Genomic DNA, 59,238 nt, shown 5'->3' with positions numbered 1-59,238 from the left:
AACTATTTAAATTTGATAGAACAGTTGCAGTGAACCTTTATTTAGTGAATAAAAGTTTAAAGCAGAAGGTTATTTATGGTTCCGCAGAGATAGGTCCTGAGTGGCTATTTAGAAGCACGTGATTCCAATAAACTTTGTTTTATGGCTTGAGAGTTGACAAGCCAAAATATAATTCCCACCATAAATTAGTTTAAGAGCATACAAGTGCAGATGCTTTGGTTCCTGGAAGCAGTAATAGGGAAAGTGTTAGCAAGGAACATTCGGCTTGATCCTGAACGAGATATTTCTGCTCTCAGGTTCCCCTATCTACTGGGAAAGAACAGTAAGTCCGTGATTACCTATGATACAGCTAAAGACTTAGTCGAATTTCTCTGCTGTTTGTTAATCCTGAGGGTGGAGGGGAGGAGTTGGGAAGAAACACAAATCAAGTTGATTCAAAATCAGCCTAACTAGTAATGACCAAATAGAGGAAGAATCAGCCTTTTCTCCCTTTCTCCAAACACTTACACAAAGATAGTTTGTCAATACCCCTTCATCAGAATTGACTAGGAAGGAGGGAGTTTACTGTCTCTTTTCTTAGTATAACAGTACATCTAATTGAGTTAGGAAAGCGATTATAACACCTTGGGAGGGGAAAGAAAAGGGGGAAACAGTAAATTGGGGAGGGGTGGAAGTCTTGAGATTTCTCGGCGCTTAGAAGATGTGGGCTATCGTGTGGAATGAAACTTAAAAATGTGTTGACATTTTCTGTGCAGAAAATTGCTCTGGGTCTTACTGTGATAAGAATTCTCAAGCAAGCAATGCTGTCAACTGATACAGATGTATGTCTGTATAGGCATTATGGCATAAGCATAAATACATCAGTTTGCAGCAATGCAATTTACCTTTATACCCACTGATTACACCTCCTCCCACCATGAATTGGTTTCTCATTTGAATTGATCTTTATCATTGAATTCAAGTAGAATTGGGCACTCGATCCCAAGTCATTTACAGATCCTGCCTGAAAATAGAGAGGCAAAGGTCTGCAGGCAATGAGAGGAGTTGTAAAGTTTCATCAAATGTAAATTTTAAAGTAACCTGAATGCATTAATTGGAAAGTAAAACAGCTTCTAGGCTCAGAGTAGGGTGGAAATCTCCCAGGAAGGGATAGATTGTGGAATCTACTTTCTCAGGAACGAACGTGGAGCCACCGACGAATCCGACTGAAACACAGAAGGCAACACACAAAGGCCCTATCGCTTCCCACTACTCCAGTGGGGAAACCTTGTTCCAAGCAGTTTGAGCCAGTGCAGGAAAACCAGAGAGGGGGTCCAGCAGCCCAAGAGGATTCAGACTTTGGTGCACACAAGTGTATCCAAATTGGGACTGCAGGTTCTGGTTTGGAAGGAAACTTTCAGGTGCTCTATAGCTGCCGAAGCCTCAGGGTTGGGAGACGTTCTTTTATCTAGGCGGGACACCTGGCAGGCCTTTGCTATTTTATTCTGCAATATTGAAAAAGAACCTTGCTCTTTCATGGAATTTAACAATGACCCACGTTTTTATTGCAACAGGTTCGACACAATGGAAAGACGTCTCCTGTAAGTACCCCTTTTATTTTTACCTCCTTCCCAAAGTTTGAATTGCTTGAACTGTGAACTGTTAAATGCTTTTGGAAGAGAAATACAGCCGGGAGAGGGAATGAAGTTTGCCTCTCCTACGCTGAGGTTACTTGGGTCTCTGGAGTCGTGAAGCATGAGCCGATTTGAACCTGCTGTTACTGGACTCTTTAGCAATCACCTGTGATATGGAAACTTGCAGCTGAGTTTTCTACGAAGCAGTTACCACCCGGCACAGGTGCTAGGTGGCATCTTAAAACTCCTTTTAAGTGCTTGAAACTAATTAGCAGTGTTACCTTGTTAATTGGCTGGAGCTACGCAGCGCCTCCCTATGCGAACATTGTAATCACCGAATTAAATCATAGACTTCCAGAACCCGACCACTCCTCCTTCAACCTCACGCCCAACTGCCTTTTTTTTTCCCCCTAAAAGAGTTCCCTACTGCTCTCTTGTCGGGCTGTCCTGATTTAGAAACAAATCTGTAGAAGGAGAAATATATTCACGGGCTTCGCGTGAACATGGCTTATAGACACTTTTGGGATCCAAGGGGGCAGGGTGGCTATTACTATCAGGTATGGTGTCAGACTGGCCCTCCAGTTTCCATAGAGCAATTGAAGATACTCCCAATGCTTTAAGAAAAATGAATGGGCCAGCTAGAACAGCCCAATAGAATGTAAGGAAAGAGTGGGGGCAACCACTGCTGGGGCTTGAGTGCTGTAATTTTGGTCTTCCCGGGGAAGCATATGAGAGCACCAGAATTTGAGGCCTTCGATTAGGTCTCCTTTAGAAAATCTTCATTTAGATAATGATCAAGGATCTTTTTTAAGAAAGGGAAAAAGAATGCAGCCTTGGTAATCTAGGATTTCACTGTAAAATTGTGCTAATTTTTTTCTACGAGGAAAATGAAGTCTGAAGAAGATAAGTTCTCCAGGAATGACCATCTTTCTAATTAAACATCATCTATCCTTAATCATGTGGAGCAAAAAAATTATATATATATATATGTATGTATACAAAAACACATTGTATGTCCATAGAGATATATAATATATACACACGTTTTCCCAACCCACAGAAAGAGGCAGCCTTCCTGATAATCAGGTTGTTTTCAATCACCACGCCAGGCTTATCCTTGCGCTGCAGATTCTGCTCTGTGATTTCCCCCCTCCTCTTCTGCAAGATGTCCTTGATGAAGTTAAATGGCTGTCTTTGCTCTGGGATTTAACATTCTCTTTCATAGGTAACCTTTTTCCTTGTGCTGAACTGCAGATATGCTCTTGGCATATGAGGCTTGGGCTCCCCTTATATTTCTGAATCACTTTTTGCCTCTCCCAAACCTACATTTAGCATACCGATTATGAACACGAGCACAAAAAGCCTGATAGATCAAAAGCGTTTGTGTGGGCATTTGAACAGGAGGTGACTATTTAACGCTTTTGTTCATCAATAACTCTCTGGCTTTGACCTGTCTGAGCAAGTCGTGCAGTAAGGTGAAATGCAGGTCACAGCGTCTCACAAATATGAAAATGTACCGGATTTCTCCCATTTCGAAGCCCATTGGGTCCATCTCTCTCGATTTTTCTGGATGAGATCAAGAACCCTTGTTGTCCAGTAAAGGAGTCAAACGTGGACATTTTGTTTTATTTCGTATATTGGGGAAGGGGGGAGGTTGCCTAAGAGAGATCAGACTGGCTCAATAAGGAGGGGGGAGCCCTCTTCTGAAGCATTGGGCACAAGGATCATTACCACCAAATCCTTAAAGCTGCAAAGCAAAGAGATTCATTCTAAGGTCAAATACTTAGTTGAGAAAAAATGATATCATAGGGTGGGACTGGATGGAGAACGGATTTCATCTAAGCAGGGACCAATGCAGTAGTGCCAGGAGCTGCCTCCCTCTCCCAACCCTTACTCCCTATTCCCACCCAAGGGCCGAGTCTCTATATATTTCAAAAATAAAAGAAGAAGAAGAAAGAAAGAAAGAAAGAAAGAAAGAAAGAAAGAAAGAAAGAAAGAAAGAAAGAAAGAAAGAAAGAAAGAAAGAAAGAAAGAAAGAAAGAAAGAAAGAAAGAAAAAGAAATCTCAAAATTATGACCCTGTATAGAAAAAAATCCAACCAGGATGGCCCATTTTTCTTGCTCTGAAATCCATCCTTATGAGTGTACTTGTTTCCCTGTTTGAAAACCCGACCCGAGCTGAGGGGTTGAGCCCCGGACAGCACTGAGGAGTTGGGGCAGGCGCAATTCATGAACTTTTGTACTCTTGTGTGCTGCTGTCGCCAAAGCAAAAATAATGAAACTTTGTGATATGTTTGTAAATGATTTCCAATGACCTCTAGCCCTGCCCTTCACCATAAACGCTACCCACTAAACCTAAGGACATTTGCTTGAGCAAAGCATTCGACCCTAGGTTTTACTGCCTGAAGTTGGACAGAATAAAAGAGAAAGGCACTCTAATGACGGGAAGGTAAACGGAACCAGTTGTGTTGTGTTTGTTTTGTTTTGTTTTTCTGGAAACTAACTTCAGCTTTCAAGCCAACGTTTTACTTCAGCTAAGGGGAAGGGACTGGTGCACGAATTTCTCTGTTTCCTCTTATCTCTCCAGATAGTGTCTGCTTTCTTTCTGGAAATGTTGCTTAGAGAGATTGTTCGGATGTCCAGGAGTAGGGGGAAATTTGTCAATTCCCGGATGGGTCATCATCATTAATATTATTATTATTTCACTTTTTTTCCTTAAAAGAGCTTCAGTGGAGGTTTCTAAATCCCACTCAGGTTTTTCTCAGGCAGAGAAGGAAGGGTATTTGAATTAGTCGCTGTAAATTGTCCTTACGTCCTAAAGAGGTATTTCAGCAAACTGTAGACTACCTGAATGTCTTCTGAAAATACAGATTTATTTCAATGGAGGATGACAGCCTTTAGCCAGTGCAGAATAGTTTTGATTTAGAATGGATGAATCAGGATGAATCAGAAAAAATGCAGTGATCCTGGCAGATTACATTGTAGATGAGAACAGAATGTTATTACGTTGTCTATATATACCCTGTAGAACCGAATTTGTGTGGTATTCACATAGTCACAGATTCGATTCTAGGGGAATATATGGTCGATGCAAAAACTTCACATTTCTGCAAATGGTTAAAAGTGTAAATGTCTGGGGATCCAAAATGAAGTGCATGCTGCTTTATTGGAGACTTATCCAAGTCATGCTAGCTCTGTCTTATTTACTGACACCTTACGACATGGGGAATATGGATTGATGTTGGTGAATTATAGATCAGCTTTAAAAATCTGTTCATTGTAAAACTGAGTCACATGGTAGGTCTGGACGATCTGAAACTAGTTTGATAAATGAATGCTTCTGAAAGAGGGCACATTTAAAAAAGAGTTAAGAGGGTAGGTGTGAAGAATTTCCCTGGGCACTTTTTTTTTTTTTTAGCTCCTGGATTATCTGGAAAGTAGCACGAGAGGTATCGGTTTGGATTCACTTCTGCTCAAGGCAGATGGATGGACAAGGGGGAAAGTTTATATCTTTAAATTTGGGATGCTTTCCTGAGACGGTGTTACGCAGTCTTCGATTTAACTGCTTGTAACTTCAATCGTAAAGAAGTGGGGGGCGGGGGTGGGAGATAACCCGAAGCACAAACTAGAGTCGCCCTGCTTTCTGTGTGAATTTCTGTGCGGGGACCTGCTAAGTGCATTCGGAGTTACTGATTGCCTAATTTTATTCAACCGAGCTAGATTCTGGTAACTTTTGGGTGACCCCGGGGAGACAAAGCCAAGACACATCTATTGTACATCATATTCCCCTTCTGTTTGATGGCTTTTCTTTGGGCGTGGAGTCTTTCTCCCAGTTCTCCCTCTGCACGTTTTCCTCAATGTCTTGATGCCATCCCTACCCCCCAGCCTCAACCCCTCTAGCACACAGCTATATATTCTTGCTGGATGTTTTATTTACCAGTGTAACGTGAAGGGCCGGGGAATGATTTCTGGGGGATTAGTGGAAAGGGCATGGAAGGTTAGAAAAGTCAGTTTCAAACAAAAGCTCGGATTACCTGAGGGGCAAAGGAGATGGAAGTCGGAGTGATGAATCGTCCTACCACATTAACATCTGGCTGGGAACACCAAATGCATAGAGTGGAGTCACTTGATTACACGTATATTATTTAGTTAAATTTGTGAAAATTATGAGATGCTCACAAATCCGGTGATAAACTCCCTCCCTCGCCATTGGCTGGGGCGGTCACATGGCCCCCTAACTTTATTCAGTTGACAGCAAGTAGGAGGGCCCTATGGAAGGAGAAAAAAAGACAACACGAGAAAAATTAGTATTTTCTACCTTCAGAAATTAATGGCCATGAGTTCGTATATGGTGAACTCTAAGTATGTGGACCCCAAATTTCCTCCTTGTGAGGAATATTTGCAGAATAGCTACCTAGCCGAGCAGAGCTCGGACTATTATAGTGGCTCTCAGGGTTCGGATTTCCAGCATCAGGGAGTCTACCCACGGTCAAACTACAGCGAGCAGTCCTTCAGCTGTAGCAATGCCCAAGGCTCTACGGTGCCTCCGCGGGGTCATGGACAGGAGCCATCGGGCCCGGCGAGCCACTACCCTGGCCAAGGGGAGCATTGTCCCCCGCCTCCAATTCCCAGTTCCCGGGCCTGCAGCCAGCCGGCCAGCCTCAAGCAACCTCCCAACGGGACGGCCCTCAAACAGCCTGCTGTGGTGTACCCATGGATGAAGAAAGTGCATGTAAATTCCGGTAAGGTTCCTCTCCTGGCTCCAGTCGCTCTGCCTCCCCCCACCCCAGACCCACCATCCCTGAGGCTGCTACCCCGAAGTGCTTCCCCAGACCCAGCTAGGAGTTGTGGACTATGTCCGAATGTGTGTGTATATGAGTGTGTGTGTGTGTGTGTGTGCATGAGCGTGTGTTAAATGGATGCCGCAATTACTCTCCCCATAAATTTTTATAGCTGAGGAAATAGGCCGTTGGCCATGTGGTTCCTTGGCTGTATCAGGGAAGGGGGGGGGTCCTCCATTTTTAGAAGGAGAATATGTTAGAGGTGAAAGCGGGGAGTTGTAGTCTACAAAATTCAGAGCATCCAACATACACAGTTTTTGTTGGTGTTGGTGTTTTTTTGTTTTGGGTTTTTTGGGGTTTTTTTGATGGGGAATTAACGACCCCATACACCGACAAGCTTGTGAGTATGTGCACGCGCGCGTCTATGCGCGTGCCCGAGGATTGTTTAAAAATCATAATGGAGTGTAAGCTCAGATTGAACTGCACCAACTTGTTCTTATGTGGCTTACATTTACATATATTTCTTTTGTTCCCCCTCAGTGAACCCTAATTACACCGGAGGGGAGCCCAAGCGGTCCAGAACAGCCTACACAAGGCAGCAAGTCCTAGAACTGGAAAAGGAATTCCATTTTAACAGGTATCTGACGAGGCGTCGTCGGATCGAAATAGCTCATACTCTCTGTCTCTCTGAACGCCAGATCAAGATCTGGTTTCAGAACCGTAGGATGAAATGGAAAAAAGACCACAAGCTGCCCAACACTAAGGGCAGGTCTTCCTCGGCTGCTTCGAACCAGCATTTACAGCCCGTGTCCAAGGACCATCACACTGACTTGACGACTTTATAGAGGAGGTGAAATCTCTCCCCCCCATCCCATCCAACCCCTCCCATCCCTCCCCCCAATTTCATCCTTTGCTTCTGAACTGTGCTGTGTGTAGAACTGACATGATCCAAACACAACCTGCATGGAGCAGGCAAGGCCTCCCCAGGCTGTCAGCTTGCTTTAAGGTGCTGTGCTGTACAAAGCGGACTCGCTTAGGGTGCTTCAGACTTTCTTGGCATTCTTCATACTAGCACAACCCCCAAACTCTCCAGGCAGGAAGTGGAAAGTTTAGGGAAAATTATAGAGAGAGATATATAATTATATATGTGTGTATGTGTATATATAATTATATATCGAAGGAGCTACTGAGTCTATAAAAATCTGACGAATCATTAAACACAAATGGAAATTGCATCTTTTGGGTTTTCAATTTTAAAGTGAAGGTTTGATTCTATGCCAGTATCAGTCTTGATGTTCTGTCAACCCTCATCCCTCACCCTATGCAGTTTCGGGCTTATGGAATGTAGGAGAGTTCAGGGCAGAAAGCTTTTATCTGGTTACACGATTTGTGAACTTCCTGGGTCTTCTATCTTGTGGCTGATTGTGATTTAAAGTCCCTGCTCATGTTCAGAAACCCCCAAAGAAATACCTAGGAAGGAAGTGGAAACGGGTTATTTTATTTTCAGATTGTGTTTACATATTTATTTATTTGTCAATTAGAGGAGCACACACATTAAAATGCGTTAAGCCAAAAATCCTAAGCAGGGGAGCTGAAGCTCAAGGCTCCTTCCTATGGAAAATCATAGAGAATATGTACGGTTTAGAGTTTTCACTTTGCCAGGCATTTAGGACTCTCTTCCTCCTCTCCAGCCCACCTCCAGTATGGGAGAAATGCCCTACCCCTTTTATAAAGAGAGAGAGAAAAAAAAACATATCGACTCAAAGTCAATTTCTTTAAAATGTGTTTAGACTGCACAACTGGTTCTTCACTCTGCTCACAACTGCTTCTGTGGGATTTTAAAAAAGGGAACAAATGGTCAAACATTTTCATTGTGGGGAAACCAAACAAAACAGCCCCAGTCTTCGGTGCCATTGTAGAGATCCTCTTACCTTCCAATTTGATTCCCAACACAATTCACCTTGCACACCAGTCTGTTTAGGAAAGTATTGTCTTACCAGAAATCTGGAAAACATATTGGGGCTGGGGGTGGGGTGGGGGAATGCTGTCCAAATAAATAAGCAAGAAGGCAAGCAAATTGAATCAAATGGTCAAGAATAGAAGGAGGTTAGTTCTAGGATGGGAAAAAATTTCTTTTTGCTAAATAGAAATAAAATTTGTATGTCCTAGTCTTGGGTGACCTAATGCATCCTTTTAAAGTTTTCAAGTTGTCTGCCTCACTTTGAGTTGGGCAGGAGAATAACATGAAAAATACTCAAACCAAGGGGAGGGGATTCATTGCCATTTTTCTTATACTTCTCTGCCAAGAGAGGTTTGTGGATTTTTAAAAATTTTTAGTGTGTGTGTGTGTGTGTGTGTGTGTGTGTGTGTGTTTTAAACACTAACCCTTTAAACGTAAGTGGGTAAATGGAAAAGTTCTTCTAGGGCTGGTTAGAAACCAGGCTTTTTATGTTTTTTTACCCCCATCCCCCATTCCCAGTCCTCTGGGTTTCTAAGATACAATCACCAAATAAAATTATTTGAGCTATTACAGAATTAAAAGGAAGGAGAAGATGTGGAGGAGGGGTTAGGGTTAAGAGAAAGAAAGATCATAGAATTTTGTTATTTCTCCAGACATTTTGGAAGGCTCCAAAGATAATCTTAAAACAGGCTGAAAAGGAGAAAATAGCAGTTTCATACATGTGTTTGCTTCTCAGTATGGTTCATGCCAAAAGCTGGGAGCAGGTATTAATTAATTTGAACTCTTTGGCTGAAATTAGACTCTTCTAAAGTTTTTTTTTTTTCCAAGACTTGGTCTTTTGTATTAAATCCTGGAGAAAACTCTTTGTTCTTCCTTGGGGTGAGCCTGATTCTCAGACTTGCACATGGCAATACTTGAATATCTACATGTCGTGATATTAAAGATGGATATTCCTGCATTATTCGCATCATTGTTTCTATGACAAAAAGCACAGAGTTCATACATAGTAAAGACGTCTTTTTTCTGACGCCTTCATGTTGAGAAGCTGAAAAGGTATTTTACTGAAGTTCGGCTAAATTACAGAAACAGGTTCATCCAGAGGACAAATTTTCTATTCGATTAGCTGTATTTCAGCCGGGAGGACTGACCTCTAAACCCTTAACCTTTTGGACTCTAACTACCCTTCTCTCTCCCTCTCTCTCTTTTTTGACGTGGAGACCATTTGGATGCGGCATTTGTAAAGGTTTTTCCTTAGGCAAATTGGGCATTGCTCTCACTATTCCCTGAAATTCACATCCCTGAATATATTGAAGCTTTTCCATGAAATGTCTATTTTGCATGATGTCCAGTTACAGAGAGTTTCCCCCACCTCCTCGGAAGTTCAGGTTACTTAGCCCCAGCTTTCGACCAAATGTCACAATTGCTTAACTCAACTCTCCCTTGCTCTGGCTGAGAAAGCACACAAGTATGTTTTCTTGGAAAAAAGCCAAGACTCCTTCTCTTACTTAGAGCTAACACTCTGGAAAGTAACTTAATCAAAGAAGCAATCCCTTTGTTTATAAGTTTCAACTTTCCTTGTACGGCTCAAGTGATGGGCTTTTGAAATGTTAATATATATTGGATGGATGTGAGGGCAGACTCAACTCTTAAATTCATCTTGGGATCAAGGGTCCATTTGGGCTTGCTGGAAGAGGGCCACACCAGGCCAGTAGCCTCGGGAAACCCTCTCTGTGGTTCCAGCCAAAGGGAGAGACAGGAGAGTTTCCATCTGTGTTCCTGCTGAAAGGGAAGCTCGACAAAAATGAGCTCCATGGCCCATTTGCTATTTTTTTCCATTTTGTTCCAGAAAATATGAGCCAGAAGTGTTTGTTTTGTTTATGTTTTGTTTTGTTTTTCTTTTTTAACTTTGGTGGGGGTGGCTCTTTGACTGGAGGTGGAAAAGGAATGTTTTCTTTAAGAGACTGCTTCTCAGACATCCCACTTTGTAACATTGCAGCCTTTTGTTATGACATCGTCAAGCAACACTATGATCTGTCCACATAAGATGCTTTTATAGAATCTACCAATGGTTTTGCTGCCACTGATTAAAGTATTATTTATACTAATTGTTGCCTGTAGTTTTGATGTAATTTGTTCATATATATTTGAAATAATAAAAGGTGTAGAGAAACCTATTTTGTTCGTTGCCTTGACAGAAGCAGTCTTTGTAAGTCTTGAAAGAACTGTCTCAACATTTGTTTGCTTGCTTGTTTACTTGCTTGTTTATTTGCATACTTATTTTACTTACTTGTCATTGCCCCCCAGATGATACAATAATGGGGATAAGGGAGGTAAACTAGGCTTACCTTACTTTTGCTTTTTAAAAAAAATTTTAGATAGAGTACCAAAATACACCTTTATAAAGTCCCTCCTAACCTCCCATCCTGACACCCCCCTTCACCAAGCTACTTTTAAGCAATCTGACAAAACACATTGGTTGGACTGTTGTTACTGGAGAAGAGCCTTAGCTTAGAATAAGTCTACCTGGGTACTGTCTATTATTTTCTTTTGGGAACAATAATTGGCAAGCTCATGCTAAAGGACTGGTTTCCTACCTGGTTACAGCCAGGAAAGCACTCCTCTCCACGCCCACCTTCCTCTTGAACCTTGGAGCCCCACAGAGCACTGCATTCTGAGGTGAATGCGTGATCTTAAGCTGTTAATTGACAACTAGAAGGAAGAGACTCAATTCTGTAAAAAAAAAAAAACACCCAAAACTCAAAACCTACACTACCAACAGGCTTGGCTGTATTAGTTGCTTTAAGCAGAACATCTTAGACTAAAAATCTTGGGCTTAAACTTTTCTGGGTCTGCTCAGTCCAGCCCCCTGCCCCTCCTATCTCTCTTGTGATAGCAGTCCCCATAGACAACAAAAAACACGCCTTGCTATAAAAAGTGGCGGGCGGCTATTTTTATCGAGGGTATTTTTCATATTTGACTTGTCTTTCCTTGAAGAGTAGCCAAGGCAGGAGTCCAAAAATAGATGGGGCTTGCTCGAGACACGGAATGAGCACAATGCATAAAATAAGACATGTGTGCTTAATATATGGAAGGGCTTGCCAGAGACGCGTGTACATGTGTATTTATAAGTGCACAGACATAAGTTTAAATATTCAGACACATTTTATGATTATACTTTGACCGTCTTCTGTTTAATGGCTCCTCCTGTTACTACCAATACATCAGTAAAATTCTGTATATTATATCACCACTAGTCGTTAAGGAAAGAATGGGGAGGAAAAGCAGAGTCAACAGCAAACACCACTCACTGTACAGTACAGTAAGCCAGGACCTTCCCAGCAGAGCCCTTCCACACAGTCTCCAACGGCCATGTTTGCCAGCCCTTTCCCCTGAACTGGGCGATCGTAGGGATCACCAGCAGCCTAGGGAGGGCCATTCATAACGGGGAGAATTTTCAAAGTGCAAGGAAGATGATAAGAATAGATTTCTACAAGTCCCGACCACGTGATTTGCGAAATAATTAATTCAGCACGTCCCTTAAGAAACACGGACTCGTCATTAATCTGCCAAGCAAAGGACTCTATCAGACTTGAAAACTGAAGAGATCCCAAGAATATAATATACAAAGGGAGGGAGCGGACTCTTTCTCTGCACACCTAACCCTCTGTAGCAGGCGAGAAAGAGCAGCTCGGTATGTAAACATTTTACTACTTTTATTTCTTCGGATTTAAATCCTTAATGAACCTAGCTGTCAGGGGGGTTGACAAATAGTTCCCTTGGCTTCCTGATTTGGAACCGTACGACAGTGAGAAGTTGTTAGAGGTTTATATAGTGACCTTTGATTCAGAAAAGCTTTGCACTTATGAAAAATTGCTGAGAGCGGCTAGAGGCTCTGTATGTGTGCATGTGTGTGTACGCGCACGTTTTGCTTGGCTATAGCAGGAGTTGTAAAGAAAATGGCAAGGCTGCGAGGTTTGCATGTGTGCTGAAATGGGGCTTAGATTTACTGGTGTAACTGGGAACAATGCTCGCTGTCAGGGCATCTGCTGCCTATTCTTAAACCGGTGAGAAAAGGCCCGGACTTCTTTTCAAGCGAGGGTCGTAAATTTTTCTTTGCGTCATAATAGAAGGCTATAAAATCGAGTTGAAATTTTACCCAAGGCAGGTTTTAACCAACAGATAATGATTTCCGAGTTCCTTCTCTCCCTCCCCCCCCATCTAGACACTGCTGCTTCCCTCACTCAAGCTAGGCATCTTTTTGCTCTTCTGTCTTTTCCTCTCAATTTTCCAGAACGGGGGAAAGAAAATAGAGCGAAGGAGGAAACATCTTTCTTTTTTCGTGCTAGAGATCTGGCTATCTCTGGGAGAAAGAAGCCCACTTGGGGGAGGAAGGAGGGGACGAGAGAGGAGAGGGGCTGGTGAAAAAGAAGACACTTTGTCCTCTTCACAAATAATTTCAGACTTTTTTTTTTCTTTTGGAAGGCAATGCTGGATCTCCCTAGGCCCGGTGTTTCACCTCTCCTCGCCCCCTCCATTCATCCCTTCCTTTTCTTAAACCTTTCAAAGGGGGTCTGGGAGAGAAGCACCTTTTCAGCCCCAAGTCTATCTTTTGCTCTGCGAAAGCGAGTGCTCTAGTTAGTGCTTTGGAATTCCCTTTAATTGAGCTTTCGCAGGAGTCCTGTTCCGGATACCTCCCTGGGAGTTTTTTTTTTTTATTACTTCCGTGGGTTGTTGGTGTTTTCTTTTTCTTTTCTTTTATTACGTGTATTGGTGGATTTTTTTTTTTCTGGCAGGACTGAGACAAAGTTTTCCCCGTTATGAATTATACATTCAAACAATAACACATTAATTCAATTATTCAAACATGACAAATGTTTATGTGTTTTGCTGGTGACTCAGGCACAGATTCGGTCCTTATCAGGAGCTGCTCTGATATTTTTCTCTATGAGGATTTACTTCACCCTTTATTTCCACCCACCCACCCACCCAACACCCCCTCCTTCACCACCCGACTTTCCTTTTTAGGTCCAGAGGGGGAAACATTGCAAAATGACCGGTTGAACTCCAGTCCCCCCCCCCCACCCATCCCACCATTCTCCCAAGAACGGGACTGCTTGGGCACCGGGCTCGGGATATTTTATCAGTTTGACAATTGCCCGGGTTGTTGTGATAAATCATCGTAAGTAATTCCTGAAAGGGTGCGAGGCTGTTGGGGGCCGGGCGAGGACTGTAAATCTTTCCGTTTTATTGCTCTATGAACATATGCTGCGATTGAAGAAGTCTTAGATCCTTTCCTTGAGACAAATTCCCTGCAAAGCCGCCCTCCCTTTCCGACTAGGGATTAACACTTGCTCCCCGTCTGTTCCTGTTCCAAACCAGAAAGACTGGGGGTTGGTGAGGTTGAGGAAAAGAGGGCTTTGGGTCCAGAAAGAAAGCTCACGAAGAAAGATCATTTGAGGCGAGGTTCACCAAATTAAACAAAAGAAGAGAGGCTGCCGGATGAATTTTTTTTTTTGCCCTTTGTCGCCCCCCCCCCCTTTTTTTGGTATGGCCTGCGTTGGTTGTTGCCTCCTCTATTTCCACTTAGTAGAAAACTGTTTTTCCTAATTAAAAAAAATTATCAAAAGGGAGGGAGGAAATTTGTGCGCCTTTTCCACTTTGTCCCATTTATGTATTATGTATGCGTGTTCAAAGTACACACCCCAAGAAGAGAGGAATTTTCATTGAAATGTGGTTATCAGATTTGAAATTCATAAGCATTTGCAAGTAAGAGATAGACTGAGGAAGCACATGTGTGTATATCTTTGTCTACGATAAATAAATCCAGTGTGTAGTGGACGTGAATGGAATGGATTATATTATATGCCTTATACATGTCTGTATGTTGGTGATTAGGTGAATAAACACACAGATTCGTGTATGACTGTCAAGGGCTGGCAGAAAATGATATATACAGAAAGTCTTTTCTTCCTAGGCATTTATATTTCAAGGCAGAGTTCCACGACACCTTTTTCAGTGGGTGGTTTAAAACCATCCTTTTTTCGCTCCTCAAAAGAGCGAGAGAGCAAATCGTGGGAAGAAAAAACAAACAAGCCAACAAGAACAATCGGCTAACAATTATTTACACGGAACCTATTATCCTTCCATAATTGGACCCCAATCTTTTTATAACTGACTTGCAAAGTCATAGAAAGCAATGTAATTTAGATAAATGTTACAATCTCTTCTAGTTCGGAAGGTAAGGCCATACGTTACTGTCAGGCCTCGGGCTGGGCTTGGGAAGGGACCTGAGGACAGACACCCACCATTGCCCCTGGCTCTGGGGTCTTCAACTACCGGAAAACCTGGAACAAAGGAGATGAAGATAGTCGGGGAGAGGGCTTGAGAAGTTCAGACTCTCTGTAGATAAACAGTACACATTAGTCACACGCACCCACCCCCGGGGAACGGTTTGTCTTAGCCCCCACATCAAGCTTTTCTTGAGGGCTCTTCAATCTCTGCTGCTCCAGGAAATCTCCTCTGGACATGGCGGAAATAGGAAAGAAAGAGAGAAGACTTGGGGAGGGTTTTTCTAAGAGAAACATTTCCATCTAGGCACTCTTGGGGTTGCTGCTAGGTGCAGATTCGTCTCTCTACCCCCACCCCCACATCTTAGAATTAAGTCTCTCTTCTCTTCTCCCCGTCCCACCAGTGGCGGATTAATCATTTATTTGATCAGCAAGGTCTGGCAAAACTGCCATTCAAATTAATTAATACCCTATGTGTTTGTTTTACCCACAAGGAACAGAGGGAGAGAAGCGCCGTAGTAAACACAATGCAAGCCATCGGGATGGCTGGGCGTCTGTGTCGCAGGCGAGCTGACTTGGGGCAAGCTCTTTAAGGCTCGGCTCTGTTCGGCTCCCTTCAATTTCTGGGTGAAGAGACAGTCTTGCAAACACTGGAACCCACCAGGCCTCTTTCGTCCAAGGGACCTGAGTAGCCAGGGAAAGAAGGCTCTCTCCCTCTACCCAAAGCTAGCTGGTTCCTGTCCCTCAAAAGGGAGCTGAAGCTATTCGGAAAGTTGCAAGGTGGTTAAGGTGCTCTCCTCTTACTCCTCTCCCCCACCCCACCCCCACCCCGGGGATTGGAGCCGGGCGGGGTGCTTGCGCCCACCACCTCCTGAGACCCTCCTCCTTCCACCAAGCCCACCCCAGCCCCCCAGCCATGCCCGTGCTCCGGGGATGGACAGCGTGAAAGTTTCAGCTTCAATCAGAACAATCTGCTCTCGGGATCACGTGAACAAATATGCTTCGCGTTTTAAGGCAGCGCTTGTATTTTCCGATCGTGAGGGGGTTTCTGGGGCTCGCTCCAAATTCATAGAGGGCCACGTTCTGAAATCAAAACAAACCCAGACTGGGGGGTAGAAGAGAGGGGTTGGGGTATAGAGAGGCACCCGAGGCAGCCTCAGCGCTGGAGGGCGGCGGATGGCACTGGGAAAGGGGCTTGAATCCCACATTGAGAATTCCATCCTTCCTGCCTTTATTGGTCGTTGAACCTCAGCCTGGTTCCATTCTATCGGGAATACTGTCTGCATGGGTATATGGAAATGTCTGTAAAGCCGCAAGATCAGGTTTAGGACAGTATTGTCTGCAGACAAAGGGTGAAGGATATATTCTCACAACTGCAGGCGCACTTATTGAGACTGAGGAGACCAGGTTTATGATAAATTGAGATTCAGGTAAGCAATTGCATGACAAACAAATGGAAACCTTTGAGCACAGGGCCGCACGCCACTGCCTTTAGCGAGATACTAAATATGATTTATTTTGTGTAATCTGTGATCTTGATTATTGCCAATTTGTTAGCCAGCCCGCATAGACCTATATACACTTATACATATACATCGAGGACGATGATTAATCGTAATGAGATGCACTTTGTGGGGAAGCTCCCCGGGTTCTCAAAGGTTAGGAGAAGATATTCGCCTCCTTCTTAGGCTGGCTGGTGGGGTAGCGGGTATGGAGGGGAGGGGGATGAATTTAGGGGAGGGATTGGGGAAAGCTGGAGGAAGGGCTTTGAGGGTCAATCTGTAGTTCTGAGAAGAGGCTGAAAATGAAGTAAATAAAAAAAGAAACTTTTTTTAGGCTGTCACTGCCAAAGTAAGATGGAATGCCATATTAATTCCTTGTCTTGGGCTGTTGGGCAGGGTGCAAGAAGGTTGATTTATATGTATTTAAAATAAACTCAGTGGCAATGTAGCCTCTGTGCATTGTTCTTTAAACCTCTCCACATGCATGGATTGGACCTTCCTTTTTCTCAGCTGTTAGGTTAATATTTCTCCTTTTTTTATGAAATTGTTAGCCAAGTCTCTTCTCTACCCTTTCCCCAATATGTTCAAGAGCATAAAATAATATAAGCCAAGAAGTGCTTTTTAAAATGGACTCTAATTTTTCTTTCAGCAATTTCACTAGTGGCTACCATCTTCACAGAGGTTTAGGTGATTCTGGGTCTATCCCTCCTCCTCCCATTTTACTGCTTTCGCAAAGTAACTAGACTAAATACAAAATCATATATTTCTTTTCACCACCGTCCTAGCCTTTGTCTACTTGAAGACCATTAGATTATTCTTTTGGTTCCCAGCTTCAGACAAAAAAAAAAAACCCTGAGCCCATCTTTGGAGCTTCTCCTCTGTGGTCTCCTCTGTGGGTCGAGGGTAGGTAGGACCCACTTTGGCTGAGAAGGCAATTTAGGATCCAGTTATAGGTGGAGGAGGGAGCTCATCTTTCTTCCCTCCAGATTAAAAGTGTCTCCAGCAAAAACAGGGGAGGTGACTCGGACCCCCTGGCCCGGATTGCAAGGGGGTGAAAGAGCTTTTCAGGTGATACCCTTCTAGGTGCGTCCCCTCCAGACCTTTGCAGCAATCAGAGGAGACAACAAAGTTGTTTTGTCAATTGCATGTGCCTGGCTCGATCAGAACTTAAAGGCACTGGACATTTTTCTTAGCTCTATGCCTCGGAGCTGTGAGGCTGCCAAGTTAGTCAGCTGAATCCAATTACCGCCACCAGCATTTCATTTGGCCCCATAGAAGCAGTCACTTATAACTTCACCGAAAATTTCAATAATGCTAGGATCGGGTCTATGCCTGAGCAATCCTAAAGATTTTCTCGGGGAGGGTGGGATTGGGAGCTGGAGGAGGGAGTTTAGAGGCTGGGGACTGGAGTAGTCTCCTGACAACTTTGGGTTCCGGCTTCCACGACTTGTTCTTGGAAAGGATGCTACAGTCGGGTGGCCCACAGCCAGTGCTAGGAGCATCTGATCTTTTGAGATCACCAAGTTGGGATCTTCCTCATCGGTGGGTGGGCCATAAGAGAGACGGTGGGAGGATGGGGTTTGGGGTGCTGGGTACCTGAAGTCTAGACTTTGGCCAACTTTGTCTAGCTTTACCCTTCGCCTTCCCTAAGACTAAGCTAGATCTGCTTCTACTGCGGAGAGCCCAAAGGTGGGCCACGGGGATCCCATGTCGATAACTAATTAAATAACAAAATGAAAACTTACCCAGTTAATCAACCGTTCATTTTAAGGGAAAAAATGAAAACGAAAGAAGGATTTGTGTTTTTTGTTTTGTTTTGCTTTGTTTTGCTTTAGAGGGGGAAAAAAGTAAGCAATGTGCTGGGATCTCTTGCAGCTGGGATCCGGCAGAGAGTTTAACAGCCTTTCAGCTTTCAGTGTCTTCTTCTGGAAAGGATGCTAGTCTTAATGAACCCCATTTCAAAAAAAAAAAAGGAGAGAGAGAGAGAGGAAAGAAGAAAGACTTAAAGTAGACATCTGCCCACGTGAATATATTCTATAAGACGTTATTGGGACAGGCCCAGGACCAACGACCTGGGGAAGGTTGGCGCCTTAGACGCCCAGCTTCTCTTTCTCTTCCAAATTCCCGTTTGTTTTTCCTATAAACAGCCCCAAGTCAAGTTATTTGGCAAAGGGAGGCAGGATGCAGCCTACTGGTACTGGCTAGGGACTTAGAGGAATTGGTGGCAAAGTTGGGAGCCCCGTGGTGTTGGGATCTCTTGGAGGCGCTTTCGTTGGGTGTTCATTAAGGGGTGAGTTATTGCTACGCGAGCCAAAGGTCATTTCAAAGGCTTACGATTGTGAGATCTTGTCTTTATAATGGCCGAGATGCTCTGTGTGTGTGTGTGTGTGTGTGTGTGTGTGTGTGTGTGTGTTTATCCCTTGCGTGGTTAATGTTTTCAAAGTACCGAGTCAACAAATTACAAAGGCTAGAAATAGAGGGGGAATATTTGATCCCTCCTTTCACCTTGTTTTATCAGATTCCCTTCACCCCCTCAAGCTCCAGATTTCAGTGGGCGGCAGTGTCGGGGAGGCCTGGTTGCACAGTTCCTCTGTTTGTGAGCGATTCTCATTTCTTAGGGTGTTTCCCGCCAAACTGAAGTCGAAGAGTTGAATAGATGTGGGCAAGAGCGCCAAGGCTTTGTTTATTATCATAGACCTAAGATAGCCACCTCTATACATCATATAAGAGTCCCGGTAATGGAGTCTGGGGGTCTTGCTAGTAAATTTCCATTTTTTTTCTCTCTGTCTCCTCAGGGAAGTGATGGGGGGCACTGGAGAGCTCAGCAGTTTGTATCTTTTGGCCCAGGGGAGGCGTCAGCCACTTTCCATCCCTACCCCTCACCCCTCGGTTATGGGTCTCCAATTCTGCCCATTCCCCACTTCAAAGTTCCCTTCCATGTGCATCTATTCCTTCACATTTCTGCTCCCAGAGATTAGCATACACTCACAGAGCTCCTTTCTTCACTTGGGACGATGGTTAGCCCTAGGCCTCTATGAAAGTTAGGCATCTATTCCAGCAGGCTGGCTTTGGAGGAGGGAGATGGGAAGCAGAGAGATGGTGTCGTTTTTTCCTCCTCTGTACCCCTAATTTGGAAGGGTGATGGAACCTCAGGATTTTTGTTCTCAGAACTTTCAGATTTCTTCCCTCTATGCCCTGAACTTTCATTGTTTGAATAAATCTGCAAGGCCGCGGTAAAAGTTTGCCCTCCAGTCAAGGTACTCTGTGGGAAAGGATTTAGTTTTATGCATCACCAAACCAAACAAATTCTCTCCATCCCCTGAAAGTTGTCCCTCTGAATTAGGGCGAAAGAGGTGTACGCAATATACATTGATTATGAAGCTCTAACAGGGGGAGAAAAGGCTCTCGACACATTTGTGTGTGAGTGCGCAGAAGAGACAGCTTCAGTTGAGAGTTTTCCATTCTGTTCCAGATCCTCCTCCGCGGATTATCAAGAGAAACCTGAAGACCCTACAAAAAGAGTTAAAGACAAAATTCAAGGGAAAAAAACGTAATTGTGGTGAGTGTTTTCTTTAATTCCACATACTTTCCACTTACCCTGCAACTCAGGGATGTTGCACCAGGATTCCTACATTACAGACCTAAAACAAAAGAGAAACTTTGAAGTTTATCATCTCGATAAGAACTGCGACATTCCATGATAACCAATCACCAGTCTTAAAATTTATTGCTGCTTAATGGCGTTAGTCCTAGTGCCTTAAATGCACTGTGTGTTATGGTATTGCATTATCTCGTATAAATAAGAGTGATCTAAAAACCGCTAACCCAGGAATTACCATTGTTTATAGCAGCCACAGGGTAGAGTGTGAAAAATAATTTGAGAACATCTTAAAATGCTGCCATATAAAACAATTAACCTTTACGAGTTGAAACTGCGAGGAGAAAAATTGAAGACCTGGAAATGATAGGCAACTCTAACGAGGGTGGGGGTGAGGGGAGTAGCCTCCCCTGAGAAGGGCATGTATAGCCACACACCCGATTCATGGAATATATATGTTCAAGAAAAGAAATATGCATGGTAGACTTCCTAATTCTGTTTATCAAAAGCAGAGGGTGAGCAGCCTATGGTCTGTAGATTATTTAAAGAGTAACAGAAGGAACCAATATTCCACCCCCACTTCTCTCTAGACCTACATGGAATTTATAACACGAACGTAATTTACTAACAATGGCGGCTCTTGTCAAATTCCATCGATTGTCTCCCCCCTCCTCTACATCCCAGGCCCCTTTCAACTGCACCACAAATAAGAGTCCGTGTCTTGAAGTTCCTCTGGGTGGGGTGTGGTGCAGAGGTAGAGTAGTATCCATTAGGTGCCCTGAACTTTTTCCGCTTCAAAGTGCCCTGTAGAAAAAAAGGTGCTCTTCCTTCTTGGAGAGAAATAAAGGCTCAACAACAGCCCCTGGGCCCTAGGAGGATGCGGTCTGAGTCCTGGCGGAGGAGAGCTAAGGGGGACGGAGCGGACCACCTTATATAGATCTCCCCTTCCTGTTAGCCAAGCTGGGAAAAGTGCGGCGTCGCGAATTCTTTTGCTGGTCTCCCTCCTACGCGGAGGCTGTTTTACACTTCTGAAAAGTGCGAGAGGGCTTGGGAAGTGTTTTCCTTTTCATTCCTTACTGAAGCGTTTACTGCCCGTCGTACTAGCGGTCATAAATTTTGTTACAAGGCGCAATGACAGGTGCATTGATATGCACCGCGAGAGCTCCGGCTGCTTAATAACCCCATCCACTGGCCGCTCTGACTGCCTTTTATTTATTCGGTATCATATTAGGTATTGATCCCCAACAGAATTAAGTGTAGTGAGCAAGTATTAGTACCGAGCAGCTTCATATGAATATGTTTGGGCGTCGGATCGAATGCAATTGGGAGGCCGGGAACTTGTCAAGAGAGAAGTTTGTTGTATTCTTACACGTGGGTGCGTAGGGGTGGGTGGGTGACCGTTTGGCGCCACATTCCTGCCGCCTCCCTTGTCTTCAGTCTGACTTCCCAAAGGGTTGGAGTTACCGAGCAGGCTAGGAGCTTCCCTGGGAACCGGGAGAAAGGACACACGGCCCATTTCTGTGTTTGAGGACTTTGCTTAGGGCTGGGTAGCCTGGAGTCAGATACTGGAAGGGTGGGGTCACACTGGCTTTATTGGCTGCAACATATGGCAAAGGTTCATTTGGCTTTAGCCTCCAACCATTTTTCCAGGGTCGTGCTCCTGGGCTGGGCCTGCAGCCTGCTTGCAGAAACCCAGCTTTTCTGTGCCTCCCCCATATATGGTCTTTCCCCAGGCATTTTTGTGCTGAGCCCAAATGTACTAAGGTACCAAAGGGTGGAAAAAAAAAAACTTAAAGGGGGGGGATCCAAAAGATGAGCCACTGAACAGTTGACCATTGTCCAAGTGATTTATGACCCATTCCTCCTTTTTAGGTTCAAGCAGAGTTCACAAGGAGTAGGGATTTCTTAAAAGAAATAGGGTTTAAAAAAAACCCAGTTCCACAACAATATTCTCATTTTCTTGTTCATAAAGAGGTAGCTTTTTGGGGAGCACTGCATTTTATCTGCTATCTACAATCCCTATACAATAAAAAGTGGTGGCCCTATGCACACTGCTAGTGAAAATGTACAATCGGCAGATACTTATTGAATTGCTCACAAAAATTCAAAACAACAGAAACCGAGGCACTGAACTTTGAATTTTTGTGTTCTCCCCATTCATCACCAGTTCTATACTTTTTAGGCCCCTACACATAACACTCCTCTAGAAATACTTTATGGATGTTTAATATCACTCAGTCTGTGCGTGTGTAATAGTATAGATAGATAGGTATTATACATGCTTTCCCCTAAAGGCATGAGATTGTTTTAAGCAGCTACTTTAATTTGACTGCTGTTCTTATAGCATAAGTCTGAAGATAAATTATTTCTGAACCTTGTAAAAGTAAAGGGGATTTTTTTTTTTGCTACAACAGTTGTCTAGATGAAATGGCCATATGAAAAGTTTGAAGTGATCTTGAGTTTTGAGTGATCAGAATCTCCACTGTTAATCTTTTAGTTGCATAAAGTGCCTGGGTCTCAAATAATGGAAAGAAGAATCTTAGGAAAAATCTGAAGCTCAGCCAAAGCCTCCTCAAAGCTAGCATTTTAACTCCTAGTCTAATCATGAGTTATATAACCCTGTATTGGTCATATGATTAAATAAATTAGCTGTTATTTTGCTATTTAGTTACTTTAATTTTCAGGGCATTAGATATAGACATTAAAAAGAAATGCATAGAAAAAGATTCAACTGGTTTAGGTACATATAGGTAACTGCTGCTTATCATGAGAAAACTGGAATGTGTTTATCTGTATACATGTCAAGAAAGTATTGAGAGTGAAATTTCAGACACAAAAAGTAATGCTTTCTTTGTATCATCTTCAGAGCAGCCAACTAGCCTGCAAAGAGCTCTTACTAGCCTGTCTTTCAAGATAGAGAATAATTCTATTCATGATGTATATCAAAATCAAATTTTAACAATTCCAAATTTAGAGTTCGATGAAGAATTTTTTTTAGTGTTAAATTGGTATTAGGCACTCAAAGCAGTGAGCTGGCAAAGAAATAAGCAAACTGAGGAAGTTTTTTGTGCCAATAAATGCTTCAAATATTCTAAGTAATGCAATTTGTATAAGTAATTCAGGTTATCTTAATTGTTCAGATGGAAGCTTAGGGAATGTCTCAAAGAAGAGAAAAGAAGGGACTCAAAGATTTAAACTGAGGAAACTAGTCATGAATTAAGGCAAAGGAGCTGACCTATGTATTTTCTTTATCATACAAACAAAAGTTTCGGAACACTATTAGTTATACTTTAACTTCTTAGAAATCCTTCAGAGGGAGTAGAAGATGAGGAGAGAAACCCCTATTAAGAGCCATGAGTTTACAATAGGGGTGGAATTTTCCTTGGTTTTTTTTTGGGGGGGGGAAGGAGGATTCTAATTCTTGCTCTATCCATCATGTCATGGGTGGCTCTCTTGTTGAAGACAGAGAGAAGGCAACTGTAACAGAGACAGAGAAACAGACAGGGAGCGAGACAGACACACACACACACACACAGAGACTATATCAAAGTAAAGGTGCATAATCACAATCCTTTATAGACTAGATCTAAGGTAAAATTATAGTAAAAAAGCATGTTGAAAACCATCTCTTATTTATCTATGCCTACTTATACCACTAATTTAAGACCTGCAACCTCATTCATCACCATGGAACCTCCATTTCAGGATATAAAAAGAGGATATAAAACCTGAAATAATAGAGGATTTTGTTGGGGGGTGGGGTGGGGAATCATTAGATGTAATCCTGAGAACATTTCAGTAGTCTTAACAGACTTTTATCCTTTATTTTTCTTCCTTATTAACCTGTGAGGCCTCATTTTGATAGCTTTACGTGACTACATGTGACTCCATGAATGACTCAGACTCAGAAATAACTTTCCTTAGGAAATCTCGTCATTCTAAGGGTCTCATAGGGTTTTCTCTTTCTTCATCTAATAGTAGAAGTACTTTCAATGGAAACTCCACTATTATTTTTCTACACAGATTAAGAAATACACAATCAGTGTGTTTGAGAATGATAAAACCTCTTTGAAGGAAAGTCCCTTCCAGAGAAGGAAAAAAACAGAAAGACAGAGACAGAGAGAGACAGAGACTGAGTGAATAGTGCATTTCTTGTTCAAAAAAAATTTCTTTCTTTTTCTTACAAGGGTTTAGACAAACTGAATTTCACAAGACCCCCAATACAGCATTTCTTCCTCTGTCCCCACTTCTTTCACAAGTAGGTATAAGTGAAAGGATAGAAATGGGACCCAACTGGGGGTGGGAGGGGGCTATATTCTATGTTCTATATTGACTTATCTTGCCGATGACAGTCCCATTGGGCTCTCTTGTCTTTCTTCCCAGCAGGTTGCCCCCTGGGCTGGGGCTGAGCCATAGCTCATCCAAGAAGCCAGTAGGAGCTGGAAGTGGAGGTGAAGGAGACGGTGGCAGTCAATGTTATTTGAGCTGGGTCATCAGGCCCCAGAGATCCCCAAGTGCACGATGCAGAAGACTGCCTACTATGAGAACACGGGCCTTTTTGGGGGTTATGGCTACAGCAAGGCTGCTGACACTTATGGCTATGGGTCCACTCATCAGCCCTACCCACCCCCTGCTGCCCCTGCAGCCCTGGATGCTGACTACACAGGTTCTGCTTGCTCCATCCAGAGCTCAGCACCAATCCGTGCCCCAGCCCACAAAAGTGGGGAGCTCAATGGTAGCTGCATGCGTCCAGGTGGTGGGAGTGGTCAGACTGGTGGAGGTGGTAGTCAACCCCCTGGCTTGAACACAGATCAGCAGCCACCACCACCACCGCCTCCCCCACCACCCACACTGCCCCCATCCTCACCTACAAATCCTGGTGGTGCTACCCCAGGCAAGAAGGCCAAGGGTGGCCCCAATGCCTCAGGCTCTTCCTCTGCTACTATCAGCAAACAGATCTTCCCCTGGATGAAGGAATCCCGGCAGAACTCCAAGCAGAAGAGCAATTGTACCACTTCAGGTAGCCTTCCATTTGTTCTTTTCCTCTGGGGTCCCTTGACCTAACTCCCATCCCATCCAATGACATTCTATCCAACCTAGACTCATAGAGTTAGAGGGGACCACCTGAGACACCATATGGTCCCATTGAGATCTTCCACGAAATTCAAAAACTCCCTTTCCAATATATTTGACAAGTATACTTTCTTCACATATAGCCTCTGCTCAAACACTTCAAACTTGGGAGTTCACTATCTTTAAGTACATTCTATTGTTGGGCAACTCTGATTGTAAGAAGGTTCTTCTTTACATTGAGCAGAAACCTACCTCCATGATTTCCAATCATTGTTCCTAACTGTGCCCTCCAGAGCAACAGCAAATCTCTATTCCTTCAAATATTTGAATTGAATTGAATTCAACAAACATTTATTAGTCAAGGTCACTTCTGCCCACAGTAGGTGATAAAATGATGCCTGCTGAATTATTTTACTGAATCTTATCCTATTCCCCAAGTAAATGGTCCCCATATCAACCCAATCCCATCCAACCTTGTCAAATAGGCCAAAAATTACTCAACACCATTTAATCATTGGTTTTCTTGGATCACAGAGAAAGAGTAGCATGAGCCTCAGCCATAGATAACTCTGAGACTCCACTCAAGGGAGAGTCATGAGAGAAATAGAACTGAGGGAAAGGGCCTCTTGTTCAAGTCAATCCAGCAAGTATTTACTGCGTATTACATTGAAGGTACTACAGTAGGTACTGTGGGAGATACAAAAATGTATGAGTCACAGGCAAGAGATGATAGTCTAGTGATAAAGGGTAGAGGAATGACATTTTTTTTTCAGTAATAAGAGCAAGTCAGGGTATTCCTGTTTTGATCTGTGCTCAAGTCACTGGGCTTCTGTGATAATCTGTCTTCTTTAATTTGGCTTGCAAATGGTGAATGAACTTAGTTTTCTGGACCAAGTCATTAGGGAAGTCAATGAATCTGACTTGGTATCAGGTTTTTAGTTTTATTGTTGCGCTCTGATCTCTCCTCCCTAAGAAAGGTCAACCAGCCAACAAGCTACTTTTCCTGCCCTCCAGCCTTAAGAAAGGGTTCAAGAAGCACCCAATCATCCATTTGTCCCCTATCTTGCCAAGGAGAAGGGTGATCTCCGGTGTTTCCTTGTGGGTGTGTCTATTGATACCCACCATTCCACTACAAAACACAGTTACAAGATACTTCTGTATACCCTGGAAGAATTAAAGAGGAAAAGGACCCACATGTACAAATATATTAATAGTAGCTCTTTCTGTGGTGGCAGAGTTGGAAACTAAAGGGCTGCCCATCAACTGCCCTTTCTCCTTCCTTTAGTACCCTCACCGGTAGGAATTTAGAGTGAGTCTGCTCCCGGAGGAACTGCTTCATTTAAAATGCTATCCCCACCCCCACCCCCAAGAAAAAGGGCCTCTTTAAAGACCAAGAATAGCTTTCCCAGTTTTCTGTTCTACTGAATCTGCAAATCAGTTGAAGTTTGGAACCTAGTTCCCCAGGCCCTGAAACTTCTTTGTTCAAGAAAGCCTCACCTCACTGCACTTGTGAGCTCAACAATATTCAATACTCAGAAGGCTGGTTTGAGGCCTGCTACCAAGGAAGAGCTGGAGTTGAGAGGGATAAGAAGAGACCGGCAGTGTGAAGAGCATCTTACCAGTTATTTTCCATTCCACATTCCAACATCTGAGCATATGAGCCATCCCAGGGTCATACTCTAGGGTGCAAAATGTATTTAGAAATGGTATTTTCTGGTGAGAGTCTAAAGCCACATATTCAATGGTTAGAGGCCTGTGCGGTCCTTTTTCTAACCTTAACCTTTTTCTAGCTGGTCAGGGAGCCCAACCCAGGGAATGGTGACTGTGGGGAGGAGGAGGGGGAGGAGGTAAAAGGGGAAGACAGGATTCTCCTCTTTTCCGCAGGTGCCTCAGTCCCTCAAACTCTTCACGTCAGGCTGACCCTCGCCCCACTTTTTTCTCTATTTCTCTTCCTTCTTTCCCCAACTCAGGTGAGAGCTGTGAGGACAAAAGTCCTCCCGGCCCGGCGTCCAAACGGGTTCGTACAGCTTACACAAGCGCGCAGCTGGTGGAGTTGGAGAAGGAATTTCATTTCAATCGCTACCTGTGCCGCCCACGCCGGGTGGAGATGGCCAACCTGCTCAACCTCACCGAGCGCCAGATCAAGATCTGGTTCCAGAACCGACGGATGAAATACAAGAAGGACCAGAAAGCCAAGGGCATCATGCACTCGCCTGTGGGTCAGTCTCCCGAGCGCAGCCCTCCGCTGAGCGGGGCTAACCACGTGGGCTACTCAGGCCAGCTCCCCCCAGTGCCGGGGCTGGGCTACGATGCTCCCTCGCCCCCTTCCTTCGCCAAGTCCCAGCAGAACATGTACGGCCTGGCAGCCTACACGGCGCCGCTCAGCAGTTGCCTCCCACAACAGAAGCGATACCCAGGGCCGGAGTACGAGCACCACCCCATGCAGAACAACGGGAGTTTTGCCAACGCCAACCTACAGGGCAGCCCGGTCTACGTCGGTGGGAACTTTGTCGACTCCATGCCAGCCTCGGGTCCAGTCTTCAACCTGGGCCACCTCTCCCACCCCTCGTCGGCCAGCGTGGACTACAGCTGCGCCGCCCAGATCCCGGGCAACCACCATCATGGACCGTGTGACCCCCACCCCACCTACACAGATCTCACGTCTCACCATACGTCTCAGGGAAGGATTCAAGAAGCCCCCAAACTGACGCATCTGTAGTGGGCCCCGGCCCTGTCGGAGGGCGCTGCAGCGGCGGACTCACGTTTGAATTACCTCACTTTGGTTTGGGTTTGTTGTTTTTCTTTTTAAAACATTTTTTTTGTTTGTGTGCCTGTTTTTCCCTTCTTCCTCCCCTCTCCACTCTCTTGACGTTCCCTGGTCCCTGTAACTCAAAGGGTCCACAGTCTAGTAGTGGATGGGTCTCTCTTTCCCTAACCGCTCCTCCTTTGGGGTAACTCTCCATAAATCAACTAAAGGGATCCTCTGTGAGCATGACAGTGCAATATACTGCAAACCAAGGGACTAATAATCTGGTAATGATGTACTGGAAGGTAAGTCTTAGATCAATTAGAATTAGCAGCGCGTCATGCTGAGGGGTTGTAGACCAAGTGTGAGCGATGGGATCTTGCCTGCATCGAAGCTTATTTCAGAGACGTTAATTTATATAATTCCTCAGTAATGTAAGGATTGCATAGTACTAAATGATATGTATTTATTATTTTAAGGCAGTCATTTTGTATCACGGATTATTTATCCTCGTCTTAATGTATTTATGTGTATATTTGTAGAGTTTATTCAGCGTATCTTCGGGAGATCGATTCAGGTCCGCGGTGGCTACGTTTCACCTATTTAGTCTACTTGGTCTGAACCTAGTTGAGAGAGTAGTTTTGAACAGTTGTAACAGTGGCTGGTGTTTGTAGTTTATGTGAGGATTAATTAAGACCGCAAATTGTAATTCATTTAATAGAGTGGCACAGAACCGTGGCTTTTCGCAAAGGCGGTTTTGCGTTGTCTGAACACACACAGCACACACCACACACGGTTTATTAATTTCAAGTTGTCTGGTACCATTTGAACAAATACTTAGAATAAAAAAAATACGTTTCTCAGTTAGAAGTGTATCTGTTTTGATAATGCAGCCTTTCGAGCAGATCACGCTGCCATTTTCTTGCTGATAAACTGGGACACAAAGCCCTTCTGAGGCTGGAGAATGCTTGTGGATGGGAACCCAGAGCCCTAACTCCTTTTGGGGGCTACTTTCCGACATTCCAGCTGTTCGAACCTAGAAGAGGAAAACCCTAGATGGCAGGAATTAGGAGCAGTTTTAATAGTGATGATTCCATTAGAGGTTTCCGGAAGGACTCACAATGCTGCTGCCTCTCTTTGTTGTTTCTGCAGCCGTCTTTCTACTAGGCAGGAATCGATTTTTTTTTGTAGACTTCATTCCAATTTGGGAGGCTCAAGCTTACTTTTGTGCATTAAGTAATAATATATTTAAAAAGGGAACTTTGAAAGAAAATTGACAATCAAAAAAAAAAACCACGAGGCACAGGAAAAAACAAAACAAAACAAACCACAACCCACCATCCATGAATCCTGTGGAAATGTGCCCAGAAGCTTTTACTTAGATAATGTTGTTCACTATTCACCTCGTTCTCTTTTGTAGTAGCCAATGGTTCATTTCTAAGGAAAACAAACCTTAACTCACAATGTAAAATAATAGAAGTTTCACTAATGGAACCGAAAACCATAAACACCTTGTTTACTTTCCCACCCCCATCCCCCTCACCTAGGACGCCACAGCATTTTGGGCTTGCGAATATTTTGTAAATATCATTGAATATCATTGGCTGGGCCCATTATAATTGATATCATCTTCTCTGAGGGGCGTTCTTTGAAAACGCCTCCAGATAAGGGTCAATTCTTTAGTATTTCCAGCGAAGTTGTCCGACTCATTTCTCTCTATTGGGTCTGACAAATCCTGCAGCTCCTATCTCCGGCCCCTGGTGACAAGAGGTGAAATGCCTGTTGTGTGGAAATATTTTAACTCCTCATCCTCTGATTGAACAGCAATGGTTTCTATTTTGATGTTTGTGTTTTGCTGAATAATAATGACTCCAGATAATATTTAGAAATTACCTGCTTTCTTTGTGCTGTTTTGAAAATGGCATGTTAGGTTGGAGAAAACAGAAGCATCCTCATTTCATTCGATTCAAGAAGGATCACATATTACAATATTCATGTTATAGATGTATGAAAACAAACCAACAGAATAAACAGCTTCAAATGAAGGTATATTTTACCCACTTTAAGGCTTAAAATTGTTTTCTATGGAAATCTTCAGCAATAGGCAGAATCCATGATTATCTAGGACAAAATGATTTTTAAAGCTATTAGGGAACCTCAGAAATAGCACATTGCCTTTCAAGGACTATACCAACCTTTCTGGACTGGCTAAAATTAAATAGATGAATTGTCAGGTTGTTTAGACTTCAACTACTTTCCCCATCTCCTCTTCCTCACAGAAATAATAATAAAAATACATAATGCATCATTGCTACAGGCGTTTTCTAGGGTGGTATGTGACCGCATGAGTATCTGCTGAGTCTGCTGGTATCTGCAAAGACCCAAATGTTATCTTCAGCTTAGGGTTTCATGGATTAGATTTTAAACGGTGTCTGCCCTGGCTGACATCATTGCTTCCTCTTGCATTCAGGTTCTAAGGCAAATACATGTTTATTAACCGTCTCTACTTTCCCTTCTACCCTGGTCATTGGAAATAACATTGGAGAAAGCAGTTTTGGGGCCTGCAGGACTGGTTAGCCTGCCCTGATCTCCATCTAAGTGGTGAAGATTGGGATTCTCATCCCCTTCCCCTCTAAATGCCCCCCCCCCGCATTTCAGAGGGCCAACAAAGCTTGTAAATCTTAGTTCCCAGTTCTTGTCATTGATGTGAGGGATCATGTGATAAGTAAATTTGGCTTCTCGCCTTCTCTCACCGTATAGAGTGGAGGCAGTGGCGGTGGGAGAGAGAAGTAGGGGAACGGTCGAGAATTATTAAAAGGAATGTTTCCCAAGAAGTGATGAAGCCATTTGGAGGGTGCCACACAAAAGAAATAAAGCATGGGGGGGGGGCACAGGGACAGAGCGATAGAGACAGAGACTGACACAGGGATACAAATATGAGCAGCAACTTTGGCATATAGTAACCTGCCCTACTCTCCACATATCCATTTAAAACTTCATGAATTATAAACTACCCGCTTTGGCCTCCGTCATAAATTCAGCTCTTTTAGAGCTTGCAATTAATGCCATGAACCATCAGAGCCCAAGCAAAACAAAATGCCCTCCTTAACTGCAAGAGTTTGCAAACCTTTATCTATTTCGAAGCGTCACCTCTCGAGCTTTGATCCCCGTCTCCAGCGTGCCTTCTTCCTCCCCCTATCTGAGACTTCCCCCATGACCCAATCCCCGCTTGGAGCCTCAATTTGCAGCCTAAGTGGAGAAGGTCACAATAGCAGCTCTATCTGCGGAGGCGCAAAGCCGCCTCTTCGGCAGCCAGTTCGCGGAAGTAAAGAAAGAAGAGGGTGAGGTGATGGGGGTGGGCAAGGAGAAGCGGAAGAATCCCAGGGATCGGGAAATGGGCCTGGGTCTGGGTCTGCCTGGTAACCCTTCTTTGTTGCATTAATGATTCGGCTTGGGGAAGAAATCGGCCTCTCTAGCCCCAAAGCACATATTCTTGGGCTGGGCTCTGGCCATTGTTGCGAAAGAAACACAAAGCAGTTGAAGTCCTCCATCTCCCGCAGCAGGCCGGTGTATGTGTGTGTGGGGGGGGATGAGGGGATGTGGAAATACTAAAAGGGGTGCTGGATAGAAATCCAGAGACTCAACCTAAGGTCCCACGATCTCCCCTAATGAATTGACTAGGCCTTGGGCTTGGGGGGGGGGGCTGCTGCGGATAAGGGGACCCAAGCCAGTGTCTTTGTGTTGGCTGGTTTCTAATAGGTCTCCGCTGTGGGAACCAGACAAAGGGAACGCTGTTTCGAGGGAAGGGGGTTACAGGAAAGGGGATTGGTCCCCAGCCCTAGATCCTGGTCTCTGGGAGGTCCCACAAGTTTTCCCAAGAGGAGAAAACGTCTCTCTGTGTCCCAGTCACTCCCTCCTTCCAATTTCTACACTCTTCTTTCTCGAAGGGATAATAAGTAGGAGGAGAAATATTTCTCTGAGCAGCTTCGAAGATTAGGCTGGAGGGAAGCGGCTGTGGGACTCTGTGGGAGAAATAGGTCCCTGGGAACCCCAGGGGCCCTGGGACTGAAGAAGAAAGTGAGCCAGGCCAGAGGGTTCTTGTTGAGACCATGCAAAGGCAGGGGTGGGTGGTAAAGACTTGTGCTCCCTCGTAGGGGAATCCAACAGCAGTGTGAATAGACACCGGCCTAGTCACCATTTTACAGCCCACTAACGTAGAGGAATGGGAAAGGAATATAAAAAAAGAAAGAAGGGGCAAAGTTGTCACAGCAGTCAAGGGAACCGAGACTATGCAGCTCTATATGCTTAACTACACATTAGATTTGGTGTGGGTATGCAAGTTTTCAGATTGGTGCCAGTTAAGAGGCCTGGGGAAGGGAGGCCAGGCAGCAATGAACTGTTACATATACATTCTAGTGGCTGATTTTCAGACCCTGATCTCATCCAGAGCTATGACAGGGAAAAATCCACCTCTGGTGGAATCATTAAGTCAACCATCTATTTGTACCAATACAAACTTAAGAAGGGAGGGAGGGGGGAAGGGGAAAGGGAAGAGAGAAGGAAGGGGAGAGAGAGAGAGAGAGAGAGAGAGAGAGAGAGAGAGAGAGAGAGAGAGAGAGAGAGAGTGCTGTTTCCTTTCCTCCTAGCCTTGTACCCTATCTGAGGCCCTAGAGGCTACTAACCATGCTGAACAAGATTTTTTGAATTTCTATCAGTAAGGGATATTAAAAGATAGTGATTACCTATACTAGTTTCTCTTGTCTTCTCCTCCCCTCAGTCTGCAGCCTTATGGTCCCTAAGAAGAAGTGTGCTGGGACAGGCAGTTAGTGAGTTCAAGCTCTCCATCTGTTGGGGTTTTTCATAAAAGGTAGGGGTCGGGGGGAGCCACAGATGGAAGTTACCTGCATCATAATATGAACCATTCCTGTGTCTGACATTGATGAGAGAAACATTTTGCCCTCTACTCCTAATTCTATATGTAGCCTAGGCTTGTTTTGTGCAATCAAAGGGCTTATTTTTACTTAACCATGAAAAGGGGGTAGTTGTGAAACCTCCCTGGGCTCTTTATAGGCCAGTAGTTATCTTCAACAGGAAATTATCATTTTTCTTTAAATCATTCTTTTTTAAAACTGCAAGAACAGAATAAAAAGACATTGAAGGTAATGTAACCCAACAGGCTGACAGCACAACCATCTTAGAGAGAACAAGGGAGTTTATGGTGATTGCTCACCATGGATACAGGGATGGCATAGTGATTCAAAGGAGCTTATTCATCCCAAAGACATAGGAGAGACACTAAGGAATTGGAAGTAGGTTTACTCCTCTGAGACTCTGTATTCTTATCATTGGTTCATTTATTAGTGGTCCTTTCTGAGCAAGCCTTAATGAGAAGAAAGTTCAGGGATATAATTCCTTAGTTGGGACTTGGTGGGTAAATGGGTAGAACAAATGGAGAACAAAGGTGGTAGTGATAATAATAGGGCAGCATGGGATAGTGGATAGAAAGTCAGGAAAACCTGAATTCAGGGTCTGCCTTTAATACATAATTGCCCTCCAATTAAATGATCCAGAATAGTTACTTGACCTCTCAGTGTCCCCAGCCAACCTCTAAGTCTATATGAGTAGCTGAATTGGTTGAGGGAATTTTCTCCCTGGGAATGACCTCTACACCATGACATCACAGGGCCAGACCACTTATAACAACTAAAAAAAAACCCAGCTCAGATTTATATATAATTTTCTTTCCAAAACCCTCTGAATCAGGTAGGTAACGAATTATTGTCCATTTTGCAGATGAGGAAATTGATGCTTAGAGAAGTTAAGTCACACAAGTAATTATGAACAGATATAAGAATTTTAAGCTAGGGCTCCTGATTCTAAGTGTAGTGCATTCTTTTTTTTGTTTGTTTTTTGCTGTGTCATGTTAGCTGCATCTTTTCCCCTCCTTCCTTTTTGAACCCCAAAGTAACAATGCTTATCAAGATCAAGTATTAGGTAGAGCATTTGTGGCTGGGCCTCGTGTCAATTAAAATGGCAACTCCTGTCTAACCAACACCTACCTCTACCCTTCTAATGTAGAAAAGTACTTGAGATTGGCATTGCAGTTTATGCTCTGAGGGCTGGTGAAATAGATTGGCTTACAGACATTTAGGCATTTAGGAAGTATCTATTCAGCACAAGATGTGCACAGTGCCACTGACTGTGTTCTCAAGAAGCCTATAATTTGCTGGAAGTAGTGGTGGTGGTGACGATGGTGGTAAATTATGCAAATGACTAGGACACATGTGAATGAGATAATTGTAAAAGAAAGGTCCAGGGTAAGTGCCACTTTCTCCTTCTGGAGAAGGTGGGGTGTAGAGGGGAGGAGGTAACACCTGAGTTGGGCCTGGAAAGAACTATGATCTTCAACAAATGGAAAAGGAGTCTGGCAAGTCCATTCTAAACATGGAGGATGATCTGAACAAAGGCACAAGGACCAGAAGGGCCAGGACAAGAACGAGGTGGACAGATAACAATATAATTTGTCTGGACTATCAAAGGATGCAGTGTGGTATAAGACTAAAGATGTAGGTTGCAGCTATATTATGTGGGGTCTTAAATGCAATGACTAAGAGTTTATAATTTATTTAATAGTTGATAGAGAGTCATGGAAGGCTTTGGGTTAGAGTGACCTTAGTTAAACCTATACATTAGGATGATCACTCCTAATGGAGTATATGTTGAAGGGGGGAATCAACTAGAGGAAGCACAGCTAGAAGCCTAGATGGCTTCGAGGATGAAGTCATCACTAGAAATAGAGAAGTTTTGGAGTTGTCACCAGAAAGAAACAGTAAAGAGAAATGGGTAGCCAACTATATGCATAATGCTAGCAGTTTGCAGGGGCATGCAAAAGACCCTATTTTTCCCAGGGAGGGCTTGATGAGAAAATCTCTCATATCATGGCAGTCCTTGTGGAGAGGAACCCAGAACTGGAAGCCTGGGTAGTTTTATCTAGCTCACAACAAGATATCAGGAAAATAAACACACAGGTGGGATTGAAGGGAAGGGTGTATCTGGGAGAGACCCCTATACAAATTAGGATGTAAGGAGGGCCCCAGACCTGCAGCAAACACATCTTCCATACCAGTCTTTGAAATCTGAGAAACCTGACTTACTACTTTCCAATAAGGACTGGGAGGAACATCCAACATGTATTTGCCAGATGGTGGTAAAGGTTAAAGGTTCTTGCAGCTTTCTCTTCCTTTCCCAATAATAACCCCGTGTAGAAGGTGCTTTCCAGTCCTTTCCTTTTGTACACTGGGAATACGGATAAGAAGGGCAAGGACTAGGGAATAGAATGGATTTCAAGTGAGTCCAAAGGGAAGGAACTGGCATTAGCATCTCCTTTCCCTCCCTCTCAATCCCAACTCCCTAGCTCCTTCTCAGCTGCAGGACAACTCCCAGACTTATCCTGGCATTGGCCAGCTGTTTGCAGACAACACACAAAGGAAATAGCCCCACCCTCTCGCAGCAATTTTCCCCAGTCTCCCTATGGTATCCTAAGACTCTTGCAAAGCTAAGTCTAAGAAGGGAAGGCCTGGGGCTGGAGGTGGGTGGGAGGGAGACTTAAAGGTGGGTGGTAGACTCAAAGGTGGGAGGTAGAAACGGGAAGCAGAGGGGTTGTGGTTGACCCTGGCTTGTCTACCCAAGCATTCCTCCTTCCCCCATTGGGAACAATAGCAGTCTCCTCCCCAGACTAGAGGCACAAAAGGCCTGTCTCTGCAGCTACGAGCCCGGGTTGGTCGGCTGGATATCTACGTGACTCCACGTTCATTAGCATCTATTTGTGACCATGAAATATCGACATTATATACTGTGTCTGTGTGATATGTAAAGGTTGGGGGAGGGGTAGTAGGTGGACATTACTAAATCTACCTGAAATCTCTCCTGAAAGACAAACGGTGAGTAAATCACCCTACTGGCTGGAGCATCCCCTTCACAGCAAGAAGCTGAATTAAAAACCTGGGTAAGAGGGAGGAAGGTGGGTTGGGATGGATGGAGGGGGTGCTGGATGTGCGTGAGGAAGGGGTGAAGGGAAGGAGGCTGGTTCTATTAAGAGTTCATCAATCACCCCATGCGCACTTCTCACTCGACAGCGGTTCCTCCTACTTGAGAGCAAGTCTGGGCCAGCTGGGAACCGACCAGAAACCCCAAGCAGAGGAGACAGAGCTAACGGGTGAAACCCGCAGTTTCCTAGCTCCAGCGGGGAGGGGAGAGGAGCTCAAACCCCTTCTCTGTAGCAAAAGGAATGTAAAAAGGGGCCTATCTGGGTAACCACAGATAGCAACCACACCAGCCTTGCACCAGCCTTTCATCCCCTTTACATCTTTATCACACAACTTATGCCAAACATTGCCACCCAACGAACACCCACAGAGAGACCCTGCCAAACCCCAGTTTTACGATCACAGGACCCTCTCCTCTACACTTTCAAACCCATTCTTCCCACTCCTCATCATAATTCGATAGGACACACGGGGAGAGACAAATAGATACACACAGAGAGACTGGCCCCACTTTATCTGCAAACACCCAACTCTTCTCTTCCCTCAGTCAACAGCAAAGAAGTCTCTGCAAAGAGCATATGAAAGAAAAGTCAGAATCAAAGAGGATAGTAATTACTGCATTAAAAATGGTAAATTTTTTAAGTACTTAAGTTCAGTAGTCATTGCAGAGTTTGAACATGTTTGGTTAGCTAAATTACCTGCAAAGGACATGTATGAATGGAGAGAGCAGGGGAAAATTGTGGTTGAACTTGAAGGTAAACGAGCATTTTTAATGACTAAAACAATCATTAAAAACAATTTACCAATGTGAAATTAATGTTTCTTCTTTTTATATGTGAGTGTGTGTGCTTGTGGGGGAAGGGGGAGGACTAATGGATGAGAGGAATTGGGAAGGCTTTCTAATTCTTTTTTTATATTTAGTTAAATCTAATTTAGCACAGTTTGTGGAATATAGGAGGTACTTAGTAAGTGCTTGTTGATTGGACAAACATTTATTAAGCATCTTCTACGGGCAAAACGTGATCCTAGGCACAGTGCTAGACCCTAGGATTATTATTATTCATAAAACATAAAAGGATCTGCAGCTGGTTGCGGAATCTAACAAAGTTCTTCATTTGTGAGGGTTAGTAAACCAGATTCAAAGGGACCATTTTTAAACAATCCTTTCTGCAAGATAAACTCTTTGCTGGGTTGCAGAAAGCTTAAGTCTATAGGTCTGGCTTGTTATTTCCTCCTTGGGAGGTATTTAGGAAGTTACTTAAGGCCTTAGTTACATCCTGTGAGAAGAGGGAGACCCATTAAAGAGCAGAATGCCTGTGAGTACCAGCAGACTCTGAACAGTATCTGCTCTCTAACAAACCTATTTTCAGGTTTTATTCCTCCTCTCCATTCGTGATTCACACACACATTCTTCTTACATGGGAATGGAAGAGGGAAATACCATGGAACTATCAATTTCTCTGGAATGGGAGAACTTGAGTTCAAATCTCATCTCTGGGCCCCTTTCCTCCTCCAGAAAATGATGGGGCTGGGCTCTGTGGCCTCCAAGGTCCTCCTCAGCTCCAGATCTCTGAGAGCAATTCACTGATCTCCTTTGGGGGGCAGAAGGACATTATCTAAGGCTACTTCTGTCTAAGTCACTCTCTTGCTCCTCCTAGTTTACATATGGATTTAAAAAAGCATACAAAGCTTATCACAATGTCATACACACCTTTACACTTTGTCAATTCTGTACTGACTACAGAGACAGAGGTTAAATGACTTACTTGGTGAAGTACATGTTTTGAGAAGCATCGGTGTAGTAGAAAGCATAGAAGACATCCATTTGAGTCCTTTTTTCCCCCACTTATTATTGGATACGTCACTTAATCTCTCTGAACCTCAGTTTTCTCATCTGAATAATGGTTATAATGGCTGCAACAGATGATTCTGTGTGATTTGCAGAAAATGAGTTAATATGCATGTAAAACATTTTGTAACCTTAAATCGCTATTTTGTTCTTGATAGTTTGATTAAAATTTTTATCCCTAGGGTTTTAGGCATTCAGTCCTGTGCCTTCCTTATCTCCTCTACACTTAGTTGGGGTGAATTAGCCTTTCCTCCATCTCTCCCCTCTCACAAAAGCCTTGTAGTTCATCCTCTTCAAATTCCAGAAGGAATTGTCCAGGTCTCTATCTCCGTCAGCTACTAGGATAGCTAAAGTTCAATTCCCAATCCCATCAGAAAGAATCCAAGGGAACTTGGGACCTCATTTGAACCAACACTGCCTCCTGGGGTACAAGAACCAGATGAAGTGTGGCAGGGTATTGGCCAAATGGCATGCTTGTTGAATTACGTAGTATCAGACTAGAAAAACCTTCAATACTCTCTAAGGAAGCTGCCTCTGGTGGTAGTGGGCTCATTTTCACTAGAGGTTTTCAAGGAAAGGCTAGATGACCACTTGTTGGTAATGTTATGGGAAGGGGGCTATTCTTGGTTAAATGTGGGTTGGGTTGGATTAAATAACCTCTGAGGTTCCTTCCAATTCTGGATTGTATAACTTTGATTTCATTCATGGGAGTCCTTCCGTGAGCCATATTACAAACTCTGCTCCACAATAATTGACTTCATGAATTGCTATAGCTAAAAATCAGTCAACAAGCACACATTAAATCCCTCCTATTTCCCAGGCACTGTGCTGGGGATATAAAGAGAAAAATGATGCATTCTCCTCCCTCAAGTTCCTTCTGTTCTAGACTTTGAAAACAATATACATTCTTACAACAATGACAAATACATAAAAATTCTATTTAAAAAAATCATTGTCTATAGACAGACATCTCTATCCTTAGTTAGGCTGGCCCCAGGATAACACATATACAGTCCCTCCCTAGGCTAAAATTCTAAGTCTTTCCAGTCTGATAGGCAGATACTTGACAGGTAAACCAAGAATTGGGGGGAAAGGAAAATAGCAAAAATACTATTCTTTCTATAGAAATATTGTTCCTTTCCTGTTTGTAGTGAAGTGTTGCTCTAAGCCATTTTCTTTCTCTTTCATCATCTATCACCCAAACTTTTATGCTATATTTGGTTAGTAATGACCACAGAACCTAATTTTTTCTTCAAGGATGTAATTTATCTCTAGGGAGACAAACCCTAACCTTTGACTTCACTTGATCCATGTTCATAGCAATAGAACTACTCTCACTGTAGAGCTGTACTTTCTAGGGGTTCCACTGTCCCCCAGAGAATGGATCTGAAGTACCTGAGTTAAAGGAGATCCTTCACTCTTGGATGGGGGGGGGAGGTGTAGGGTTGAAGAGTCAATCTAAGTCCTTCATTTCTATATCCTGTAATAAGGACAAGGGAAATGGAGAGAATAAGCCTTTATTCTGTGCTTACTTTGTGTCAGGCACTATGCTAAGCACTTTACAAATATTATCTCATTTGATACAACAACTTTGGGAGATAGGTGCTATTATAATTGCATTTTACAGTTGCAGAAACTAAGGCATACAGAGGCTTAAATGACTTGCCCTGGGTCACACAGCTAGTAAGTGTCTGAGGCCAGATTTGAACTCCAGTCTTCCTGACACCAGGCCCAGCATGCTTTCTACTGCACCACCAGCTGCCTCCAGGACAAGATTCATTTTCAGGGCCTACATACACAACTTCATAGCAAACCCCAGGAAGATTGGAAGAAGGAAGCCACCAACTTTTTTAAGAGCCAGAGCACCAACTCTTCCTGAGGGTGGGGTACTTCAGAGTGCAATTAAGAGGAACAGCCAGCTAGTTCTATAGTCTCTCCTCAATACACAATTGTTGTAACCCTGGTGGGGGGAAAGATTGCTCCTCTTCTAGTTTGGGCATGGAGCTAGGCAGAAATTTTTTTTAAAAGGCAGATCATGAAGTCTACAAGCCAATCCCATGCCAACACATTGGGAGGGAAAGATGGAGTAGGGTACTCTTAAATCAGTCCCTTTCTTCATTTGCTATCCGAGTGCTGTCTCCAGTTGTCCTGATCTATATCTTGCCACTGGAGGAGAAAGTGAGGCTAGTGATTTTGTACAGCTCTCCCTCACTTAAATCCAATTCACTTGCAAGTCGTGGTAGCATCACCTTCCTGATGTCATGGTCTTCTTTGAGAATGAAGGACAAAATGACAACTCTCCTATCCTAAAGCCCATCTAAATCTAACTTCAGAGAGTTGAAATGGAGTTTCTCTATCTCAGTCTCACCTCTTCTCCCCTTCTTCTCTCCCTTTCTTTCTTTCCCCACTTTTCCTTGACCTGTTTCCTTTCTTCTCCTCTTTCCTCTTTATCTCTGTCCATCCTCTCCTTCTCCTCTCTTCCTCCCTCCTCTTTCCTCCAGACTTTCTCTCAGGATCTCAGACATCTCCAGAGGGATCACAATGATGTAAGGAAATGTTTAATTGCACAGTACTTGATTAACTTCACAGAATTGCTAAATACATGTTTTGCGCAAGTATCAGGCGCAATCTGCCTCAACCTTTTGCCACAGAAACCTGATTAAACCTGACTTCCCCAATTCAACAGCCCTCAGTTTGGGCCTTTTCTCTCCTCCTTCTCCACCTCGCCCCTCCCCCCCCCCCCCCGGCCTGACAAGTAGCTTTTAAAATTTCTTCAGTGCTCTCTCAAATGTTTCTATTGTTTGTTTGGATCTCTCCTCTTCTGGCTCCTCCACCCTGGCTCCCTTCCTCCTTTTGACCCCAGATCCACTGGCCCCTCACACTTCAACTAGTTCTATTGATTTGGATCCTGTTTTCTTTGTCCTCGGGCAGCAGACATCTTGGGCATCTAGATGGAGCTGACATTTGGTGGGTTTGGCTCACAGCTGATAGAGACTCACATTTATAAAGAGCATCCCTCACAATAGTCCTTTGAAGTAGGCAGTGTAAATGTTATCCCCATTTTTTGCATAAGGAATCTGAAGCTTCAGAAAAGTGAGTACTCACCACCATACAGCTAGAAAGTGACAGAAAGATTCGAACCCAAGTCTTCTGGGTTTTCCAATGCTCTTGGCACTCATCAGACTGCTTCCCACTACTTAAACTATGAATTGATTTCCCTTTTAAAGGAATTATTTTATTAGGTCCTAAACTTAATGATGGTGAGATGGTTAGACTGCCTATACCTTTCCTCTCTGGTGCAATAGTAGAAAGAGCTTTGGTGTAAAGTCTACACGTTTGAAATCTACACTTACTAGCTGTGTTGAACTTGAGAAATTCTCAATAGCTCAGTTCCCTAATCTGCAGATGGGAATAATGATGGAGGCATTGCCTGCCCTGAGGGATTGCTGTGAGATTAATTCATTATTGACCATACAGCCCTATATAAATGTAAATTATTATTGTAGCTTCAGCCTTGCTACCTCCCTCTAACCACCCCCATCAGCAAAGATTTTGCAGAAACTTGAAAATCTAGTGGTAAGGAAATAGTTTTAATTTTCACACATAAATGATACAGGATTGCGGTGGGTTTTTTGTTTATTTGTTTTTGTTTTTGTTTTGTTTGGCAGAAGAATGGGAAGGGTTTAGGTGAAGAGCAGAAATAGAGAGAGCTTCCACTGTGTTGGCACACACTGGGCTTCCCCAGTGTGTGTGCTTGCTTTCAGGTCTAGGGAAATCTCTCTCAGGACAGTCTGATCTTGCAGGTGATTGAAGAAAAAGGGAGACTGGCCTGTAATAAAGCTATTTCTTATAGGAGTTTCCAAGTGAATTATTATGAATAATCTTAAAGGCTGAGAAAATCAGATCTGTGTCTCTGGCCTCTTCTGTAAAAAAGGTCCCATTTTTGAATGGGTCATAAAACTCAATGTCTGAAGGCGGTAGAAACTATGGAGAACAGGGCAGTGGGAGTTATCAAAGCATTCCTACATCAAACGGACCTTGAGGCCAGCCCCAATGCTGTCACCTCCAACTGAGAGGAGGTCTCCTCAGTACTGGCACTCAGCAGGACAACTGAGCTCCAGAGAATTCTTTGGTTGAAAAAAGGAACGGGATTACTGTAGTTCCTTTCTCTGGGTATTTAAAATCTTAGATTTTCCTCAGATTTATGTGAATCTCACTTATTTGTCATTAGATCTGCCTTGTTTCATCTGCTGCCCATTTAAAAACTCTCCCACCCTCTGGAAAATTTCAGGCAGGGATTTTTCCAGTGTAGATTAACAGTAGAACTTGGAGGAGAGGGGGGTGGAAGGAGAAATGATTCCTCAGTGATTTAGGCCAGAAGCCTTTCTCTGACTCCTTTGGCTTCCAAACATTTTGTTTTCTTTTTGATGGAAGCCCCTTGTGGGGAATAAGACTAGACAGGGGTTGTTTCATCCAACCCCCAGATTCATTAAAGGGTTCCAAATCTATCATCATTGTCATCATCTTCTGGTTATTGTTGTTAGTAGTAGTATTGGAGAGGAGGATGACTAAAAGAAAAGTTGCTCTCTGTGTGTGAAATCATTTTCCTCATCTGATTCCAACAGCCATCTGAAAAATGCCATCCTCACTAACCCCCGCCCCACACACACACACATTGTGAAACTAAAATACTTATATTGTTCTTGGATGCTTCATCTTTCCTCCTCTCTTGCTCCCCAAACCTTAAAACTAAACAAGGATAAATGTCCAAACTTTGCTTCAGGAAAGCCTCCAGACAACCCCCCCTCCTCTGCTTTCCAAACATAAAAAGCAAGGCAAGGCTTATATGTGGTAGTAGGAATCTGATCCATAACCAGAATTAGGGCATGTTTAGCCATATACTTTTGGTCTTTGTTACTATGAAAGCTGAAGCACAACTCGGTCCAAATTTCCTGAGCATCTAAGAACAGGTATTAATTCAATATACGGGACTTTTCCCCAATTTGATGAGCTATCAATGGATGGTTTTTCTGCCTTAAACTTTTGGTAGCAATCAGTAGCCACCCTTCTCATTTTTAAAACTGTTGGTTTTCTTGCTCAGCTTCCAGTACTCTATGCCCAGAAGCCCTTAGAATTGAGTTGTAACCGTGGTGAGGCTGATATGTGCAGACACCTTTCTAAACTCCAATACCTCAAAACTTTTGATGAAGGATTATGGGTGTTGATTCTCCCTTTATCCCCCACAAAGTGGCTGCTGTGTCACTCTTGGAGTCAGTGTGGGGACATTTGGAACAGAACTTCACTGCATTAGCAGCTCTTTCTGAGTTCACAGGGGGTTGGGGAGTGGAGACTTTTTGAACTTGAATTCTGAAGAAACATTTTTCTATCCCTGCTCTTGAGTTTATGGGGCAAGGGATGAATTCTTTTCTCCTTTAAAATATTATTTTCTGACTTTTTGCATTTGGATACCTGACAAGATGGAAGCACCAAGCTCAAGGTCAAGGGGTGGCTTTTCGTTTGGAAATGCAGAACCAATACATTTTTCAATCAGATCCAAGAACACTAGCTTCACAGGCCCCCAGTCCCTCGCTCTTTTTCCACTTTCCCTTCCGAAGCAGGCTCAAGCTCAACTGTACAGCCTCTGGGCCATTTACAACTCCTGAACCTCTTTGTTTATACACAACGTTCCAACAATTGTATGGAATTAGCTTTCAGGACAGACTCGTAATGCCTCAGTGTTTAGTAGACCTACATAGGGTGGTAGATTAGGAAAGGGCTCAATCGGTCTTCTCAGACAAGCGGATCAGTAAAACAAGAAGAAAACCTACAAACCCTTCCGCAATTCAGAGTCTGTAATGGACCAAGTTTTCATTTGAATGAGCCAAAAGAAGTTGCCTTTGTATTTCATTTACAGCGTTTAAAGAGAACAACCTCCTTAGCCCTAACTTGACTTTTTTTTTTAAAGGGAGATGCCAATTTATTTTATATCTCCCCTCTCTCTGTTACTCAAGGAAATAAAAAAGAAAAAAAAACCAGTGAAGTTGGAAAGTTTGATAAGGCAAAGAGCTCTTTTTTGCAACCCTCCTGCTCTCCTTTATTTCCGGTGCCAATTTCACTTTTATTTCCCGTCTCTCTTCACTCAGTAAACAAAACCATATTATCTAGGGAAAGACTTGAGCCCATTAACATTGTACACCCTCAGATGCCACTCGCAGGAGACGACACAGCACTTATCTGATGGAAGAGGAGCATTAATTGCCGCGAGGTCCATGAACATCCAAGCCTCCTCAATATGAACCAAGCAGAGATGCATTTTAGCCCTCGAGCCAAACGCCTCAGAGAGAATATATGCGTCTATGATGCATCGACAATGCTTCTGACAGAGGAAGCCCGGATGTAAGGAGAGAGGAGGAGAGAAGAAAGTGACTGCTTTGCCAGAAAAGGAAGCTTTCCCTATTATTTGTGCAATTGTGGTCAAATGGTCTAAGAGGTGAATGGAGAGCCTGCTGAATTTCCAAACAGACCTAACACTTGTACTTAAGTGAAAGCTAGGCACTCCCTTTTGGCCCTTGGCAGATCACCTGAACAAAAAAAGGTGGAAAGAGGTGAAAGTGAAATTTTGTTCGCAAAGCTGAAAACACTGTCAGAAATAAGTGCGGATGCCACGTCAGGCCCATGTACTCAGCTCTACAGCAAAGCATCCCGTGAGTAGGAACCTCCCTCCCCCAACATCTGGTCCAGATTTAGGAGACGAGAGGAATAAAAACACCGGTGCCAATAAAACCGTAAGCGAAGAAGCACTAGGAGAGAAAAAAGAGAGGAGAGAAAGGAGTGACTTTGTTTTCCCTCTGGTTGTGTCAGGGAGTAGCCTCCTAGACTCCAGTCCCTTGTTTGGTTTTAAGCCCTCACAAGTCCCAGCTATCACACTCAATCCAAAACAGTCTAGTGAAAACTCAGGAGTCTTGGTCTTTCACTGGTCACCAAAGCCAGCCAGCCAGCATCCCATCCTGTCTTCTTCGCTTCCTCCCCTCCCCCATCCGCCTTTCCCCATCCCCCCTCATACCTGTCCCGGGTGTAGCTCGCAGCAGGCATTTGCTCTCCTCCCCTCGCAATTCCCAGAACCCACGAGGGGATTGCTCTCCCAAGTAATCTTGGAGGTCTCCAGAATTCCGTCGAGCGTTCACCGGCCAAGGGCTTTCTTTCTCCCCTGGCAAAGTTTGTGCCTCCAGGGCTGGCAGCAGCGCGTGCGAGCAGCGCCCAAGCTCCGTGCGGTGTGCTCTGCGGAGAAGACTGCCATTGGCTGGTCGGCAGCACGTGGCTGCCCCTGGCTGTATATTAGGACAATATTTACCTCCCAAACCGCTTGCAATGGCACAGCGAGAGGAGCTGGTGTAGCAGAGGCGAGGCAGGCAACGCAAGGCAAGGCAAAGGCAAGTCAAGGAAGTGGAGCCTGGACAGTCCAGCTGCCTCCGGGGTCGCCTCCTAGAGCCTCTGGCCCCACTCACCTGCAGCCCTCGAGCCGTCGGACTGGGTCATGAATTCGTACCTGGAGTACATCTCGTGTGGAGAGGTACTCACCTTCTCCCCCAAGTTCTGCCGCTCGGATCCCCGACCAGTGGCTCTGCAGCCTGCCTTTCCCCTGGGCGGGGAGGGCGCCTTTGTGAGCTGCCTGCCTGTCGCCGCGGCTGGGGCTCGACCGGTGCCTCCTGCCCTGACGCAGGCCCAGCCCCAGCCGCCGACGCCGACACCTCCCCCGCCGCCGCTGCCGTCTCCCCCGGCCCAGTCCCGAGCCCCCCGCCACCCTCCATTTGCTCCGTGCACTCTCGAAGGCGCCTACGAGGCGGGCGCCGCACCTGCCGCAGACTACAGCTTTCTGCCACAGGGCTCCGCGTACGACTTCGCTGGCGGCCTGGGGCTCGCGGCCGAAGACAGCGTGGCTGGCCAAGTTCACTACGCCACTTCGGCCGTCTTTTCGGGCAGCGGCTCTTTCATTCTCAACGGCCAAGTGGACTACGGTGCCTTCTGCGAGCCCAGCCCCTTTCCGCAGGGTCTCAAAGAGCAAACCGATGGCTCTGCCGTGGGCTTCCAGGCTGTCTGCCCAGCGCTGCCCGGCTCCTACCCCAAGTCTGTCTCTCCCGCCTCGGGGCTTCCCACAGCCCTCAGCACTTTTGAATGGATGAAAGTGAAAAGAAACGCCCCCAAGAAAAGTAAGTAAGCCTTAACCTTGGGAGTTGATACCCTCACAGTCCCTCCTTCCCGGTCCGGTCAATGAGTTGTCTGATAGTTTTCACTTAAAACATCTACTTCTTTACAGAAGCAAGGTCTCACTCCATCCAGGCCATCCAAAGACGAGAATTTCATTGCTTACGTCTCTAAGTTCAATGTAGACACTCGTAGTTAAACTTCAAACTAAGAACATAGCCAGTGCTCTCTGTAAACTAAAGTTAGGCAACTCCCTATACATAAGGGTCTACCTACCTCCACACTTTTGTTCACCTTGAATGAGGGCTCTGGTTCGGGGGGCACGGTTTAATAGCTAACTTTGGACCTCTATTTCTGTTTTCTTTCTGCCTTCTCTTGGTTTCTCTCCGAATCTTTCCTTCACTGATTCAATGTATACGTTCCAGGCAAACTCTCCGAGTATGGGGTACACAGCCCCTTGAGCACCATACGCACAAATTTCAGCACCAAGCAACTTACTGAACTGGAAAAGGAGTTTCATTTCAATAAGTACTTAACCCGTGCCCGCCGCATAGAAATAGCCCACTCCCTGCAGCTAAATGACACTCAAGTCAAAATCTGGTTCCAGAATCGAAGAATGAAACAGAAGAAAAGGGAAAGAGAAGGACTGTTGGCCAGCACATCACCTGTAACGTCTCTTCAGCTTTCTGTCTCAGGTCTGAGCCCTGCAAAGTCTGGCAAGAATGCAGAGAGCCCTGCTCCCTCCAAAGACTCTTCTATATAAGTGAACTCGGAAGCCTCTCAGCACTAACTTGACCTTTCCTCGTGAGCAAGTTTCTGAGGCTGCGGAAAATCTCTGAGACTGTACTTGCTAGCTCTGCGCACCTCTAGGCTTACCAGGCTCCTTTGGGAGTGAGCTAGAAGGTGGCCCTGAGGAGGGTTTTGCTTTTTAAAAGAAAGTACAGTATGGTAATTTCTCTGTGCTCAAAGTAGTGTGCATACTGCTCTTAATTTGATGCCTTTTAAGCAACTTGTTTACCTCTTATTTATGTGTCTTATCAGGGAAACTGGATCCCAGCCGCCAGACCAACCTTGCTGCTAGCTTTCCTAACTGGCCTTATACAATTCTGGGTTTTAAAGGGGAGGCTCAAAATATTGTCAGAATTCCCCAAGTCCCCCATAAGCTCCCAGAGCTACATCTCCTCAGTATATGCTAACAGTGTTTTTGTTGTTGTCTTAAGTGATAAACCAACAAGTTTGGCCGCATAGGTTGACCAAAGATAGTAAGGATCTCATTGGTAAGAGCTAAGCTGCTTCAATGAAATCCTTAATATTTGCACTACAAGTCTCTTCTTTTAAAGCTGTTCCTACCTCTCCACGTGCCTGAGTGAAAATACAATCCGTGTTTAGTTAGTAGCTGACTTTATAAGGACTAAAAAAACTTGTTAGGTGTAGTTTAGAAATTGACTTACACGTGGACTTTAGCCTTGTTACCTGGATTTGTGTGTAAATATACAGTATGTATATTTTTCACAGAATTTGCCTGCAATGAACTTGGGTCAAATAATTTACCAGAATAGCATGTTAAGTGAGTTGGGACTTTTTTTTTTTTTGGTAATAAAAATTATAGAATCTTTATTCATGGCACTTTCTTACTCTTTCTTTTCTGCCTCCCTTAAAACTACTTCTATTTTCTACTACTTTTAATGTTTTTGTCATTGATTCTTCAGAACACACTGTCTACACATACAAAGTCAAACAGAGGATTGAAGGACAATTATTTGAATAGCTCAGAAGAAAGACATGCTTTAGCAAGAAAGAGCTCAATAACTAGTTGGAAGAAATGCTTATTTTTATAAATTATCTGGATTATTACTTACACTTAATAAACTCTATAGTAGGTTTGTAGGCAACACCTTAACTAAAGGGTTAAGTGACCTAGCATGGGAATGTTTTAAAGCAATGAAGCCCCATAAGTAAGACCATCTCCTTTTCCCCTTTTCTCAGGTCCTTACAAAAGGAGGGGAAAGAATGACAGGAAGACTTCTATAGTTGGTTGGGGTCCCTGAAGAAAAGGCAGCTGCACATCAAAAAGGATTGAGCATATGAATTCACATTTCCAAAGTCAAGCATTACAAAAGGGGATGGGGAAAGCCCAACAATTAGAACTCTAAGCTCCCTCCCACACAAACTGAGTTGTTAGGTAGGTAGGAAATGAGGGTGTCCTTCTGCTAACTTTTCATGGAGCTAGTAGGTAGAGAATGAAAATAATTATTTGGTTGATTTGAGAAACCTTACCTTTTTCTCCCTATCTTATCCCTCAATTATCTCTGTATGTTTCTGATGAAAAAGTTAGGTAACTGACTCACTCAGATAAGTACTTCAATTCTTGTATGTGTTAAGGTCTAAATGCCAGGATTTTAGTGTTTGGTCAAATGTTTATACCTAAACCTTTTAGAAGTCTAAAAGATGAAGACTGTGGAGGCTAGTCTTTTCCATTAAAACTGGGGAAAAAAGTAAATTCTAAAGGGAAATGGCTGGGACCACTGATTATCTTATAAAATGCGTTTACTCAAAGCTGTTTGCTCACTACAGGCAACTAAAACTGCTGGAGGTAAGAGAGCAAAAATAAAGTGAAATTAGCTACTTTAGCAAAGAAAGCGGACTTTTTAATATGGGGTTCAGGAGAGGGGGGAAGGTGTCATTACAAAAAAAATCTGTCAATATTATTCTTGTGTTTAACCATCTGCCCCTCAATAACTTGATGTTAATTAGGTCTTGGCTAAAAGCAACAGCTACCCCTCCTGTGAACTGTTGCTTCTTCAAAAGGGTTGTAAGATGCTAGATTTCAGCCACCTCCGGTCTTCCCCATGGTGGTCTTTGACATTACAGTGTTCTGTTCTTTGATAAGCATTCAGTTCTACACCTAAACAAAACAAAACAAAAAATACCAACATTCATGACCACTTCCTTAACCTAGCATCCCCTCTCCATGAGAAAATTCATTCCAGTTTGGGAAACCCAAAAGACAATAGCAAAAATAGCCATAGTTTAAAGATCCCTGGTGGACCTTTCTTCTATGAAGGTGGTTATTTTCTTGTAGATATAGCACTGTTCTCTGAATCAAACCATAATTGGGTTGTTGTTTTTTTTTTTACTAGCCCCAGGGAATCCTTAAAAGGTTCTTAATGGGAATAAATCACTATATATCTATATTCAGAAGTGGGGAAAGCACCAACTGGAGATGGGTATGAAATAAGTGGCCTCTCAAAGTCCCTTGGAGCAATAAGAATATATAGAAACAAATGATAGACTTATAGATATTATGTCTTATGCTCTACAAAGTGAAACAGGAAGTTAAGTTCAAACAAAAGGAAGGGAGAAGTATTGCTAAGACTACCCAGGAAAAGTGAAGTGAAGGAATTAAGCAATTATCTCATGAATTTGATCAGTGTTAAAAGGCCAAGTGGATAATCCAGGCAACCTCACACTTCCCACAATTGAGGTCATTGCCTTCATTCTACATTGCCTTTGTAGACTGAACCCAATGTTATTTAAAATCAGATTTTTTTTTCTGTATTATACTGCTTATCACTCCAACAGTAACACTATTGGAAGCTGAAAACAGCTTCTTTTTTTTTATCTCACAGGGGCTAACTTATGAATGTAAATAAAATCCCCAGAGACCCATTGCCGGAGTGAATACACAATGGACATTTATAACTATGTCTGATTGACTATTTCAATGCCCCTTTGTCTTCACAGAATGATTGTGTGTCTACTTTTCTAGATGCTGGACAGTTGTGAGAATAAAGAAATAAAGCATTTAACTACAAATCAAAGCTATATGATATGAATAATGGCAAATGAAGGCTTGTTAATTTAAAAACCCAAACCAATACAACTTACATTTGCAAAAGATGGATTTATTCTGCCCCAACCTCAAATGTGGTATAGCCTAAGATTAAAAAAGGTTATATTTGGTTATCATCATCTCCAAGAGGAGGAGACTCTGGAGAGCTGCATTAGCTCTGGAGTTCTTAATTATTTCTCATGGTCAAATAAATCTTCTATATTTGTAAAGTATTGGATTTGAAAACCTCAGGATCTGATCAAGTTGAGAGAAATGCTTGGTCTGACCACAGACCTCTCCACCAGAAAAGTACCCAATGCTGAATATTTATTTGTGGTTTAACAATAAAAGCATAGTGGACATGAGTCTAAGTAATTCAAAATGCTCATCTAACTCAAAGTTAGAATTTTCTTTGAATTCTATAAATACAAACTAGATAACAGCATGAAATAAATATACAGTACAGGCCAACTGAAACATTTTCCTTCATCTTTTATGCTAAGAAAGTTCCTACTTCTCATGCTACAGAATTTGAAACACAATAGAACAGCAAAAGAAAAAAGCAAGTAATATGAACAGAATGGAAGAGAACACATTCTAAACATTATGATGAAGATAGTCTGGAATAAAGATTACATGTAAGTTTAATATTCAGCTATCCCTCATCTTTCTAGCATTAATTTTATCCTGACTAGCATAACAATGTTAATTAGGAATAGCTGAAACTATACAAATTTGAATGAAGTTAAGTCGGCTCTTAGGGATCTATTTCTTTGGATGTGGCCACTTCTAGCAGAATCTTTGCTTTTTTATCCTTTTCTCAATCCCACCACCCATCTGAGGTCTCAAAGGCTTCAGTGGTGCTTCTTTCCAAGCTCAGTATCTAGGTATCCCAGAACCTTTCTGTTTCACCTTCATTGCTTTAAATGACATTGTGGGCAACATGATGGGTTTTTTTCCTTATTCTCCAGAAGGCTGGAGAGGTATGCCGTGCTTTCAACACTGAAATCTCCTACTGCAATTTTTTTTATCAGTAATTCTTTTTTTTTTTTTTTTTTGCTAATTGATTGGCCATTGGATAGACTGAGGATTAGTTAGGGCTCTTTTTTCACCCGCAATTCTTCCTCCAAGTCACAAGTACAGGAAAAAAATACCACCACCACCGCCACCGCCACTGCCACCACCACCACCACCACCATCACCACCACTAATGCTTATATTGCACTTTAAGCAAATGTTTTGATTTGAGCCTCACAGTAATCCTATAGACAAGGGAAGTTCAGTGAGACTATAGGTATTTCCCCATGGTCACTAAGAGCAAGTACACTAACTGCAAGGTCCAGGATTCAAAATCAAGTGTTCCCAGACTCCAAGGGTAGTTCTCTTTCTTCTATGCCATGTTGACATATCAAGAATGAACAAATCTACACTGTTGACCTAAAAGTGTTTCCTCAAAGGAATACTACAGAGGCTGGCAACAACATTTTCATTCTTTATGCTTGCTCGAAATCATCTAGTAATTCCATTCAATAATATTTATTGACCTATTATATACAAAGTCTCACAAAGTTCTCTCTGATACTTATTGTGGGATGAGAATGAACTTGAGCTCTCAAAGGCTATGCCAAAATGTTTAGTTTTGTTGGAAAGGTTTTAAGTATGGAATCAGCAGTAGACAAAAGTATGAAACAATTGAAGCTGGAGTTGCTACTGGAATTTAGGCACATTAAGGTACTGTTGGTAGAGATGCCAATTGGACAGATTATTATGGTTTGCAATTTGGAATTTTGTGAAAAAGAAGTTACTATTATTATTCATACCCTCTGATCCTATGATCCTACAACTAAGCATGTGCTTTTAGAAAGGCAAAGATTAAAAAGAACACTATGGAATATACAAAATTATTCATGGCAGCATTTTGTGTGTATGTAACAACAACAACAACACAACATGAAAATAAATAAATTATTTTATTTATATCAAGGATGTGATACATATAATGTTATGTGTATGTATATATGTATATAAAATACCCATAAATTGGGGAGTTTTTTAATAATTATGTGTGGGTATAGCTGCATATTGTTATATTATAAGAAACTATGAATATGAGGAATGCAGAGAAACATAGGAAGACTTGTATGAACTGATACAGATTGGAGTAAGCATAACCAAGGAATTTTATACATAATTATTATCATGTTGTATATTAAAATAACAAAATGCAACTGAGCTCATAATAAATGCAATGACAAATATTGACTCTGGAGATCAGATGGCAGACACACAGTTTCTGTACTCGTTAATTTTTTTGTTACAGGGAGTGTTCTAGGATTGTGGAAAGTAAGTAAATAAATTATTATAAAGTTAAAAAAACACATTAATAAAAAATTTAAACCTGTTGGATTATATTTGCTTTGTTAAGAAGCAGCCGCCCTAAGTACAGACAGTCTCATCCAAGTAGATGGCCTATTTGATGGTGAATTCTTTGGCCATGGCTATCTAGAAAATAATGAATACAAAATGCCTCCTTACTTCTGTACAGATCTCTTCTGACAGAGTATAGAAAAGGGTAGCAGGTAATTGTGTAATTTTTATAGCATCCACAAACATTAAGTCTTGAGACTTTAAATATAGTGTGTCCAGTGAACACACTGCTAAGGAACAAAATCACATCAGTTTTGACTTTCTCACTATAAATGTTACTAGAAGACAAAATATGAGCTCCTTGAGAATGAGATTGTTTTACAGACTTTGTATCAGTACCCCCAGTCTTGGCACAGTTACATAGTAAGTATTTAATAAATGTTTTATTCATTCACTCATTCATTTGAAAGGAAGTTACTGTTAGATGTAAGGATGATTCACAGGTTGTCCTTGGTTTTTGTAACAACATCAAAGACAGCAAGAAACGTCATTTCAAGAGAAATATGGTCATCTAATAGTGCAGTGTTCATGATAAGCATCTGTCAAAAGATCACCATGAAGATAATTACAGCTTATGTGCCAATATCTGTTAAAAAGGCTGAGGAAGTAGAAAAATTCTATGAAAAGCTTAACACCCTCCAAATGAAATCAACAGATGTCTCAGTGCTTGGCAACTTCAGTGTCAAGGTGGAAATGAGAGACAAGAGTGAAACACTTGATGCAAAAAAAAAAAAGATTTAGGAATAAGAAATAGAGGAGACCAAAGAGTTATAGACTATGCAGAAATATATGTTTATGACATATAGACATACACTATATTGTGAATAATTTTTTTCAAGAAGAATTATGGGAGGAGCTGCACATGATGAACACAGCATAAAATCACAGAAATGAAATTGGTTATATCTTTTAAAAACACGTTTTGCTAATGCATTTTTCTCTATATCAAAATCATTTCTGGGGAAGAAAAATAAATTCTTTCCTCTCTAGATTGAGCCCTCCTTTTCTAACAGAGAAAAATAGTTAAGCAAAACCACCCAATATGGTGGCCATTTCTTGTCATATATGTGACAGTCTGACCTAGTATGTCCCTGCATTTCTGTCATGATGAGAGCAGTATGTTTCATTATCTGTCCTTTTGGACCATAGGGTTTTTTTCATCATTGACTTTTCATTTGCTCAGAGTTTAGTTTAGTGATCCTTTTTGTTTACAATGTTGCATTGACATATGTATCACATCCTTGATTCTTAATTTCTTTGTGTCACTTCATACAAATATTCCCATGTTTCTCTGAATATCTTATATTTGTTATTTCTTACTGTACAATAACCCCATGCATTTATGTCATAGTATTTTCAGCTGATTCCCCAATGAATGGGCACCCATTTAGTTTCTATTTCTTTGCTATTACTTGATTACATCTTAACCCATAGGAAATGGCTGATTGTCATTGTAAGATTCTTTTCCAAATCAGCTGTTTGTGCACATAGTCAGAGCATTAATTTGGTAGAGCAAAGATGAAAAAAATACATATCATACTAGGAGAAAGAATAAATAGGAGAAGACATAGTATCCAAATGAAAGAATTCCAACATAACATTTAGAGAAACTGTTGATGATTTGGGAAGTGGATAAAAGGAAAGATATTAATTAATTAATTAATATTATCATTTCTTTAGGAAGTTTAACTGGAGTAAATAGCTCATGAGATTAAGGGTGCCAAAAGAACCCAGAAATCGCCACAGTCAGAAAACACTTGCTAAGCAGAGAGCTGTGTCAATCAAGAGTAACTCCACTTGTATATTGTTGAGGAAAGGGATGGTAGAAGATTACAAGTAGTCTGCCTCACAAAACAAGCAAGAAGCATGAGAGGAAAAAACAAGTTTAGAAAAAAGCTGAGTGAAAGTTTCAACTAAAGACCTTCCCTAGAATTATACAAAGTGCCTTGAAATTAGTAACAACAGAGATCATCTTTTTTCTGGTGAGATCTAAAACAGGGAGGTATATGCTTATAGTGGTATTTGTCACTGTCATAGAGGAGGTCCAATGCATAGTTTAAGACCAAGTGGAATCCTTTATAGATAGTGAGGTCTTTTAGCTATTCATGTTTGCAAATGAGTCTGCAATTTGAAGCATTGCAGAACTTTCTAAATCAGATCCAAAATTACTCAAAAGAATTTGACCTAACCACACAGGAAAAAACAAAAACAAATGGATAAAAAAAAAGCTAACTGCCAAGACTATGTTACACACCCCTATGGACAATTCATAAAGCTGTTCAACATTTATCTTGGATTGACATTACAGATGAGCAATAGACTGGACCCAGAAATGAATAGTAGGAAGAGAGTGGTCAGGATTCTCCTTGGGAAATTTTGCATCAAGATGCCAAACTTCTCCCTGGAACAAAGGCTAGTATTTTCAATATGAGTGTTTGTCTGATAATGCCATATGGCCACAGTTTCTGAGGAACTAAAGTTGAAGGCCACCCAAAAGGCAATGGGGACTGCATTGTAGATGGCATATGCTACAGCGTATCTCCGACAAAGAAGAGTTTGGGATAAAGGATATTGTCAGACATATGTATTGGGAAAAGATGAAATGGTTCTATAGTTAGAGCAGGGGGTAACTGGATATCTCCACTGGTAATTTTTTTTTTGTTAGGGATTGATTTTTACTTATGGAAAGATTCTTCTTTACTTTACAAGTAAACATGATTCACTTTCTAAAATTGTATATATAAACAACTTTTCAAGAATATATCTCTGTGGGGCAGCTAGGTGGTGCAGTAGATAGAGCACCGGCCCTGGAGTCAGGAGAAGCTGAATTCAAATCTGGCCTCAGACACACAACACTCACTAGCTGTGTGACTCTGTGTGACTCTGGGCAAGTCAATTAACCCCAATTGCCTCACACACACACACACACACACACACACACACACACACACACGCAAAAGCAAGAATATATCTCTGACCCCTATACATAAGGTCTACCTGTACATCTTCCCTATCAGAGAATGCATTCAAATGGCCTAAGGCTATAAAAATTTTATTCTGAATTTAAACACACAAAAAAGAGCATTTCCATATATACACCAGAATACAAAAGAGGGGATTGTACATGAAACAATGAATCTCCATTTTATAATACTTGGACAGCTTCATTAGTATTCAAGCCACATCAAGAGAGCTAGAGAAAGGCTCCAAGCATGTTGAGTAGATTTAAGGACATGCTGGAGCCACCTTCTACTAGCGAGGTAGAGTTAGTTATTAAATTTTCAGTATGAGCATTTACACCTCAGAAATCAGCAAATGTAATAAATTAGGGCTTGATTGATTGTTATGTTGATTGTCTAGACTTGAGAAAGTGATGGACAAAATGTTAATAATGCAGATTGAACTGGGAAATGTGTTGAGTATACTTTTTTCCCTAGAGAGCTGGTAGTTAAACATTTACCAGCACACCACTTGGTGGATTTCTGTGGAGCATTTGCAGGAGATACTAACTAGAGTGAGCAGGATGGCTTGTAATTTGTATTATTGGAGGGATCTTCAAAGATCATTGAAGCATACACTTACATGTACTGCATTGTGCCAATTTCCTTTCCTATTTTGTAAACATTGGTCATTCGTTTTATAACATATCAGTGTGATTGGTATTGTGGGTAACCTGAGGTTCTCTCCAACTATTGAATTAATACTCCAAATGCTTTGAAAACAATATAACCATCCCATGTAACCTGCAGCTATCTTGAAGATCAAAAAACAAATGAGGCAAAAGAAATTTAAACTAATTTCTACTTTTCCTGTGTGGATAATAAAACATATTAACAAAAGAGAGACTTTGTAAATAGAGTTGTCAGCTAGAGGTCCACCTAATTGCTCCTTCTGCTTGTTCTTGATTTTTGTGTTCTAAAACAGAGAGGCAGTCCTCAGACCAGAAGTGCAGTTCAAAATGGGATATAGCTCTTCCCTTAAAGATATATCCAATCAAGGAGTGTATGGTGTACCTAATATAGAATGTATCTAATAATAATAAGTCTGTGCCTAATATAGAGTTTATCTAACAACAACAGTAACAATAATGATGATGACAATAATAGTGTAATATACAGGCAGTCTGTGGCTCAGTGGATAAAGGATGGGCCTGGAGTCAGGAAGACCTGAGTTCAAATCCAGCCTCAGACACCTCCTATTTGTGAGGTCCTGGGCAAGTCATTTAACCTCTGATTGCCAGAAAAAAAAAATGGATCCACTAGAGAAGGAAATGGCAAAGCATTTCAGTATCTTTGCCAAGAAAACCCCAAATGGGGTCATGAAGGGTCAGACATGCCTGAAATGACTGAAAAGTGTATCTAGTCACCAACAGGTATGAAAGTAAGAGGAGTTATCTTTGACTTTCCTCACATATTCACATTCAAAACTTACCAATTTTTACTCCAGAGGATAATAGTATCTAGAATTAAAGACAATCTTGGAGATCGTGGGCACTGATATGATTTTATAGTTGAGGAACTGAGGCCTAGAGAAATTAAATGGCTTGCCCAAGGTCTCAAACATAGTAAAGTAGGAAGCTGGGATTTAAGTCCATGCACCCTTCCAGCAAAGTTAGTGCTCCTTTCCCTGTATTGTGTTTCTTTCTTTCCTCAACTCTCTCCCTTCATTTCCATTCCTTCATCATCACCTTTGAAGTCTTTATTTTTTCACAGCTGGACTATTATAATAGCTTCCTAACTGGTGTCTCTGCCTCCTGCCTCTTCCTATTTTGATGAATTTGAAATGCCATCTCTAAATCAATCTTCCTAAACCATTGCTTTCATCATGCTTGAAAACTTTCAATGGCTCCTCTTTGTGTGCTGGACAATATTTAAATTCTCTAGCCTGGCATTCAAGGTTCGCTGCTATCTGTATACTTAAATATATGTGCACAGATAGCAGAGGTATCTGCTAGGTGGTGTTAAGTACATAGAGTGCTGGGCCTGGAGTCACACAGCTAGTAAATATCTGAGGCCAGGTTTGAACTCAAATCTTCCTGACTCCCAGCCTGGCACTCTATCCTCTTTGCAACTAGCTTTGTATTCCCAAGGCTTAGCATAGTGCTCAACACACAATAGGTACTTAATAAATGCTTGTTGACCTGAGCTCTCCAAATTTTAATTCACTCACAAACCATCTCTGACTGTTTAAATCTTACCCATGCCTCAGAGCCCACCTTAGATTCTTCCTCGTCTCTAAATTCTTCTGTGATTACTCTAGCTGCGAATGTTCTCTTCCTGTTTCAAAATTCATACACTTCTTACTACTAATCCGTTGGCACTTATTCTATATATTCTTGTATTGTTAGTTACCTTTTTATAAGTCTTATTTTATTTTATTTGGTTATTTTGCTTTTTGGTGAGGCAGTTGGGGTTAAGTGACTTGTTCAGGGTCACACAGCTAGTAAGTGTCAAGTATCTGAGGCCAGATTTGAACTCAGATCCTCCTGACTCCAAGGCTGGAGCTGTATCTGCTGCACCACTTAGTTGACCCTTATAAGTATTATTTTAAAAAGTTATTCTGAACTTAAAACACCAAATAAAATTGGCATTTCCATATACATACTGGAACATAAAAAGAGGATTATGCACACATATGTCATATGACATACTTATATTAGAAGGGGAATTAAGTTTCCCCAATTGAACATAATGTCTTTGAGGACAGGGAGACTATTTAATTTTTGTCTTTATATTCTCAGCACCAAACACAGTACCTGGTATATAGGAGGCACGTAATAAATTCTTGTTGAATTGAACATCATTTCATTGCTTGTTATAAAGCTGTTTTAATTTCCTAAAATGAAAAGCAGCTTATCCAAGTTCTGCATCCATCTGATTTTAAGGAAGCCATGTAACTTTCCTGAGCTTGAATTTTCTTACCTGCAAGATGAGTGAATTTACTAGGTGTTGTCTAAAGCCCCTTCCAGCTCTAAAATCCTATGATTCCTCTCATTTAGTCCTTTGATTCTATGATAGTCATGATTTCATTGATGTGGACATTCTTTATTTCAGCCACAGAGAGCAAACTCATCCTTTTCATCTTGGCAATTCTTATTCATGAATCCTGCAAAGAAACTTACCCCAAATAAGAACGGAAGCTCCTTAAAGGCAGACACCCTTTTATCTTTATGTTTGGATTCTGTGGTAGGAGCAGCATCTGCTGGGTCCCTGACTGTAGGCTGGGCTAGTTTCTCCCAAAAGGCAAGAAAGTCATCCTTGATATTGGTTTGGTCCAGGGGACTGGAGTTTGAACCTTTGACAAAGCTTCATGATCACCAAGGCTTTTGTAAAAAGCCCAGCCTATTAGTTGGGGTTCCTCAGACTTGAAAGATGTCCCACTTCCCTTTGAGTCCACTCAACCTTCTGACGCAACCCATTTTAATTGGGAGAAATGTATGACTGTGAATAAATCACTTAACCTCTCTGGGTCTCAATTTCCTTACCTCTAAAAGGAAGACATTGGCCTGGATTGAAATTTGAAATACCATCTCTAATTCTAAGTACCCCCCCCAACCTCTAAATCTATGCTAGTGTGATGACATATTTCCATTACACCACTTGAGAAATGTGAGGCTATGACAGAGTTCTCTCCTCACTTTTAATGGAGATGAAGGTGTTTCAATTTAATTGAACCAGTGCCATTTTCTTGCAAACATTCTTTCCATGCTACTGTCAGATAAACTTCATTTGGTTGATTAGTCCATGAATATCCTATTTTGTTCTAATCTCATATCGGAGGTACTGAACCAGTCTGAATCAGTCCTGGCCCAGAACATATCCCCAGAGCATTGTAGAGTTGTTGGCACATAGCGGGTCCTTAATAAATGTGGTATTAAATGTATTACCTCTCCAACTAGATTATATGATCTTTAAGGACACAGACCATATTTCATACCTCTCTGTGGTCTGCATAGCAACCAATCCCTTGTACATGGTAGGTACTTGTTTAGAAAGAGGGGAAGGTTTGGAGGGAATGTTATCAATTGAATAGGAATTTAGTACGGGATGGAACCAGGATGAAAAAGACCCAAGTTTATAATCATGGGGAAGGTAAGGAAACATTGAAGGTAGAAGAGGAAGTAAGAGGGAAAATTGGGGGGAGTAGGAGAGTCTGAGCCAAATTACATCAGATTTCCCAAAGCTTGGAAGGAATCTTTGGTAGCTGATGGAAATAGCACTAGACATTATCAAAATATATGGATTCTTCTTTTAATTCTGCTTGTTGCTGCTGTTCTGGACAAGTTATTTAATCTTTCTGGGCTTCAAATGTGTGTTCAGTCCTT

At 42.5% G+C, this 59,238-nt stretch overlaps 3 protein-coding genes and 1 long non-coding RNA gene across 5 annotated transcripts; 3 read left to right on the top strand and 1 right to left on the bottom strand.

Moving 5' to 3' along the window:
* Window positions 1-1,593: 1,593 nt before the first annotated feature.
* HOXD4 (homeobox D4) lies at window positions 1,594-19,701 on the top strand. Of its 2 annotated transcripts, XM_020991029.2 has the most exons (3): window positions 1,594-6,354; window positions 6,934-7,243; window positions 19,615-19,701. In XM_020991029.2, the coding sequence occupies exons 1-2, from the start codon at window positions 5,943-5,945 to the stop codon at window positions 7,236-7,238; spliced, it is 717 nt and encodes a 238-aa protein (XP_020846688.1). In that variant the 5' UTR covers window positions 1,594-5,942; the 3' UTR covers window positions 7,239-7,243; window positions 19,615-19,701. The 2 variants fall into 2 exon arrangements, with proteins under 2 accessions (XP_020846688.1, XP_020846687.1); XM_020991028.2 differs by lacking the exon at window positions 19,615-19,701 and having other exon boundaries at window positions 1,595-6,354; window positions 6,934-7,628.
* On the bottom strand, window positions 18,800-19,946 carry LOC110211600 (uncharacterized). Its single transcript, XR_002325444.2, has 2 exons — window positions 19,740-19,946; window positions 18,800-19,652 (listed from the first exon to the last, which is right to left on the bottom strand). It is a non-coding gene; the product is annotated as an uncharacterized LOC110211600 (long non-coding RNA).
* Window positions 19,947-24,213: 4,267 nt separating this feature from the next.
* HOXD3 (homeobox D3) lies at window positions 24,214-29,620 on the top strand. Its single transcript, XM_020991026.2, has 2 exons — window positions 24,214-24,760; window positions 26,784-29,620. The coding sequence occupies exons 1-2, from the start codon at window positions 24,214-24,216 to the stop codon at window positions 27,530-27,532; spliced, it is 1,296 nt and encodes a 431-aa protein (XP_020846685.1). The 3' UTR covers window positions 27,533-29,620.
* Window positions 29,621-44,711: 15,091 nt separating this feature from the next.
* HOXD1 (homeobox D1) lies at window positions 44,712-51,395 on the top strand. The gene is made up of 2 exons (XM_020991027.2): window positions 44,712-45,660; window positions 46,081-51,395. The coding sequence occupies exons 1-2, from the start codon at window positions 44,988-44,990 to the stop codon at window positions 46,416-46,418; spliced, it is 1,011 nt and encodes a 336-aa protein (XP_020846686.1). The 5' UTR covers window positions 44,712-44,987; the 3' UTR covers window positions 46,419-51,395.
* Window positions 51,396-59,238: the final 7,843 nt, after the last annotated feature.

The sequence above is a fragment of the Phascolarctos cinereus genome, unplaced genomic scaffold (genome assembly GCF_003287225.1).
Source record: "Phascolarctos cinereus isolate Bilbo 61053 unplaced genomic scaffold, phaCin_HiC Scaffold_726;HRSCAF=1367, whole genome shotgun sequence".
Lineage (NCBI taxonomy): Eukaryota > Metazoa > Chordata > Mammalia > Diprotodontia > Phascolarctidae > Phascolarctos > Phascolarctos cinereus.
Note: the sequence above shows the minus strand (reverse complement) of the source record. Positions and strands in the feature narration are given on the sequence as shown.

Excerpts from the sequence above, each read along its gene's own strand:
- HOXD1 (XM_020991027.2), top strand. The coding sequence starts at position 44,988 with ATGAATTCGTACCTGGAGTACATCTCGTGTGGAGAGGTACTCACCTTC. Across the intron at positions 45,661-46,080 it reads AAGAAACGCCCCCAAGAAAA|GCAAACTCTCCGAGTATGGG; the intron begins GTAAGTAAGCCT and ends TATACGTTCCAG.
- HOXD3 (XM_020991026.2), top strand. The coding sequence starts at position 24,214 with ATGTTATTTGAGCTGGGTCATCAGGCCCCAGAGATCCCCAAGTGCACG. Across the intron at positions 24,761-26,783 it reads GAGCAATTGTACCACTTCAG|GTGAGAGCTGTGAGGACAAA; the intron begins GTAGCCTTCCAT and ends TCCCCAACTCAG.
- HOXD4 (XM_020991029.2), top strand. The coding sequence starts at position 5,943 with ATGGCCATGAGTTCGTATATGGTGAACTCTAAGTATGTGGACCCCAAA. Across the intron at positions 6,355-6,933 it reads GAAAGTGCATGTAAATTCCG|TGAACCCTAATTACACCGGA; the intron begins GTAAGGTTCCTC and ends GTTCCCCCTCAG.